A 56,105-nucleotide genomic window follows, 5' to 3' on the forward strand; every position below is an offset into this window, starting at 1 on the left:
TGCAGAACTGATTAGTTTTAATAATCATAGCGTTCCAAAGCCTCTTAACATACATTTCGAAACGAATTTTTTTCCCATGGGGACTTGTTAGTCTTTAATTGGTAGACGGCCTCATATTACGTTTGTGGCCTGATTATGTATCTTCACATAATTCATTTTGATTACTTTTTTATTTTAATTTATAATTTGTTTTTTATTATTGTTGTTGTTTCATTTCGATTTGTTTATTCATAAGTTTGTTCAAGTTTGTACCTTTTTTGTTATTGTTTTTATTTGAAATTTATTTTTTATTTTTTGATTTGTATTTAATTTTAATCTTTTGTTTTCGATTGATGCTGCACAATGATTTCATTTGTGCCAATAATGAAATATTTATCTAATATTACAAATGTTGTAATAAAAACAAACCTGCATTTTCCATTACTTCATAGAAATTTGAATTGCAAATTGGGATTTTGTTGTTGGTCCATTTGTGTACATAGCTGAGTTGATAATGAGATTCGCCCGGAAATGTGTTGGTAACATTGGTGCGAAATTGGCCATTCTTTTTTCGGTATTGTGTTTGGTTGTGGATTTGGGAATGCCAGGCAGGCGTCATTAAAATATGAGGTGTTAAAGTGGAGCAAGACTGTATAATTAACTAGTAAGTATTACACAATTCTGCAGAAGATGAGACTATAAGAAATTTGCAAAGTTAAAAATGTTAAAATTTTTTTTGTTAACATCTGTGAAGTTGCAAATGAAAGTCTGAATAGACAAGGTCATGTTGGGTCCACATGAAAATCAATTTATTTAGTTAAAAGCTTTAAGGTTCATAGAGCGATCTTAATTAAGAAACCAAGCCCATATTCATACTGCCCTATGAATACAGTAGAAGTGACGTAATTATGGTTATTTTTTTAAATAGAGGAGTACAGACCACACCATTGGTATACTAATTACTAGGGCTAAAGTAAGTTTAAAAAAAGAAAGGTAATTATCTGCTTTAGCATCAGCAAATGTCTTTAACATAAAGACATATAATAAATATTGAAAATAAATATGTATAAACCATTACTTAAATTTTAAAACTATTAGGAATTTCTAAATATTAGAGGTATTAATAAAAACTTTTATTAATGTTTTTAATTATTAATTTTAATAAAGTTTGAAAGAAACTAGGAAGTGACAAGTTATGTACAGACATTAAGAGCATTAACAAAAATATTTAATTAAAAGTATTAATATTAATAAATATTAAAAAATATTAATATAAAAGTAAAGGAAAAACAGTAGGCACCTATTTCGAAAATTGCATTACCTTCAGCTAGGAATACGGAAGCTGTAAGTTCATATAAAAGGGATTCAATATCGAAAAATTGGATCCCCTTTAACAACTGCAAGCTCTTTGTAAATCCCCAGAGCTTTTAAGACAAAGTCATTACATTATCGAATTACACAAACCAATGATTCCGGCGGATATCTCAACTATAGACCTTCCGAAAATCGTTTGCTTCACCAATTACAGCGTTTGATATTAACCCGTAGAAACTCAAATTCGGTAGTATGGTAAAAAAATGGCCCTATGCAACCATGGAGTTTAATAAAATTAAAATGAATAAGCGTGCCTAAGAAGAAAGTTCTTGAACGAGATTAAAATATTAATATATAATAACATACATATTAAAAAATGTATGTAAAAAAATATGATGATGTATTGTGTTATATCTTATATATGTTATATAGTATGTACTCGTACTTGATAAGAAATATTGGAAGTAATGTATTAAATACGTATTCCGAATATGTTACCATACAGAGCGTTGTGGCTATGTTTGTTATGACAAATATATAAAAATTTAAGTTTTACTTAAAATGTCACTAATATAAATTTATAGTTGCATAAATGATATAAGGGTAAAAATCCTTGTATGTTGCCAAACTAAGAAAATTGATATACTTATATATAGTGTATGAAGGCTATGTATATTAGCTATATAAATAATGGTACCATATATGATACTATATATATGAAGTACTTTTAATCACCAATCGACATTTCTGCAGAATAGTTTGATATTTTTAATCATCACCAAATTCAGTTCATATTGTCAGTTGAGCGCAAAAATTTTTATTTCTTTCAAGAATTATTGGAAGAATAGATTATATATATCCTTTTAAGTCTTTTACTACTGGTGGAGGAAAACTTAGGATTTTGTTTTTGTTTATTAAAAGAATTTTATATATTTAAATGAGTTCTTTTTGAACTGCCGCTATTAATATTTTAAGGCTAGTTGGACTATAAATAAGTGTACTTCTTGAATAAAACGCACTATATGAGTAGTTATAAGGTACTGGTCTATTTCAATTATTTATCCGTTTATATACATTTTCTACGACATATGTGCCTAAATAAACTATGATGACATATATTGCGGCAACATTGATTAAATTAATGTTCATATTTGAACAGCGATAAAGCTGTATCCTTTGCAACAGTGAAACGTTGATGCTAGAAAACATGAATACCATCATAAACTGAGAATATAAAATCGTCTCGCAATATTAAGTAAACTATAGACATATATATAGTCTAGTCTATAGTCTTGTTTGATTTCATATAATTTGAAAAAAATTGTGTCGATTGGTGCAAAAAATTATTCTGGAATTATATAGAAGCTGATAATATTGGTGGTTTATGATGAACAAAATACACCAAATGTGGTTTCTATTTAAAGCACACTAACAGACCATCTGTTTTTGCAGAAAAACTGGGGTAACTTTGCCATTAAAAGAGTTAACATATAATTTCTCACCACTTTTTAGTTGTCACATTTCGGCATAAACGAGTGACTGAGCACTCAAAACTTTGAATTAATGTGCATCCGTCATATAATTTATCTGATTTAGTATGCAATGAATTTTTGTTGGTTTAGGAATCCGTTCATGCTTTCAAAAACTATATTTGGCAAGTGATTTGAATGCATTAAAAAAACGTTATGACAAATCGTTAGAAGGGATACAAAATTGTATAGATCATAAATGAGAATAGTTTTAAAAAATAAAATTGTATAAATGGTAAATAGCTGTTTTTTTTATTATTATTATATGCCGGAAATGATCATAAAATAATTTTTTATTATTGTAATAATAGCACGACCTAAAGCCCGGCAAAATTTAAAACACATAAGTAAAACTCATAGGTTGGAACTAATACAAACATTCTAATAATAGCAATGTTTTGGAAGCCATACTCTTTTAGATCTAAAACATATGTAATTATATCATTAAATGCTCATTAAACCAGATCTAAAAGATTTAAAAACACATTAGTAATTCTTAACATCCATATTAATAATCAATTTAAGTATTATCTTTAAATCTGAGGTATGTTAAATCAGGTTACCTAAATGATCAAAAATTATTCATCATTAGTTGCTAAATTTAAAAAATACTTGTATTAGAGCAGAGTAAGATTGCAACAACACCCAATGATGGTTGGGTGTACTAATAGTACTAATTACGATAGTACTATTACTTCTTCAGAAAAATATATTTAAAAAAATGTAGACATTAATTTGTATTTATAAACTATTCACGAAGTTGAATTTAAGAAGTCCAACACTAAAAGTTATATGACTTATAATGCAAAAATATTGACTTACGACTTGTGTTTTATACTAGATTAATTTACATGTTCAAGGCTACTTGTGTTGTGTAGAAACATTATTTGCCTGGAAAAAGTTAAATAGACCAATTAATGTACTCATGCTATAATAAAATTTATTTAAGTAATGACTGTTTTGTTTTGATAGAATGTGTTTAATGAATAAATTAGAGATATTAGACACATACTTAGTGAAGGGATATTCTAGAATAAATAGCGAGAATCAAGTAATGCTAGAATATGTAAGTGATATAGAATCTAGAATATATAAGTGTAGCCCCGTCTAAAGCGGGGCTACAGTAGAAATTTAAAGGGGCTGCTATATGAATCAAAGGAGGCTAATTAGATGATCTCTGCTTTTGGATTAAGACTTGATTTTGATGTTTGAGGTAAGATTTATCATATAGTTCAGCTCTTTTGTTCATATATACAATTATATCGAAGGGGAATACATAAATCTATTAAATTTGAGGATGGAAAAGTGTAAATAGTGAAATTGGTAAAAATCGTCTGTTATTTTCTAATAATTTATTAATCCAAAAACTTAAAGTAATAAGCGCACAACTAAATATCCATATTAAGTACCCTGACGATTTTATCAATAAAAATGTATAAGGGTGTAATACATTTTAAAATAAATGCTTATATCGTGATTTCTTGTCACAAAAATTTAAAATATTTTTAAAATAATATATTGAGATATATACATTTATTCGTAACATGAATTGAAGCAACTTCTACTTCTAACTAAAAAAAGCTTAGTTACTACCCTAATCAATAGAATTTCTCGAATAATACATTATTATTTCCAACTCTGTATATCTCGAAGTTCAGTTGGAATCACTTATAGTGAAATAATTAAATAATCTGCGATCAAATATAGAATATAAAGCGCAATAGTGATATATGAAAAATATTACTGGAATTTAATTGGTACCGGGGAAGATAAAGAACTGTAGTAAATATTAGGAGAGAGAGCTGGACCATAGTCAGTACTAGACTGACTATAATATTTATAATTATATTAAATAATATAATTTTCAGATAGAAATGATCAAATAATACAAAAATATTACCAACTCTCTATATCTCAAAGCACACAGTTGGAATCAGTTATAGTGAATTAAATAAACAATCTGCGATTAAATATAGAATATAAAGCACAGTAGTGATATGAAAAATATTACTAGAATTCAATTAGCACCAGGGAAGATAAAGAACAGTGGTAAATATTGGAAGAGAGAGCTGGACTATAGTCAGAACTAGACTAGTCAGAACAGGGAAAATAAAGAACAGTGGTAAATATTGGAAGAGAGAGCTGAACTATAGTCAGAACTAGACTTACATCTGTTTATTTTTTGCATTTAGTTTAAATATTATTATAATATTAACTATATTTTTTTTGTTTAAATCTATCACTCGAAAAGTTAATATAATCTGACTCCACAACTGTAAAAAATAGTGCCCTAAGACAAATCGTGCACTCAATAATTCGTCTATTCGATATAATTATATTGTTTACATTTAATATTATTTATTTATTTGTGAGTTAATACTAAAATTAACTTTAAAATTAACTAAGAATAAGCAATTGGGCTACTAGATCCTTCGTCCTCTACATTTAATATTCATTGTTTATTTGAACAATAAAACGTTAATTTGTTTCACGCTTATTTATTCTTCAATTTTGTTTTGTTAATATATATGCTATTATATATTATACAATTACAAATATGATGAATGAATATTATTTGAAATAAAATTAAACAAAAGGTAACATATACTTTCGAAAGTAATCTTAAAGAAATAGGTAGGTAACAAATATTTGCACGTTCCTTATTTTAGATCCTTTTACCTTGTACCTGAATACATATATTTGTACATAATTTTTGAAATTCTATAAAACCTAAATTATTTCAAACAAATGTTTAATCCTTATTTGTCCTTCATAGTTCTGACATCTTAACAAAATTAAATTATTATGTGGAAAATTTTAATTTTTGTTCTGTTTATAAGTACCTTTTGCGTGTCGTTGCATGATTCAAAGAATCGAATTGAGGTCTCAGGAACTGAAGATATAAAACGCAAGCTAATGAGGTAACTTTTTAATTTTAAAACTAAAATTTATACCCTTGGGTTTTTGTTATACCTATAGTGTGTGTAATATACATACTTATTATTGTCAGCAAATGATTATTATCTTTATTACATAATACTTTTAATATTTATAGAAATTCTGCTTCGAAATTTTTGATGGATGTTTATAATGAACTGAGTATTGAAACTGGAAAGGATGATAGAAAACACAGGCATAAACGGTCTATAGAGAATGAAAATTTTATTACAAAATTAGATCGTTACGAAATAGAGAATTGTAATAATGTTGTAACGTTTAAAAGTGAGTGCTTTACTTTTTTCTATAATTTTACATAATTGTAAAATAATTTTATAATAATAAAACATATATTATATGTAGGATAATAAATTTTAGTCCTAACACACATTTTTCTTTGTAGCATTTGGACATAATCAGCCAACGGATACAAAGTCCCTAATTAAGTTCAATATCCGCGATGTGCCATATGATTTAGAATTGCTGCATTCAACAATTCGTTTATATCAAGATCCTCAAATTGGCAAATATTCACAACAAACACAGAACACAACAATTACTATATATCAAAGGCTATTCAGCGAGCAGAATCAGAAATATGAATTAGTTTCAAGAACTTCAATTAACTCAACAACTACTTACAAAGGTTGGCTTGAATTTAATATCACAAAATTATTAGAATATGCATTGCATTACGGAACCCTTCAAGATGTTAACAATGATCATGATATTCTAGTAGGTGTTACTATTGAATCAGAAGAAATTTTTCCGAATGATATTGGCATTGTCGGTCCAAACGTATTATCTGATTTGCAACCTTTTGTTATAGGATTTTTCAATGGTCGCGATACACTTTTTGATAAGATACAAAAGTTGCGTGTAAAACGTGCTTTACCAAAAACTCGTGCTAGAACAAATCATTTTAGTTCAACAAAAATTATTTATGAACTGCCAAAGACTTGCACGAAACTGAACTTTACTGTGGATTTTGACCAAATAAAATTGGGACATTGGGTAATCGCACCAAAGAAGTTCGATGCATATTTGTGTGGAGGAGAATGTAACTTTCCTTTGGGATCGCAAATGAATGCCACTAATCATGCCATAGTACAAACGCTAATGCACCTTAAAAAACCAAACTTACCAAAGCCCAGATGTGTCCCAACAGTGTTAGATTCAATTTCCATTTTACATTACATCAATGAAGACAGTTTTAACTTAAGTAAATATCCAAGGAGTGTAGTCCGACAATGCGGTTGTCACTAAATACAACCTATTTTAGTAAAAGAGCTTACATACTTGTAATATTTATTAATTAATTAATATAATTTAAAATAAAAATTTTGTACATAATAATAATCACATAAGTAATTATTTTGTAATTATAAGCAAGTAAGTATTTTGTAATTATAATTATATCCAATATAATCCAATATAAAATATATCCAATATAAAAAATTAAATTTGAAAATTCTTGTACTTTATTCAACTAAAAAATACTATTGATATTTGAATGGTCACAAAAAATCTTTAAGAATTTTTAATATTAATCAAAAACGTATTTTGATTCATATTATATAATATTATATAATTATATAATATAATTTATACAATTTAGCATATTAACTCATTAACGGATTTGAGAATGCCTTACTTTCTGAATAAAATCATAATCACAAAAGAATCTCACATGCCAACCAACTAATCTTGTGGATGCTTATAGATATGGAGCACAACCAAATGCTGACAAAGAACATTTTCCTTGCTTATCATGCAGATGTACATCCAAACAGCGCCTTTATCGGTTGATATATAGTAACACATTATGAATATATTGGCGAATATATCAACAGAAAACCTAGGAATAAGGACTTTTGGCCCTAAACATTGCAAATTTTTTTGTTTCATGACCTCATAATTTATATTCATTCGGCTAACAAATGATCTTTATTTACTATTTTAATATAGTGAAACAAGAACCATTCTGTGGTATAATCTTGTGTTTAATAGTTACTTCCCACTTAATATCCAGTTAATGTATGTCCAAAAATCATGTGAAAAAGTTATCCAACTATAAAATTATCGCATTGAAGTGAAAATCTTGTTGAAGTCCACCACTTGTATTTCAATTCATCATTTCCTTTCCTATACCATCTCCTATATTCATTATTCATTATACTTCACATACTCTGATAGATGAATTTCGTCACATATAGAATATCAAAAAAAAACTTTTTAAAATAATTGGATGTGGTTTAATTACACTGCTACATATGTGATTAGCGCCTATATGTGTAAAAAGATACTAGCAAATAATGCTTTAATATTCAAAAAATATCTGAACAGGATTATTAAGATGTATAATTTTTGATAAAATAAAATAAGAAAATTATATACAAAGAATTTAATTTTTTTTCTTGCTTATAGTGGCGGCGTGTCTTTATGACGAAAGAAACCTTATTATTGCAATTTATAACATACATCTATAGAATTTTTTATACAATTAAAAACCAAGGTTTTGAATATAAAAAGTTTATTATTTATATATACGTTTTCTGTTTTATTAAAAAATTGTATAAAAATTATAATTTTTTATTGTCATGTTCTAATGAAACCACACTTAATGAAATAAATAATTTATATAATAAATCCTTATTAAATTCTTATAAATTCTTTCAAGCATACCTTCAATATATAGCTATTTTTAATAGTTATTACATTTTTTTTATAATAAAGAAATATAAAAGCCCTACACCCTTTTCTCAAAATCTAACCAAACACCGCCATCTTGCATAGCTAAGAATGCTTTCGGATCCAGTTTATTTATTGGTTCCGTTTTTGGATTAACTTTAACGATAAATTTACGAATCACAGCTGATAGTGCTGCCTTAGACTGTGTCAGAGCGAAACGCATACCTGTTAAAAATAGTACAAAAATGTATCATTTTCAATTTATAACAATCATTTTTCATTACCTAAACACATTCTAGGTCCATCTCCAAATCCAAGAAAAGCGCCCATATCGCGATATTTTTTCACTCCACCATTTTCTGGCATAAATCGCTCAGGATCGAATTTTTCAGGTTCAGGATAGATTTGTGGGTCATTGTGAATTGCATACAAGGGTAACATTATTGTTTCTCCAACATTTACTTTTAACTTATCACCATTTTTATTTGTGAATTCATAAGGTTCTGTACATATTTTCGTGGAAAACAATCCTGGTGGGAACATGCGTATACTTTCTATATTACAAATAAAAAAATATATTATTATATAGTTTAAGTTTAAGCATAAATTTAATGAATATATACCGTGGAAACAAGCATCGAGATAAGGCAGTTCATTAAGTTTTTCGAAACTCAATTCACCATTCTCATCAGAATTTTGTACAATTTCTTCATGTAATTTCTCTTGCACATCTGGAGAGCGAGCTAGCTGTAAGTGATAGAATTAATGGATTATATGTTTATTGTCAGGATTGGGAATACTTACAAAAAGCAAACAATGTGATATTGCCGTTGCGGTTGTATCTAAGCCATCGATGAGGAATGTCATTGTATGTGACGCTAATTCAATATAATTCAGTTCTTTTTTCTCCGACATTGATAACAAATGATTTAAGAAGTCCTGACGATCAGTTTTATTTTCTTGTCTCATTTTAAAGGCTTGTTTCATTAAATTTATAAAAAATTCTTCACAATGTTTTGGAAAGAATTTCGCTTTATAAAAGTTGATTGCACTTGGAAACAATCCAGCGAATATTGAGTAGATTAAAAATATTGTATTATTTTCAGCGAAAACTTTTACGTTTTCGGCAACCGGAATACGATCATTTGTAAAGCTTCTGGCATTAATGCCTAGTACAGAGTCGCAAACATTTTCTGCTGTGAAACGTAGCGATAGCTATAAAAAGATAATAAAAATATATAAAAAGATATTAGAGATAGCTAAGTAATAATAATAATAATTTATAAAATAAATATTTTATTTATAATTTAATTAGTAAGAAAAATTAAGTTAATATAGTTATCTATTAAACTTTCAAAAAAAATTTCCAAGTTAAGACTATATAAAAGAAATAGCATAGACAATAGCATAGCACATATTTTTTTAAGCTTGGAGTTTGTTTACGTGAATGGTTAAATAATTATACATATAATGAATAATTATATATTTATTTATTTTATTTGTCATTTAAAATTAATTTTAAAGTTATTTAAAGAAATAATTATATAGAGGTAATGAACTACAACAACAGAAATTCATTTTATATTATTTTAATTAATTGAATTTTTGGCTGACCATATAGCTCTTTCGAGTATTGCCAAATACCCATCATCAGTGGTCTTGGAAATAATTCTTCTATTTAATTATTCGTAAATAATTTTTTGAGACTACAAGTACCAGGAATCGAACTCGAGTCCTGCCAAATTTGAAGCTCAGAGTCAGTGCACCTTAACCAACTGACCTAAAGCAGTACTTGACTTTTATATTCGCATATTTTTCTGGAGTTTTTTTACTTTGCTGTGAAAGTTTTTATTAATAAATTTACTTGCTTTGTTTATATTAGAACGGAATCCTAAACCAGCTGTAGAACAATTGAATTAATAAATTATTAATTATATTCTATTCTGTTTGTAAAGGCATTATTTGTTATTATATATATATATATGTAAATCCTACAAAACTATTATTTCAAACTAAATATAAAAATAACTGCATTGGCGACATGAAACTATATTTTGATCGGATATAAAAGAATCTACAAGAGTCTCCTTTCCACGTTTTTTTTATTTTGTAGTATGAAAACAAATGTAAACAGAAATATATCTATTAATATTATTTATTTTACGCACATATACTTGTAATTGGGGCAATTTTATAGTTCTCTAATCTTGATCCTAAGCTGCTCTTAAATAAATAACATTGATAGGGTAAATTTTTGTTAAACAATTTTACTTACTTCCTTGCCATTGATTCCATCTTTATGCATCATCTTAATTTCTTTTTCTATGTAATCGCAAAAACTGTTACAGACCTTCTGCATAACGGAATAAGCTACTTTAATACGAGTTCCGGTCATACCAGGCGATACAAGGGATCTTTGTTCTTTCCAAGCATGTCCAGTTGCAATAAATGGATTGTTTGCAATCAGGGGATCTTTTTTAGTATCAACCTATAAACAATTTTTATTATATCGAACTATAAATATTTATATTTTTAATACCAATCTTGCAACGTCATTGTCATGGAAATGCTTAAAGGCGGTAACAAAAACTTCATGTACTAAGGCAGGATCAAGAATCATCAGTTGAGGGGCACGCATTAAAAACACAGAAACATAATTTTCATCGTTCTTATATTTACTAGAAGTGAAAATAAATTGAAAATGATTAATAGTATAAACATTGTACATTAAACTAAAAAAAAATAAAATTTAAGACAAAAGAAAATACTGTAACTTCCAATATTACATAAATTAAAAAATAAAAATACTTTGTCTTTGTAGAAATTATATATCAATATTTAAAAATATAAAAACTATATCTAGTAATCTTGTAAGTGCTTCATAAATTTTTTTGTAATTTCATGATAAACTGTGTTTAAAGCAATTAAAAATTTTAATATTTAATTATAGATTTTTCTACAAGGTGTGCTTGTGTGTAATTAAATTAATACGATTTAATGACTTTTTTGAATGTACTTGTAACAATAGAATTTTTAAATTAGTATTGATTTAAATTTGATTTAATAATGTAAATATCATATACTTATATGTAACCTAATATTAAATTAGAATTTAATATTTTTATTAGTTTACGCGTTCTATTTTAAATGAGACTCTACACAGTATTCACACAAATTTAACTGGTTTGTTTTTTTTGACCTTATACTAGCTATTAAATATAAATGTTTTTTAATATAGAAAGTGCTTTTAACTTAATCACAGAAAAACTATTTTAATTTTAATGTTCTCTATAAAATTAAAAATATTATCTTTTAAATTCATTAAAATTAAAATATTTTAGGTAGAAAACAGAATAATTGCATAAAAATGTTGAGACCATACATAGAGTTACGGAAACCACATGGCAAATAATGAAGAGTATCAGTAAACCTTAAAAAATCTATTATTCTATTAATTTTGTCTCCAACTGATACCAAGAGGGACTTATGCGTGGCAACTTGATAGCAACCAGTGTAACTTACGAATTAAATAAAAATTATAAAAAAAACATTGGCACTTGGATTTGATGTTTCAATATTACCTAGAATGTCAAAAAAAATTTCAATATCTCAAAAATTTATATGAAAAATAAAAAATTACTGTAAGTTTATGGAGATAATTGTAGTACTATAAACATATTATAAGACGTTAGGATATAAAAACGAAAAAGATTATTTTCAAAAATATTTTGTGATTAATTAGGATTTTTAAGGAAATGCTCATAAATTTTTAAAACAACTTAACTATAAAAGAAAGTAATATCCTAAAAATATTTTCATTTTTTTCTCTTTTTATTTCTTAATTTTAAATTTCTTTATATCAGGAAAATATGGCAATCTATTTGGACAAATTGTGTTTTATTTATTTAAGTTGTTACAAAAGATTTTTACGAGTAAAGTTTTGTTTAACCGCATCCATCTCCAGTGCATTATTTGAATCCATGTATTTTGTATTACTTCACATATTCACATATAAATAACATATATTTTAATACGAGACATTCTGGATTTTACAATATTATTTTTTATCGTTTTCTAATCAAATTTAAAAGCTATTGTTTATTAATCAATATTTCCTTTAATTCTCATTTTCAATCAACAATTTTTTATTGTCTCAGATGAAATTTATATAAAAGTTATTATTATACAATATTTACAAAATAATCTGATTGTGCTCTTATTATAAGTGCCAACTAGTGTTCGTACTTCAATCTCATCCAGCCGGTTTTTGTATCTAATTGTCTATTCAACAATAAAAATAGCAATAACATGTACAATATGTCTATTTAAGATTATATATCACTTTTATTAACCAATGTACATAAAATTTATTTTAGTATTATATTCACGGTTAATTTACAAATACTTCACGGTTAATTTACAAATAATAAAAGTCGACAGCTGTTCTGAACACTCTAAATTTTAATGCCTAATTTAGTGGTAGTGAAGTTAAAGTTTGTTCAAATTAATTTCAAAAAAATTTTAGCTTAATTTAAATCTTAATTTAACTTAATTTAAATTTAATTTTGTCTGAAACTTATTATATGAATAATAAAAATTTATTTATTTATTTAAAAATTATTATGGTTCGAATTTTAATTAAAAACATAATGTATATGCATATGTTTTATATAATTATATATAATTACTTTTATATAATTATGTTATTATCATTACTGTTATTATATATATTATTACTATTATTTCTATATATTATGATTTATTATTCAAATGATGTTAATATTACACAATAATATATTAGTATCTCTTCCGTATTCATCTATAATTTTTTAAAGGTAAGAATGAGTCTTAGTCAAAAATCTTTTATTAGTCCAATATTATCCTTAATTTTCATGTATTATAAAAAATCATCTATAATAAAAAAAACTTCAGATAAAAAACCTGAACAGAATTAATTTAAGAAATACATGTTTCATAAAGTTCAGTAAAGGAAGATGTTTTAATGTAATGTTTAATTTAGTCTATCTTAGGAAGTTTGAGAGTTTAGGGTATGTAATATATTTTTTTAAATTTCTGTTCAATTTTTATTCCATACTTGAAATAAATGCAGTGTGCATTTTTCAAAAAGTTTTTATATTCCCTTTCTGTTTTTTACAACAATGCCTTATTGTCTTTAAAATGCTTCCTGTAAATAAATTCTGTTCGTATAACATACCATTCTACTACAATATGTTCCTAAAGAAAGTTACATTTCATGAGATTCAAGAAACATTCTTTGACAAATGACTAACGTTATTAAGTATTTTATAAATCATGTACGTTCAGTAGTAGGTATGGATATAAGCTCCTTAGACGTCTAAAGCCACTAAGTATATTTGTTTCTTAAATAATATTATTGAACTTAATGTAAATATAAAATGTATTTGAATTAATAATCAAAAAACTAATTAACTATACCACTTGGAAAAACAATAAACACCAATATTAAACTGTTCTCACCGTGTAGAGTGTAGAGATCAGAAAATTTGAAAAAGCCAAACATATCATATGGAATAATAATACTTGAATATCTAAGCATAGACTTGTTCAAAAAGTATATTCCAGACAATGTCCTAAAAGCTATTGCAGAAAACAAATTAATATGACAACAAAACACTACTTATCCTCACACTCGAGTATATAATAAGAGATAGTAAATACGCTGATCTGCCCAGCCTAATCCTAGTAGAGGTTTATAATAATAAAAATGAACTATTAACTATAAAACCCATAATATTATATAGTATATCGTATAGCAGAAGAAGTAACAGTTTGATTTTAATGGATTACATTAAGCAATTACATTACATTACAGCAATTACATATTGCATTAAGCAATTAAAATTTACAGATACACTACCTAATACCTAGTACCTAATACATAAAACAAAGAATTGTACCATAAAAGAGATCAAAAGTGAAGATAAAGAATTTAAAAACATAAATTATGTTGTATTCTCTTTAACTGACAGTGGCGAATCCATAACATCTATATAACAAAAAAAAAATACATTGAAAATCTCACAGTTGATTTTAGGTTTAAATATATATAATTTTGCTTATATACAAAAAAATACTAGTTATGTTTTTAGAATAAACCAACTAGTTTACTCGTTTCGTTAAACACAGCTTATTTATTCCTTAGTTCGTTTTTTTTACAGTATATAATATTCATATTATTGTTAATTGATAGTGTATTTTATTTTTATTTTATTTTTTAATACACTTATTAGAATCAACAGAATGATACCTAATTTATTTAAATAAAAATATTTCTAAAAAATGTTTCTAAAATAAAAATTTATTTTAATATTTAATAATATAAATAAATGACTACTATAAATTACTACATACCGATAAATATCATTTAAATCGTTAGCAAAATGTTGCTTTTGTGTAAATAAGCTTGGGAATGAACCCAACAGAGGTGTAGGCTTAGGTCCTCTTACACCCCGCTTCTTCCAATAGTCAAAGTTCCATGTCAAAAATACATAAATTAACACAGGCACTGAAGCTAACAAAGCAAGCGTCACTAATGATATCATTGTAAACAAACCAACCCGAAAGTTATTTTTATTTTTTGATTCTTAAAAAGAATTATTTTAATAATCGCACAAAAGTAGCGTCCACATTAAACTAAATTCTAATGTTGAGTGTAGAATGTTTTCATAGCGTTTTGTTGTGAATTTCAATACGTAATTTATTCTCAATTCGCCCGTATCCCATACGTAATCAACAATTTCATATGATAATGAAAAGCCATATCAGAACAATGATTACAGCTGTAGATTGATGAAATCGCGCAACAACTTACAAGTTTGGCATTATAGTTTATATATTTTTTAATATACATAAATGTAGATACAAATTCGAAAATTTGTTCTATTAAAATGAAATAAAAATTATGTTGGCATTGCCGAATACCAAACACCTTAAAAAACTTATGGTATATATTTTTTCTTTAGTTTATTTTTTAACTTAATTTATGAAGAAATATTGTTATATGAGTACTTAATAACTGTAGTTACTCAAAACTTTATACAAATATTTTTTTTTTGTTTGCATAAGGCGGAATTCGAGACTTGGACCCACTAAAATCATGTCTTAGGAATGAATTTAGAAGATTGTAGCCGCATTCAGCGGATACAACCCCATTCTAATAATCAAGCGAGAGAGAGAGAGAGAGATTAGAGCAAGAGACTTTATACCTAGCGGATTTACATAAACACTATATTATTTTTTGTTAGTGCAGTAAAAACGCACAAATATGCTTTCTAAGACTAATTTATGTATATAATTAATTTTATTTTAAAACTAATATTCCCATTACATTAGTCTTCTCGTCTTTGCTTGATGAAACGCGAGTTAGTGTTTAAAGCACTTTTACCTAATAGCGTCTGGGAACAATTGGTGATCCATTTTAACAAGAGTTTGCTCAAATTCTTTCTGATGAAATATATATTGCATTTCATTTAAGAGAGTGTAATTCTGAATTAGTATATGTATCCACAGAATTAAACAGTTTCAGCACACTTTTGCGTAGACCCGCCTCTCAAGTTTTTATATATAAATTTATTTTTGATATACCATGGAACTTTTAGCATACATCTTAAAACCATATTTTGATAAGTTTGAAGTTTTTTAATAGTTTAATATTTAATGAAATAGTTTTGGTCTCATTACTTGCTTATAAAGCAGAGTATTTTATTTCACACTTAACTTTCCTTGTGTTAATGGATTTCGAACATTCAGAGTTATATTACAAGCTAGTTTTTTGACTCTTATATTCTCTAACCAAGTACATCTTCAGCAAAAAGTTAGACTTAAGTATTTCACACTGTCTTCCTATTCTATTTCCATATTATTGACTTCTATAATCGTTAGATTTTGGTTTTTACGTCTTGCAATGACGTCAAAAAACTTTGTTTTTTAAGTATATACTCTAATTCTTTACTCATTATTCTTCTGTAACTCATTATGTTATCAATATGGAGTTTCAAATTGTTTACAATAAAGTTAGCATTTTTGTTAGCATGCATAATGCATGTGTGTCAGCATATCTGCTCTATATAAATTAAAGAAGAAAGAAGACAATTGTCTGGTATGAAAAACATGGCGACTATTTTCAACACTTCTTTTATATGATCATATCAAATGTCTTAATGATATGAAAAAAGTAGATTTCACTTTACTGATAGCATTGTTTATAGTTTTAGAAACTTTTGTTTGCTGGAGAAATCAGTTCTGAACTGAACGGACCTTTGGGAATGATATCTTAAGCCATATTTATATTATTAAATCTTGCGAGTACAATTTTTTCTGCTATTTAACATATAACAGGTAGCAAACATATACGTAATTATATAGGATATAGGTAAAATACTTATTTTTATATTCTCTTAATAATTGGTAATATATTTTATTTATTTTATTAAAATAGTATAAAACAATGTTTTTAAAAATTAACCTTAATCGTTTGAAAAACTTGTCATTAAAAACTGTATCTGACTCTATAAGAAAATTAAATTAATAAAAATTAGAATTATAAATTCTTGAATAAATTATATATAACATGTAATATATGGTTCATGTTAGTATTCAGATCAATAAAAACCTATTGTAGAGTACTTTAATAATTCAATTTTCGAAATAAGGCAATTTTAATATATTTTAAGATAATAATTTTATTTAATGACTACATGCCAACATGTTGTTATTGTGTGTGGGAAATTAGTAGATACACTGCAAAATTTTAATGTTATATATTTAAAGTGTTATAGTGTTATATATTTATTTATATATTTAAAATAATATTTTGTAAAAATATATATTATAACATTAATTTATAATTGTTATTATTACGTATATGATATATATTAATTTTAATAAACGAATTCCCTATAATAGAAAAGTCAACAGGGTTTCTCAACCATGGTTCATTGACGGTCACCGCATTAGTATGACCGGTTTTAAAATATCATATATTATTTTTAGAATGTTAAAATAAAAATTAAAGACTACAGTGTTTCATAATTTTACTATACACTTAACTATATGAAGCTATTGAAAGTATATAACATTTATGTTTTTATCTTTTAAAATATTAATTTTTAGATACATATTGGTGTCGAAATCAAATAATAAATGGTGACATCATGATGATTGAATACCAAATTGGTTTTAACTGAAATCAATGGAATGGTTTTCCAGTATATTAGTTCCTTGCCTCTTCCAAATATTCTTCGCTTCGTTAAAGTGAGTCGAAAATATTTGTATTTTATCAAAATGAGATTGATATGACAATGAACTTGCACAGTCTGAGTGTTATGTTTTTTTCTCTAAACCATTCACAAATTGTGATTTTATTGTGCTTAACTCTCACACAGTGGATTTCGACGTTTTCCACCTACTTCAAAAAAAATTATAGCGACTATATTCTAAGAAGAAAATTTTTCAAAAAACGACCATATTCATCAATATAGGTTTGGAACAATTTAGTATCCTTTTATTAGGATCCGTTACATTTGGAACAATTTAGAATTATTATAAGATCTGCAAATAGCTATCAGATGGCATTGACCGAATTTGTTTAATAAGATGTATGAAAAAGCAACTACAGGTTCTTGTTTATGCAAGTTATAATGATAAAATAACACTTTCAGGATGTTGAACTCTTTTTTTTTAAAAAAAAACACCAAAATCCAACATAATGTTCAGAGTTGAAAAAACAAAAAATCTTTAATAAAGTTTTTATTTACTAATTTCACGCCTATCCAGTAATGTAGAAGTTATAACCTCACGACCGAAGTTCGCACTTTTGGTTGACTTGAACAAGCCTTATGGATTGTTCTACACTGAACTCTTTGTTGTTTTCGAGAGAATTGGCATATTTAAATATCAATCATTGCTGTATAAGAGTGTGGGATCTAAAAATTTATTTTTTTATAATTAAACCATGCTCCAAATAATACTTGGAACTATCAAAATTCTGTTGTCCACTGTGAAAAACATGGCGACTGTTTTCAACACGCTTTTTCCATAATCATATTAAATCGCAAATGATGGTCAAATATGATGGACAAAATGGATTTGTCTTTTGATATCATCAAGGCATTATCTATCTTTATACATTTCACAGTAGGAACATTCAATCTTATTTTCTCAAATTCGGTCGCTAAAAGAATTCAGTATTTAAACCACCGATAAACAGTTACTTTTGACGAAGTAGGGACATTAAAGTCATTAATGACTTTAAAGTCATTATTGGATTATCATGACATAAAATTTCTTACAAAAATTTTATTATTTTTCTTTACTTTCATATGCCAAGAAATATGGCCACGTATCGTTGGAAGGTTGCCACTGCGATACATGCCAGAAAGAACAACAATTTTTCAGTTCACACTGTAAGAAATAATTTTGAATTGTTAGATTATTATTTATGCAAACATACATTCATCAAATATTTTGATATGAAATTTTAACGGATGAAGCAATATAATCTAAAGTCTAATATTGAATTAGCACATCAGAAGTATACTATGGGCTCTTCCGATTACCTTGAGTTAATATTCGTATTTTCAGACGATTGTGAAATACATATATAAGACAAACTAAATTGAAGATAAACTAAAAATAACATTATAAAGTTTTCGTATATTATGGAATAATATATGTTGCTATGCAGAAGTAAAATAATTTCGCCAGATCTCCTAATATTGTTTGCTATATAAATTGTTTGTTATCAATTTTGATATCAATTTATATGAACCGGCATCTTTAAAGCCAGTGCAGGCAACCTTTAAATATAATCATATTTTGTATAATATATTACGTTTGTTTAAATTGCGATTTTAGTTTTATGGTTTTGTTTACAATCAATGAACCACTTGAAAAAGAATAATAGAAATGACTATGCAAAAATACATTCATGACTTCGCCAAAAATATATAGCTACGTATTTAGTTCTTATTTTATTTATCAACTATTAATTAAATGATTCATTATTTGTGTTTAAAAAGATATTGAGTTGTATTTATTATGAGTAAAAATAAATTAATCTGTTCGGGTCGTTAGAAAGTATAACCAATAAGAACCACTTCCATAGTCAAATTATGAATATATTAATATAATTGACATTGTAGCCAGGTGATAATTTCTTCTGTTTTGCTTGATCAGACTAAAGGACTCAGTTACCAAACTTTTGAGATTGAATATCTCGGATTTCTAAGTTTCCTTAATCAATCTACACCGATCTAGTTTCGGACGATCTTTCCTTTTCAACAGTACAAACTCATGATACTCATTGCATCAGTTATTTCTAAGCAAATGCTTCTTTGTAGCCTGATAAGAGAAGACACAATGAATTTAATCAGAGTACTATGCCATTCTACACATACAACATACGCAAGCATTATTTCATATTCTTATAGGTGTGATTAGATGTAAACTCGGAATGAAGAGTTTTTTTCTGTGAATGTGATAAAAGTCTATTGATCTTTTTATAGATGTTTTATATTGCAGAAATTTTTTATAAATTGATTAAACAGCATAATCTTTCTTATTAAACTGACTAAGTAAGACCAACATTCTTTTGAAATTTAAAGACAATAATTTAGCTAAAAACAATTGATATTAAACTAAAAATTTGATAGGGAATACTTGTAAAACATTTAAGGTTCGAATAAGATATTACCACTAATATTCATATACTCCATCTATTCTACTAGCTCTAACGTAGTAAAGCACTTGTCGACTCCCCCATGCCTACCCACAATATTTAAAAGCAAAATTGTAATGCTGAATCATTTTACAAGTACAGATAGATATAAGTAATTTTTTGCTTTCAATAAGAGTAATTACTCCGATCAAAGTTATTAAATGTTGTTTTTATTGATATTTTTAACTGTTGTGAACTTGACGATAAAACTTGTGAAGTTTTACTAGTCAATAAATAAACGTTATTACTGAATAATTCGTAATAATAGTAGGTGTAGCAATAAAAAATTTTATTGAACAATTTATGAAACTGAATTTGTATAATACAATATAAAAAAAATGTATATTAAGTACTTTCTTAGTACAGTTATATTTTAAATTCTTACTTAGTACAGTAAGTATGATGCTATAGAGTTTTACTATAGCATCATTTAAACATAATTAATTACCTTTTCTCTATTTACATTAACATTTAATACACCCTTAAGTACAACTATTTACATTAATAGTTAAGATTCACACAGCATGGCGTTTTGAAAATATCTATATTTGTCAAAATATCTATCTCTGTCAGTACTGGGCATGTTCCTAAAAAGTGTTGCAAATCTTCTATTTTATTTAAATTGCATAGCGAGTTCTTTTTTTGTTGTCCAAAATATCAAAGAAATTCATTTGATTTAAATATTCTTTAAAATAGTAAATATTTTTATTAAATATTTTTATATGTAGTTATTGAGGTAGTCTTTAATTATCATATTCAAAAAAATTTATTCTGATATTGTGTAGAAGTAAGTTAATAGTAAAGAAATGGTAAAAAACATGAAAATATCTTCAAAAAAAGATGTTTACGTTTCAAAACCAGCGATAGGCCAGATTTTCACAGCGTAAGCTAGAATTGATTCTCATACTATTAGAAAGAGAAAGCATTTAGTCTTTAAGGAAATGTTTTCAAGGTAAATTCAACAAAATGTTTTCAAAATACATTAATGCTCATCTTTATTATGGAATTTCTTACGTTTACGTATTTCAAAAAGACCATTCTAGTTGTTAATAGCACTACTAAATATATATATTTATTCAAAATTTTGAAATTATTTTTGCTGTTTTCTTTCGATTTATTTTTTTACAATTACTTCAGTTTGTTAATACTAGTACAATTTTCATAATTTTTATGTACATCGGAGATCAATTAATAAAATTGAAAAACTCATTTCTTGAATCCTTCATGGTGTTAACGTCATTAAAGATATTTTAATCTTGTTTCAAGATATATAAAATAATTTTCTTTAAGGGTCTTGAATTTCATTTATATGAAGTTTTATTAAATATACAAATTAAATATTATATTAAATAAATTTATATTAATATTATATAATGTATTATAATTTGTATTTACTTAATTTTTATGTTTTTAATTCCATATCTTATGATTCTAAACTGATTTTTAATTGTTTGTATAATTTGTAAGTTTCAATGTTTGCTCTAATAAGTATTGCTAAGTATATCTGTGGTGTTTCATATTTTATTTATTTATTTCTATTAAAATTTGAATGATAGTCCCCATTTTCCTACCGTATCCTCTGTGCTTGACATTGTTTTAATCATATTGAAGAAGAGATTTTATTTCAATTTCCTAACTACTCCTAGTAAATCAGTTTACTTCTTATAAATTTTATTACATGAACTTGAAAATTCACCATGTTTAAAGCAAGTAATAGTAGCAATACTAAAATTAAAGAAAAGATTTGAAGCTAACTTCTGGCAATGATTAGACTAACGAATATTATATATGCGACTTATATACGTACTTTTTACATTGATACACAACCAATGGGTAGCAACCAATAAATGCGTCAAATACTTGTTGTTAGTGGTTTTCATGTAAATATTTCCCTCTTTAAATTCTCATGTTTTTGAAATCTAATATATGGTATAGTGTAATGTAAAAAGTTGTTCGAATAAAGCTGTTTAGCTTTCTGTTTAGCTTTATACTGTATTATCTGTCCCTTTATTAAATTAAAACAATTTAAATTGATGTATTCAGTGACGACGCGTGCCTTATCAAGAAAGGTGTGCGGCCATTCTAAAATTTTTTTTGTACATATATACTTAAATTAAAAATGATAAATTGAAATATATGAGATGTTTTATTAATAATAACTATATAACATTAGGCAACAATATATTCACAATATAACATTTAATAATTCATTAAAAAAATAATATATTAAACAAATTAAATTAACAATTTATGTATAAGTTTAATATTATATCAATATGTGGAATAAATACAACTTTTCACATAACATATATCTTATAACATCAAACCAACTTTTTTCAAACAAAAGAGTTTGTACTTAGAACTATACATGTCTATGCAGTGATCAAACACAATCGAACACACTTGCAATGTATAAATGTGCGGTTAGTTACTCCGCACACAAAGCTGTTATTATTCACTGGAGCAACAGCTAAAAGGGGAGAGACGAAATTTGAAAGAAATGTTTGGTGATGTGAGCTGCAAACTTTAGCCGCATATCTAACCGCTTCGGCAAGTCAACATGTTGAGTTGTTATACATGTAGTTGATATTCGAATAGAACAGAAAATATTCCCATACAATTCCCAATCGCTACTTCTCATATTTTAAGCTAGAGCACACGCACATTATTTTGTTCATTCTACTTTTGTGTACATTTATGACAGAAATTTATGAATGAAATTGCTTAAAGGGGAAAGACGAAATATGTATGATAGAAATGTTTTGCGATGTGAGCTGCAAACTTAGGAGCACAACTAGCGATTTTAGTAGCTAAGAGAAGCAAATTAAAGGAGTTTTCATAGACAATTATATTTGTTTTTGCTAAAACTTAAATCTTTAAAAATATATGTAAAGATATTGATGTAAAGATATTTAATAAATTTATATATATTATTTGACAATTTGCAAATTATGTTAGGGTGTGCGCCGCGTACCTCCGCACCTTATAGCAGTCGTCACTGATGTTATTATTGGTGGTTAATAAGCAATAAAATTCAAGAGAAAACTATCTCCACAAGTGCTTCTAAAAAAATTAACTGATTGTTTTAATTTTACCGAACCTCTTATCAGTAGGTTGACTAGGCATAATTGTGCTATTTATTTACACGTGTATTTTTATATGCATGTCACTTTAAAAATATGGTGACATGTAAAAATACAAAAATATTAAATATTGATAATAAATAAAAAACTTTTCCATATATTTTTAGATATTTAGAGCATATATGAGATATATATTTTTTGTTGTGAATACCAAGAGCTCTATATATACTGAAAAATATAGATGGCACATGTACAATATCTACGAAATAATAAGATTAAATAATAAATAATAAATAAATAATAATAAAAAATTTAAAGCGTTCAATATGGTCATCACAGTACTCTATATTTATAAAAAACAATTACATAAATGTTATGTTATATTTTTGTTATAATTACTAGAAGTCACAAATATTCCGCCTTTCATGGATGTTGTCTTTTGAGTTAACCTAGACATATTGCAGCCATATAAAATGTCTTTGATTTAAGACTCCAGATCTAATTTATTAATTTTTTTAATTTGATTGGTATAAGAAAGACTGGTGTTGACTGCTACTATTTCGAATATAAATTCTGCGAATTTCAAAAGAGCACAATATTCACAATATATTCACAATATTGTGCGAGTTCAGTGCATTTTTTAACATAAAGAACTCAAGTAACATTCCTACCTTGATTGATTTTGGTGACAAACTAATAAAGTTACAATACGAATTTTAATTATTATATGATATTCGATCTGAGATATTCATGTTAAAGTAAGTTGGGATAAAAATACATATTTTATTGCTGACTTAATGAAGTTTTTATTTTACATATTAATAATATTCTTCTGTATTTTGAAACATTATACATACTTTAAATATACAGGTTAAAAATACATTTTCATCACATATCCTTAATGATCGCTTCGTATATGGTATTTCATAGTAGTAGTAGTATACGGTATAATTAAGAATGACATATATTAACATTAACTTCTAGTGAAATCCGGTTCATCTCTGTTCTTTGTATATTTCTCTATTATTTATTCAACATTTTTCTCAATCTGCAGCATATAATTCGCTGTCGGGTTTGACAAAATTCAAGTTGCTGTATAATAAGCGTATTCACCTCTTTCGGTCGTTTTTAATTACTAAAATGAGATTTTAATCTTGATCCTAAATATATCGATGGTTGTTAATCGTTATAAAGAATTGATGTTGGTGTGTTATAGTTTCATATGTAAATACCTTTCTGTCTATAGATAAAAAATCAATATATCCTTTAATTAGACTCAATTTGGTAGAAACTTAATTCCATTTTTCCAAAACGAAATTTATTAGAACTGATTAAAATTATATCTGTTTTCATTGTGAATTATTTAAATTATTTCATATTAAGGTTTCTTCATATAGTGTGACTTCGAGTTATAGTTGACCAACTTTAAAATTATTATGTTTGACGAAGCTTTATGGGAATACTAAATTAACTTTTTCGCCTATTGTTATGGATGAACGGCGGATGTTCAAGTTCAATCACGTAACAGTAACATTAGTGCTAGAATAAAAAAGCAATCTAACAATGACTTGCGTAAATATCTTTTAAATATTTTTTTTTCTCTATCTAAAATATTATTATTTATTTCTCAAACATAAGAGTATTTGTTTATTTTCATTGAAAGTATTTTTATATAAACATAATAAATATGTGCTTACATGTGGTCAAATTTGTTTTATAATTTTTAAATTTTTCCATAGATAAGTTAAAAGTTTGCTTGTAGATTATAGACAGGTTATAGATAGATTCCATGTGTGAATAAAATTACATAAATATGAGAAATACTCTTTCATGTTCAGTTGAGTTTTAATTTTTTAGAGTGAATGTTCTGATCGCGGCTATTTTAGATTGGTTTCCAATGACAAAATGTTTTTGACAACAATTTTTTTAATTGTTACTGTAGTTGCTTTAATATATTTGTTCTTAATATGGAACTCCAATTATTGGAAAAAACGAAACGTAAATGGTCAGAAACCAAATCCTTTCTATGGCAATTTTCCTAGCATTTATACACAAAAACGTAATATGGTTATGGATATGGATGATGTTTATAGGTGACTATAATTAACTACTCTTTGTTTTGGTGTCGGAAGTGATAATTTTATAAATATTTGCAGGAAGTACAAAAGAGACGAAGATTTCGTGGGTATATTTAACTTTAGAAGCCCTGTGTTGTTGGTTACAAGTCCGCAACTGGCCCGCAGAGTATATGTGACTGATTTCAAACATTTTCACGATAATGAAGTATCTGCTATGGTAAGCTGGTAATTGTGCAAATAATAACCACTTTTGATTTATTATACAATTTCCTTTTTTAAAAGCTTAAGAAATTTTTTTTTTATTAATTTATTATTGTCATTTAGGTTGATAGTAAATCCGATTTTATATTTGCTAATAATCCGTTCAGTTTAAAAGGTGAGGAATGGAAACAGCGTCGTGCAGAAGTGACACCGGGTCTTACACCGAGTAGAGTAAGTTATATTTGAATATATTCTTAAAAAATATTGTGAATTTAAGTTGTTGAGCAAAATAAATTTTATTATAAAAACAGTAAATTTATAAGTCTTCCAGTGTATTGTCACAAATATGAAATATTGCTATAAACTAACGGCCTTATTCATAAAAATTTCTTAAAATGCTTTTTAAATACATTTTAGTTAAAATGTATTTTAACTTTATAATGGCCTTATAATGCACATTATTCATAAACGTATTATAAACCTTTGATAACTATAATACAAATGTTAATAACATTACTGTTAAACACAAAACATTTTACAACACTGTGAGAAATATGAATTAATGCAGCACAAAAATAAAAATTTAAAAAATTTTTTAAGATTAATAAATCGTTATTTAATTTGCAATTTCATCAAAAGTTTTTTTCAATAAATGTTTTTAATATAACATTAGGTTTCTTTCGATTTGTTGAATTATCATCACATATTTCTTCACAGTCAGATAAGGAACTAAAGTTGATAGCCGCAGAAAAATTGTCATTATAAGGTATTTTGGAGTCATTTTCATTGTAAGTAACTGCAAAATTGTGCAATACTGCAAGTGCGACTATAACTGTTTTCGCATTCTCCAATGATATATTCAACCCATCTAGAAGGCAACGAAATCTTTGCTTCCACACACCAAAGCATCTTTCAATTGTATTTCTGGTGGCAATGTGTGCAGCATTGTATCGTTCTTCTTTTGCGTTTTGTGGTTTCAGTATTGGAGTGAATAGGTATGGTTGAAGTTTGTATCCTGAATCGCCAACCAAGCGCCCTTTGAATTTTCCTGCCTCTAACTGTTCTTTAAGAATTGACTCATCGAAAATCCGGCAGTCGTGCGTACTATCTCTCCATCTTGCGACTATATTGCAACTTTTTAAATTTGCATCACATACCACCTTCAAAATATAATTTGTTTTTTAATGTAAGTAAATATTTTAAAGCTACTAAAAATACGCACTTGTTCGTTTAATGAATAAAACCCTTTCCGATTTATATAATATTAGGAAATATCTCCACCCACTTTTTTAATTTTTATGTGCGCGCAATCAATTGCACCAATCACATTTGGAAAATTTTTTATGCGTTTGAAGCTTTTCATATTTGCTTCCTCTTCTATCAATGATTCTGGCATTTTAATCACAGTTGCGGCATGTTTTGCAAGAGCCCTAGCTACTCTAACGCAAATGCAACTGACTGTAGCCTGGCTAAGGCCGTGTAAATCACCTGCATCTTCTTGTACCTTTTATATTAAAAGCTTTTAGTAAGTAATAGTATTTGAAAAAGATTAGTTACTTCTCTACGACTCCAACATCGCAAAGCTACTAGAACTTATAATCTTGCGGAAGTTCCAGCGCCTCTACTATCAAACGTGAAGTCCTGTTTCACCAAGTCAGTTATCTTTTCTACACCCTTTTTTGAAAATCGTTTGAAATTCATCATCACGCAGCATAAACGGATCTCCACGTTGTTTATATATTTTTAAATTAAATTAAATACTCTCCAATTTCTTTAATTATGCTTATGGCATCCATATTTAATTGTAATTCACCCAATAAAAATTACTACACAATCAAAAATTTTGCTTAAAATGCTGTTATAGAAGGTATAAACCTATTATAAATTTTGACATATTTTAACAGCATTTTAACAGCATTTTAACTTTAAAATACGTTTATGAATAGAGTTTTATAAATGCTTTATAACACTGTTAAATAACGTTTATGAATAACATTTTTGATAAAATGTATTACAAACCTACTATAACTTTTTATGAATAAGGCCGTAAATTTTTATTAATAAAAGATATAGATCGTATACTATAGAACAGATCTGATTTCATTGAAAGTGAATGCGAAAAATAATCACTCCGCAACTTTTAATGTTTTTAATTGAAAGAATAATTACGTAGTCTCAAAGTTATTGTAAAGAATAAAACCAATGACTCTAAAATAAAATTTATGAGAATAGTGCCCGTTTATAAAGTCAAAAGTGAAATTTTTATAAATTAAATCACTGTCTTTTTCAAAAAAGTAAATTTTACTTTTTTACTGTCAACATGACCTGGGTATGGTACCTGTTCAAAATGTGGCAAAATGCGATTAAAATTGAAGCTTTCGGTCTTCTACAAACCACTACTCAACGTCGACGGTTCAAACGTACAACAGTGTCAGACCCTATATCGTCATAGCAAGCTGCACAAATATTTACATGTTTATGTAGGCATTTATAGTATATGTTGTTTTATTGTCTCTTAAATAAAATTGCTTGTTAATATATGTATAATAGTTGTAATTATCAAACTAGCATTAATATACGTAGATATAAAAAAATTTATATATAACGCAAGTCATTTAGGTTTTAAACCATTAATTTTTAAATAAAAATTTAATTTAATAATCTACTTATAGATAAAATCAGTTTATCCAGTAACGATTAAGGTCTGTGACAGAATGGTGGAGTACATACGTAAACAAATAAGAATGGCGCCTAAGGATGGTGTGGATGGTAAAGATGTATGTAATTTATAATATTAATTTTAAGTATAATATATATATAAATATATTTTATTTTCTGTATAAAGCTTTCTTTACGATATACGTCAGAAGTAGTTACAGATTGTGTGCTTGGTATAAATGCTGAGAGTTTCTCTGAAAATCCAAAACCCATTCTAAATAACATCAAAAATCTATTTGAACAATCTTATGCACTTATTATACAAACGTTATTGAATGGATTTTTCCCAATTTTGAAACGATTTTATAAAGTCCGATTCATACCCAAACATGTAGAAACATTTTTCATTAATCTTATGGAAAGTGTTATTGACTTAAGAAAAAAAACTGAACAGCCGGATCGTGTGGACATTTTGAATTATATGCTACAATTACAACAGAAAAAAAATTTTGACACAATGCAATTTACTGCTCATACCATGACATTTCTGTTGGATGGATTCGAAACTTCTGCTAGTGTTATATCGCATCTTTTATTGCTTGTAAGTCTTTAAAATAAATTAAAAATTAAAAATAATGGGTTTTAATAATTTTCAACAAAAATAAAAATAAGCTTGGACGAAATATTGAAAAACAAGAGAAATTGCGTGCTGAAATATTGGAACACCTTCAAGGGGATAATAATATAGATTTCGATAAACTCAGCGAATTACCTTATCTAGACGCATGTGTGCATGGTTTGTTAAAGAAAATATTTAATGCATTCATAATAGAGATAAAATTATCAGTTATAAATTTATTTTTATATACATTTTAGAGGCAATACGCTTATTTCCTCCTGTGTTATTTACAAATAAGTTATGCACAGAGCCAATTGAGTTAACCAACAAGAATGGGTCAATTCTAAAGGTAAAATTAGGAGACGTCGTCACTTTACCCTTATACAGTTTAATGCATGACGAGGAGTATTATTCAAAACCTGAAGAGTTCCTACCGGAACGATTTTCAGAAGAAACTGATGGTGTGAAAAAATATCGTGAAAAGGGTGTTTACTTTGGTTTTGCAGATGGTCCACGTGTTTGCTTAGGTAAATTATAGAAATATAAACAGAAGTGTATATACTTATAATATGAATACTTATTTGTAATGTTGCAGGAATGCGTTTTGCTTTAACACAGACGAAAGCTGCTATTGTTGCCATTTTGACTAACTTTAATATTTCTGTGAATGAAAAAACCCGAAAAGATAATAAATTAGATCCCAAAAACTTTTTTGGAGGCCTAGAAGGTGGAATCTGGCTAAATTTTGAGCAAAGACATTAAATGTACATTTTTGGTGTTATGTTTTTAATTAAATTAATTAATTAAAAAAATAATCTATTCTGAACCTGCGCACTAATAAAAGAAAATGTGATAAACTGATATTTTATAAAATCGGAGATAAAAGCTATTAAATTATAATTGAAGTCTTAATTATTAATAAGTAATTTAAATTAAATTAAATTATATTTAATTTAATAAATCATAATAAATTATGTTTGCAATATGAACTTTATTTATTCGAGAGTTTAAACTATCTATATTGATAAAAAGTTTATGAACTAAGTGACTTAAATGATGTCAAAACAGCAGTTAAACAAATATGTAATAATTAAGAACTATCTCATTGGTAAAAAAATGCTTAAATATATTTAAGAGTCAATTAAATAAAATTATAGACCAAATCTTATGTACTTGTCTCACTCATTTTTGGAGTAACATCCAGAGTTCTCTATGTTAATGATAAAATAATTTTTCACATCTAAGCTCCATTATGAGTGACTTAAATTAGAAAATGATTGGGAAACAAAATTTTTTGTTACAAAGTCAGTGTAAGAAATCTCATAGTCAGAAAGAATGAAATTCAAAACTAATGAACGTTCAAATATAAACTTTGAAGAGTTTATATGTGCCTGCAGTAATCATAGAATTCGGGTAAATAACATCCGGTAAACCCTTTTTTCCCACAAGCGAAAGTGTTAGGGTTGTGGGAAAAAAGGACACGTTGTAAAAGTATGCATTCAGAGATTAATGCGAGATACCAATCAATCAAGTCAGTGACGATGAAAACGGAATCAATTAAATTTATGGTTTTAACGAAATAGTTGATATTTTCGAAAGCAGACACATAGACAGCAACATTTATTACGTAATTGCACTACCAAAAAAATTATTCGAAAACTTGAATTTTAAAATAAATATCTTGCGATCTAAGATAGCTTTCCGTTCATACACAAAAATGGTGTTAGCGCCAGAAGTAATTCAAGTTAGATATGATAATCACGCTTGTCAAGAAAACATGTACCTACATTGTGCCACATGAATATTCACCACTATTAGGAAGGTCATGGATCAGAAAGTTAAAAATAAATCTCCATAAGATTGACAGTTATAAAATTGGGCAGAAGTTTCCAGAAGTATTTTCTCAAAGAATAGCGTGTGTTTCCAATATCAAAGTTAATCTGAGGTTAAGAGAAAAAGCAAAACCTGTCCTTATTAAAGTTCGAGAGATGTCCGATGGTCTAAAAGAACTAGAAACTCTGGGATAAGAAGACATCATAAGCCAACTCAATGCAAATGATTGGGGTTCGCTACTGGCAGTGATCCCAAAGACAGACGAAAGTGTAAGGTTGTGTGTCGATTACAAGGCAACCATTAACCCATCTCTCGTTTGCTTAAACTACTCGATTCAGAAAACAGACAATATACTAAATAGTTAAATAGGTTCAAAATATTTTTGCAAATTGGATTTGTTCAAAGCGTATCTACATTTAAAGGTAAGCAAGGAGTCGAGTGAAATACAAACGATTTCGACACACAAAGGAACATTCCGGATGAATAGATTGTCGTTTGATATTGAAACAGCACCATATGAATTTAATAAAGTTATCAATAACATATTACAAGGCTTATCAAAGACAATTTCCTACTTCGACGACTTACTTGTACATGGATCTACTCCAGAAGAGTTTGAACATAACTTATTAAAGTACAGTAAGTAAGTTTAAGTACACTGCAACAATTTTATTTATACTTAAACTCAAGTGAATGCGAATTTTTCAAAACTAAGATCCGGGCTTTGGGTGACGAAATTGAACATGAAAAAATTTCAAAATCATCCGAAAAAGTAGAAACCATAAATAAAATAGAGCAGCCAAGAAATGCTGACGACGTAAAAATATTTCTTGGATTGTTGTCATACTATTCCAGATTCATTCCAAAACTATCAACGAAAACATATTTATTAAGGAAAATTCTTCAAAAGAATCAAAAGTTTTATTGGTCAGACTGTAAGGATACAAACTTTGAACAAATTTCCAATCTACATACAATAGCTTTATTATTGCTGGTGAATCACCTGCAAGAAATGAAGTGCATTAAAATTAACATCGTGATAATAAACAAATACCTACCTGGAATCACTCTCCAGTATGCTGGTCTATAGCATACTTCAATAGTTGGAGGCTCCTATACATGAATTTATTAAATATAATTATGATTTAGTAAACTTTTAAAAATAATTAATACTTTAGCATTACCACTTCACGCACGTCACTTGGAGTTATTTAAACAAAAAGTTAAATTTTGTTTCTTTAAATAATTTTATTAAATTAAAATTTAATTTTTATAAACGGATCGAAAAGACCAATCGCATTTGGATTTATAGCCAAATTGACCGGGAAGTATGACCGGGAAGGCAAAAAGTTGTTCGAATAAAGCTGTTTAGCTTTCTTTATTAAAATTTGTTGTCGATAACAAAAAGTGAGGTGAATTATTCTAATGCTTTTGCTCATTATACTGTATTATCTGTAACTTTATTAAAATTAAACTACACAAATTGATATTATTATTGACGGCTATTAAGCAATAAAATTCAATAGAAACTAACTCTATAAGTGCTTCTAATAACATTAACTGATTAATGTTAAGTGTTAATTTTACCAAACCTCTTATCAGTAGGTTGACTAGAAATGATTGTGCTATATATTTAAACGAGCATTCAAGTTGTCTCATTTTATTGATGTAGGTCATTAAGAGTTTAGTATCTTTAATAAGTTTAGCAAATATAATTGTATTTATAATTGCGTGTCACTATATATTTATATAGTGACATGCAGAAATACAAAAATATTAAATATTGATAAAAATTTTTTTTCATATGTTCTTAGGTATTTAGAGCATATAAGAAACATATATTTATATTTGTTATGAATACCAAGAGCTCTACATGTACTGAAAAATTTAGATGGGATATGCACAATTTGTTCCAAATTACAATTAACCTTTTATATTTGTAAAAAACAATTACACAAATGTTTTTAAACTATTTTTTTATTATAACTATAATGACTAAAAGTCACAAATATTGTGCCTCCCATGGATGGTGTCTTTTGAGTTAACCTAGACATATTAAAGGTAGACATATAAACTATAGAATGTTTTCGATTCAAGACTCAAGACTCATTTCTATAAGTAATTTGTTAACATAATATTTTAACATCTTAGTTACAGCACAGTTAATATCTTTACGATTACGTCACAGCTGTAGTTTTATAACTTTGATCATTTTTACTCAAGACGAAGATGGATTTCTTTTTTTCATTGATTTATTAATTATATAAAATTCTGAAAACTGAAATTGGCAATATTTTGATACTATCCTCAATTATGCAAAAACTCAAAATCAAATAGTTATATGTTTAGGTGTACATTATTGTACTGTACTGTTTACGAAGTAAACCTATAATGCTTTTAAAGAAGCATCTAGTACTATGTGACACATTAAGTAATGTGGATTTCAGAAGAAAATGGCAGGCGTATTTTTCAGTGGGTTATCTTAATTAAATGAACTATAGAAGTAATTTATTAATTATTTTAATTTGATTGGTATAAGAAAGACTGGTGTTGGCTACTACTATTTCGAATATAAATTTTGCGAATTTAAAAGAGCACAGTACTTACAATATTGCTGACATAATATTCGAGTTCAATGCATTTTTAACATAAAATACTCAACGTACATTCCCAACTTGATTGATTCCGATGACAAACTAATAATGTTACAATAAAAGTTTCAATTGTTATTTGATGTAAGAGTTGAGGTATTCATGTTAAAGTAAACTAGATTAAAAATACATTGTGGTAGTAGCATACGGTATAATCAAGAATGACATAAATTAACATCCACTTCTGGTGAGATCCGATAATAGGCTTCTCTTTGCTCTTAGTATACTTCTCCATTATATTTCCAACATTTTTCTCAATCTGCAGCACATAATTTGCTGTCGGGTTTGACAAAATTCAAGTCGCTGAATAATAAGCATATTCACCTCTTTCGGTCGTTTTTAACTACTAGAATGAGATTTCAATCATTGATCCTAAATATATCGATGGCTGTTATTCCTTTGTAATTTGTTATAAAGAGTTGGTTTTGGTGGGTTAAAGTTTTATATGTAAATATTTTCTGCCTATGAATACAAAAAGCAATATATACTTGAATTAGACTCAATTTGGTAGAAACTTAATTCCATTTTTCCTGAACTAAATTTATTATATCTGATTAAAACATCGATTTAAATATCATTTGTGTTCATTACGGATTTTTTAAATAATTTTATATGAAGTTCTTTGCATAGCGTGATTTAGAGTCATAGTTGCCCGACTTTAAAATTATTTTTTTAGCGAAGGTTTATGGGAATACTAAATTAACTTTTTCGCCTATTGTTATGGATGAACGGCGGATGGTCAAGTTCAATCACAAAACAGTAACATGAGTACTAGAATAAAAAATGCAATCAAATAATGACATTTGCATATATTTTTTAAACATTTTTCTTTATCTTTACATAAAATGTTGTTAATTATATTTCATACATAAGAGTATTTGTTTATTTACATTGACGGTATCTTTATACAAAACACAATAAATATGTGCTTACACATGCTCAAATTTGTTTTATAATTTTTAAAATTTTCAATTGATAAGTTAAAAATTTGTTTATAGATTATAGACAGATTTCATTTGTGTACAAAATTATATAAATATGAGAACTACTCTTTCAAGTTCAGTTGAATTTTAATTTTTTAGAGTGGATGTTCTGATCGCTGTTAGCCTAGATTGGTTCCCAATTACAAAATGATTTTAACAACAATTATTTTAATTGTTACTGTAGTTGCTTTAATATATTTGTTCTTAATATGGAACTCCAATTATTGGAAAAAACGAAACGTAAATGGTCCGAAACCTAATCCTTTCTATGGAACTTTCCCTAGCATTTACACACAAAAACGTAATATAGTTATGGATATGGATGATGTTTATAGGTAAATATACTTTACTATACTTTTTCTTGGTGTTGGTAGTAACACTTATATATATATTTTTCTAGAAAGTACAAAGGAGGTGAAGATTTCGTGGGTGTATTTAACTTTAGAACCCCTGCATTGTTGGTTACAAGTCCGAAACTGGCCCGCAGAGTATATGTAGCTGATTTCAAACATTTTCACGATAATGAAGCATCTTCTATGGTAAGTTGGGATTGACAAAAAATAATATAATTTTATTATACATTTTCCTTCTTAAAAAGTTTTCATTTTATTTTATTAATTTATTGTTGTCATTAGGTTGATAGTAAATCCGATTTTATATTTGCCACTAATCCGTTCAGTCTAAAAGGTGAGGAATGGAAACAGCGTCGTGCAGAAGTGACACCGGGTCTTACAGCGAATAGAGTAAGTTATATTTGAATATATTCTTAAAAAAATATTGTAAGTTTTAGTTGCTGAGTAAGGTAATTTTTATTTAACATACAGTAAGTATATAAAAGACTCAACTCTTACAACATATCGTCAAAAATATTAAATATTACTAAAAACTGAGTTTTTATTAATAAAGTTATAGATCATATACTACAGAACAGATCTGATTTCATTAAATTTGCATGCAAAAAGCAATCACTTTTAATATATTTAATTGATAGAATGTATAATGTGATCTTAAAGTTTGTGTAAACTATTGACCCAGTCACTCTAAAACAAAATTTATAAAAATAGTGTCCGTTTTTAAAGCCAAAAGTGAAATTTTTATAAATTAAATCACTGTCTTTTTCAAAAAAGTTAATTTTAATTTTGCAAATTTATTTTGTTATAAATTGTTTATTTTTATTTAAATCACACACACTTGAAAAGAGATGATAGAGACAGCAAATAAAGGTCCTTCTAATGGATTTCCTTATAGCTTTAATACTGATGTATTTTAGTAATAAAATTATGCTAAATAAATAAATTAAAGAAATGATAAATTCTAAATTAAAATTCATAGTAATACATCAAATTTATTTATTAGTTTATTTTAATATTTTAAAACCACATTAGAGAAAATTCAAATATTAATTACTTAATAAGTATATAAAAGTTATATTAAAAAAATTTCCGTTTTTTGTACTGAAAACCCAACTTTGCTCAAGTGGCGCAACATCATTTTTAATCCTATTCCTCCAAAACTTTAGAAATGTCATATTTTTGGTCAATGGCATATTCCTAGAGGGTGCTCTCATTCAAAAGTTAATTTTTAATTTTCCCCCTTTTAACGTGAGCCACCCTAATGACACGGCTATGAAGACAAACAAACTAGGCCAATTAAGGTAGCTGTAAAAGGTTTTTATCATTCTTAAAAACCTTCTATTATTCTTTAATAGCGAATCTATTTTAACTGATTTAAAAGCTCCAGACATAAAAGCTATAAATGTCACTTACAAATTATATTGGAAGACTAAACAACCACTACATATTCTTCTCCTCTAATTCGATTTCATCGAAGATATTAAAAACATATACAACTTAAAAAGAATACTAAATTCCTTTATTGAAATCGAACTATTGAAACAGTCATAATTAAGATTTGTATATTTCTGACTAAAAATATATTTTATACTCCAGTATATATAAATTCCATGAAAGTATCACATTCTAACGAAGCGAAATAACTTGGTATTACATTGGATGCAAAGCTGCATTGGAAGGCTCACGTTAAGAAAAAAAGAGAGCTCAACTTAAAATTAAACAAGACAAATTATCTTATTGCCGTAAAGCAAACTTGTTAACTTGCAATAGTGTAGTAAATGCACCATTCAATGTTCGAAATTGTGATCTTCAACGAGACCTGGGTACGTTACCTGTTCTAAACGTGGCACAACAATACGTTTAAACCCATAAAGAGCAATACACATTAAAGCTTCGGCAATTTTATAAAGGACTGTTCAAGGTCGACAGAGAGCACATATAACAGCGTCAGACCTAATGTCCTCATAGCAAGCTGCACATATATTAACATATTTATGTAGGCTTTTAAAGTATTTAAAGTATTAAAGTATATTTTGTTTTATTATTTCTTAAATAAAATTGCTTGCTAATATAGTATTTGTATGGATATACCATTTTCTGTCTAGCATTAAGATAGCATTTAAATAAAAAAAAAATATTACGAAAGTTATTATAGTTTTAAGACGTTACTTTTTAAAAAAAGTTTAATTTAATAATCTACTTACAGATAAAAACAGTTTATCCAGTAACGGTTAAAGTCTGTGAGAGAATGGTGGAGTACATACGTAAACAAATAAGAATGGCGCCTAAAGATGGTGTTGATGGTAAAGATGTATGTATACACTATTAAATATAAGCAAAATATATACTATATATAAATATATTTTATTTTCTTTATAAAGCTTTCCTTACGATATACATCAGAAGTAGTTACAGATTGTGTACTTGGTGTAAATGCTGACAGTTTTTCTGAAAATCCAAAACCCATTCTTAATAACATCAAAAATCTATTCGAACAATCTTATGCACTTATTATACAATTGTTATTGATTGGATTCTTCCCAATTTTGAAACGATTTTATAAAGTACGATTCATACCCAAACATGTAGAAACATTTTTCATCAATCTTATGGAAAGTGTTATTGAGTTAAGAAAAAAAACTGGGCAGACGGATCGTGTAGACTATTTAAATTATATGCTACAATTACAACAAAAAAAGAATCTTGATACTATGCAATTGACTGCTCATACCATGACATTTCTGTTGGATGGATTCGAAACTACTGCTGGTGTTATATCGCATCTTTTATTGCTTGTAAGCTTTTAAAATAAATTTAAAATTAAAAATAATGGGTTTTAATAATTTTCCACACATGTAAGCTTGGACGAAATATTGAAAAACAAGAGAAATTGCGTGCTGAAATATTGGAACACCTTCAGGGGGATAATAATATAGATTTCGATAAACACAATGGATTACCTTATCTAGACGCATGTGTGCATGGTTTGTTAAACAATATATTTAATGCTTTTATAGTAGAGTTTAAATAACCACAGTAATAAATTTATTTTTATATACATCTTAGAGGCAATACGCTTATTCCCTCCTATCTTGTTAACAAATAAGTTATGCACAGAGCCAATTGAATTAACCAACAAGAATGGGTCAATTCTAAAGGTAAAATTAGGAGACGTCGTCACTTTACCCTTATACAGTTTAATGCATGACGAGGAGTATTATCCAAAACCTGAAGAGTTCCTACCGGAACGATTTTCAGAAGAAACTGATGGTGTGAAAAAATATCGTGAAAAGGGTGTTTACTTTGGTTTCCAGATGGTCCACGTGTTTGCTTAGGTGAATTATATAAATATAAACAGAAGTATGTATAGTTATAATATGAATACTTATTTGTAATATTGCAGGAATGCGATTTGCTTTGGCACAGACGAAAGCTGCTATTGTTGCCATTTTAAGTAATTTTAATGTTTCTGTGAATGAAAAAACCCGAAAAGATAATAAATTAGATCCCAAATACTTTTTGGCGAGCCTAGATGGTGGAATCTGGCTAAATTTTGAGTCAAGACACGTTTAATCTAAATTTTTTTTTATGTTCTTATAGCTACATGATAATGGTTAATAAAGAAAAACCAATTATATTAAATAATTAAATAAAAGAAAACATAATAACGTGATATGTTCTAAAATCGAAGTTAAAAGTTATTGAAGTAAAATCAAAGTTTTAATTATTAATAAATTATTTAAATTAAATTATATTACAATAAAAATTCATAAATTTAATTGGAATATGAACTTAGTTATTTATTCAAGAGTTAAAAGTAGTTATATTGATAAAAGGTTTATGAACTTAATGACCCAAATGACTGCAACATAGCCTTTAAACAAATATTTAACAATCCAGAACTATCTTACTGGTAAAAAATGTGAAGATACATTTTGTAGTCAATTAAATAAAATTATAAATCGTATCTTATATACTTGTCTCACGATGATAAAAATATGATTGAAGTATGATTATATGATTGAATATGATTGAACATGAGAAGGACACTGTTCTTTTAGCTCATTTTAGCAGTGACGTCCAGAGTCATCTATGTTAATAATATAATAAATTTCAGGCTGAAGATTAATTGTTACAATCTATAGATAGAGATTTTTTCCCTAAAAGTAATAAAAGTTTACTAATATTCATCTTATTGGAGTTTTGTAATGCTGAAATTTTTTATAAAATGACTAAACAGCATAATCTTTCTTTTTAAAGCGGCTAAGTAGGACCAACATTCTTTTGAAACTTAAAAAAAATAATTTAACTAAAAACAATTTATATTTAACTATAAATTAAATAACGGATACTCGTAAATAATTTAAAATTCGAATAAGAAATTACCACTATTTTATTCTTGTTTGTAAAAAGATATAATTTAATAGTCAATAGAAGTACTTAGCTATATATAATTAATTATTCACTGCAACTACATATAATATTATATCAATTATACTTAGTTAGAAGTTGGCTTGGTATGTAACAATTGGTTTCTCATGCTCATAGTTTCTCTATATTATATCTCACATTATCTAGAAATCAGTGGCTTAACGAAAACATTCTTGATCTTGATCTTGTCTTTTTGATAGTGAATAATTTAAAAGCAGACTATTTTTGTATGTAAAAATATACACCAGCTTACACTGTTGTATTACCTTAATTCATTTTAACTGTCTTATGGATGATGTTAAGTTTAGCTTGCATAATAGATCAAGAAGACTTAGAAACTGTATTCCTTCTTATATAAATAATTAAAAACTATATAGAATGTGAGTTGTTGAGAAAATGAGTTCACATCAACTTATTACTCAAGTTACTACGCATATTCAATTTCAATTTCAAATTGCACTGGAGTTCAATATCCATATTTATGGTATATTTCGCAATATATCACACTAGATAAAACAAGTACTTTTTATTAAATATTATCATATAAATTATAAATAGGTTTCCAAAAATCATCCGTTTATGGTTATTTTTTACTCCGCTGACACTAATTTAGTAAATTATAGACTCCCTCATGCCACAATATTTTATGCAAAACTGTAATGCCGAATCATTTTACAAGTTCAGATATGAGTATTTTTTTTTTTAAATAAGAGTAATTACTCCAATAAAAGTTATTAAATGTTGTTTTTATTGATATTTTTAACTGTTGTGAACTAGACGATAAAACTTGTGAAGTTTTACTAGTCAATAAATAAACGTTATTAATGAATAATTCGTAATGATAGTAGGTGTTGCAATAAAAAATTTTATTGAACAATTTATGAAACTGACTTTGTATAATACAATATGAAAAAAAATATATGTTAAGTACTTTCTTAGTACAGTTATATTTTAAATTTTTATTTTAGTACAGTTAAAACTGTATAGTATTATTTAAAAATAATTAAATACCTTTTCTCTATTTACATTAACATTTAATACACCCATTAGTTAAGATTCACACAGCATGGCGTTTTGAAAATATCTACCATATATCTGTCAAAATATCTATCTCTGTCAGTACTGGGTACGTTCCTATAAAATATTGCAGATCTTCTACTTTATTTAAATTGCATAGCGAGCAGACAGTTTCTTTTTTGTTGTCCAAAATATCAATGAAATTCATTTGATTTAAAAATTCTTTAAAATAGTAAATATTTTTATTAAATATTTTTATATGTAGTTAATGAGGTAGTCTTTAATTATCATATTCAAAAAAATTTATTCTGATATTATAAAGATGTAGGTTAAGAGTATCTTTAATAATAAAAACTGGATGTAAATATCTTCAAAAAAAGATGTTTACGTTTCAAAACCAGCGGAAGGCCAGACTTTCACTCCGTAAGCTAGGATTGAACCACGGCCGATTAGGAAGAGAAACCATTTAATCTTCAGAGAAATGTTTTCAAGGTAAATGCAGGAAAATGTTTCCAAATCACATTAATTTTAATAAATTTAATTTCAATTTTTAAAATACTTCTAGTAAAACAGTTAAAACCTTATAAATCTTATTAAATAAACTTTAAAATCTATCATCTTTAAAGCAAGAGCAGCAATACTAAAATAAAACTACACCGTGCACTCACCAAGAACATGACAAAGATCAATGTATTAATCTTCGGGAACAAAAAGATATGATTCACTTCAAACAAAAACGCAATTTTGTAGAATAATTGAGAAAGTTATATCCTCAAAAATAATTCTTGCCACTAAAAACGTGTATTACTAAAAAATCTTTAACCGGAGAAGCTGGGAAACGGTAAGCCAGTTTCTGTTTAAAGCGATGCAATACGGTAAAATAATTATTAAAGAATAATTTTTTAGAAATAATTTAATAAATTTAATTAATATTTAAGTAACAATTTCGAATAGTTAATTAGAAATAATTTAAATAGTTTTTATTACTCAAATTATTTGTAATATTAAATATATGGCAGATATGACAATGCCCAAACACATGCCATTTTTTAAAGTACATTTTTAAAGTAATATTTTTTTTTAGAAGTAAATATATAGTATAATATATATATATAATATTTTTAAATTGGAAATATATAGATATTTTATTATATTATATAAAAGTAAATATAAATAATATAGATATAAATAAAATATATTATTTGAATGAACTGTACCAAAAACATAGAAATCGACTAAGAAAACTAATAAAATAGTTTGGAGGGAGGAGGGAAAGTATATTTTAAAAGGAGGAATCTGGAATGTTTTGGCTGGATATGTTATAGAAACGTTAAAATATAGAAGCAAATTATAAATTAAATTTTTTTAAATTTGTAATGAATTGTAAACAAACTGTTGTAAAGTACCAGTAAATATATACGATACAGTACTATATTATATATAAACTGTGACTATTTTATTACATATTATTGTTATTATGTAATAAACAATGATATTGAAGAGTTTTTAAATTTATATTAATAATTTATATTATTAGATTATATAAATATATTTTATATGTGCCAAGCTGTACATATTAGTCAAAGTAGAAATCCGTCTGGTTCAAGAGGGTGGGACATAATACATCATAGTAAATGTTTAATAATTTCCTTTGTATAGTCATTATCAGAGATACTCAAAAATTCTCTATTAAAACCTCCTAATCTAGTCATACTACATATTATCTATTTTGTATGTTATGTTTTTATATTATTAATATGTTATTTAATTACAGATGTGTTGAGATTTATACTACTTTTCACTTAATTTACTTAATTAAAATGTTTTTGTTTACTAAATAATTTTTTTAAAGTTCATTTCGATTTTCAAGATTGAGTTCGATTTTCAGAGATTTTGAATATACTGTTTTTATTGTTATTGATTCATAATCTTGTGCTTGAAGTTTTATTTATAATAAGGAATGCATGCCTGTCATCAAAATATTCAGATTGCCAAGTTTTTTCTGGAATATTAATTTTTTTGTCTGTATTTGCTTTCAATATCTACGTATTTTGCATTAGAAAATTTTCTCAGTTGATCATAACAAAAAATATTTTTTATATATTTTCTTATAAAAATTATCTATTCCAATCATATCGTATTTTGCATTAGAAAATTTCTGAGTTGATCATAACAAAAAATATTTTCTATACATTTTCTTACAAAAATTATCTATTCCAATCATGTCTAGTAAGCTCTGCATTTACGATTAATTAATACTTTTAAGCTTTCAGAATTCTCTGTCCCGAATTTTTGGAAAAATATGTTTATTGTAATATAGTATTTTATAAAACAAAATCACTGAATATGAGCTTTAATATGATATATAGAAAGAGAACTGTCAATAATATAATGGCTTCATGCTATACATACTAATTTTATGCTATACATAATTTTTTATTCTGTTCAGAAAAAATAGTTCTACAATCTATTTCGTAAGCTTTTTTAAACTCTTAGTGAATTAATTTTTATTAAAATTATTATATTAATTTATTATAATAGTAAATAACTCGTTTTTATGCGCCATTCAGCAACGTTTGTAATTTAAAAGTATTATGTTACAAGACATTGAATCTAATAAATTAGCTTTTACTCAGCAATTATAAATATTTTTTATTTACAATATAATTGAGATTTCTAACATTTGATATTTGACATATTATTTTAAAAAAGCAACAATTTCATAATATTTATGAAACAGTCCCATATTCTGATTCTTAGGATTATACCCGTCAATTTATTAACATATTGGCTTATTCGATGCCATTTATCCATTTTTCATTCGGCTTCACTTAATTTATAGTTTAAAACTATGTAACATAGGTTAGAAGAATCAATAGCACGACATTCAATATTACGATATCCAAGACACACCAATTCGACAATGATATATATCGATTTGTTCCCACTATGCTTTATATCGATATAGCTAGCTAACTTCTTACAATGGTTATTTCAACGAAACCTACATACGCCATCTAGTGTTAATTAGTATATGTAATTTTTATATTGATTACACAAATAATGGGTAACAACGAAGAAGTTGCAAAAATTTCCAACCTTTAGTTCAGATGTTATGAAATGTAATCTACGAATATATTGACATATAGAATAATACAAAAAGTTATTCGAATAAAGCTGTTAATATTTCTTTATTAAAATCTGTTGTTGATAACGAAAAGTGAGATGTGTTATTCTGAGGCTTCTGCTCATCATACTGTATTATCTGTACCTTTATTAAATTAAAACAACTTAAATTGATATTATTATTGATGGCTATTAAGCAATAAAGTTCAAGATAAAAATATCTTTATAAGTACTACTAATAAAATTAACTGATTAAGTGTTTCAATTTTACTGAACCTCCTCTTATCAGTAGATTGATTAAAATTGATTGCGCTATTTATTTATAGGAGCATTCAAGTTGTTTTATTTTATTGATGTAGGTCATTAAAAGTTCAGTGTTTATAATAGGGTAAATATGATAAATATAGCAGAAATACAAAAATGTTAAAAGTTGATAATAAATCAAGTAAAACATTTATTCATATATTTTTAGATATTTGGAGCACATACGAGTATGGCTTTTATATATATATATTTTTTGTTATGAATATTGAAAGCTGTGGAGCTTATATACACGAAAAATTTGTACATATACATGTACAATTTCTTCCAAAACAAATAATAATAAAAAATAAATTTTAAAAATTTAGCATTCAAATGATCACCACAATACCCTACATTTGTAAAAAATAATTACATAAATGTTTTTACAAATATATTTAATTTAGCTATACTTTATTTTATTCCAGTAATTATAATTACTGGAAGTCACACGCATACAAATATTATGCCATCCATGGATGATATCTTCTGAGCTTACCTAGATATATTAAAGTTATTGATAAACTATACAATAACTCCAGACCTCACTCATTTTAATAAGAAATTTGGTAGTATAGTATGGTAATATCTTAGCTACAGCAGAGTTAGTACAGAAGTTCTACAATATGATTACTTTATAGATTATCATAGCTATAGCAAAATATATCTGATCATTTTAATACAAAAAACTTATCCAACATTCCTAACTTGATTGATTTCGGTATGATAAACTAATAATGTTAAGTTGATAAAAACAACAATGAGAATTTCAATTATTATCTGATATTCTTCACAATGCTCCGAGGTGAGGTGTTCACGTTAAAGTAAGTTGGGTAAAAATACATATTTTATTATTAACTAATTAAGAAGTTAATTAGAAGTGTTTATTTTTATTTACGTAAGCATGCTACAAATAAATTTTCTCCATTTCTCCGATCACTTTGTATGGTATATGGTATTTTATAGTAGTAGTATACGGTATATTTAAAAATTACATATATTTTAACATCCACATCTGGGAAAATCTGGTAAGAGGCTTCTCTATATATGTTCTCAGTATACTTTTCAAATATATTTTCAAAATCTTTCTGAATGTGGAGCACATAATTTGCTATTGGATTTGGCAAAACTGAAGTTGCTGCATAATAAGCCTATTCATCTCTTCCGGTCGTTTTTAATTACTAGAATGAGACTTCAATCATTGGTTCTAAATATATCGATGGCTGTCATTCCTTTGTAATTCATTATAAAGAATAAAAAAATAAAATATAAAAAATAAAAAATCACTATATCCTTGAAACTCAATTTGTTAGAAAATCAATTTCATTTTTCCAAGACAAAATTTTTTATATCTGATTAAAATATCATTTGTTTTCATTGCGGTTATTTTAAATTATTTCATATTAAGTGTTCTTTACATAGCGTGATTTCAAGTCATAATTGACCGACTTTAAAATTATTTTGTTTGAAGAAACTTTATGGGAATACTAAATTAATTTTTCCGCCCATTGTTATGGATTGATGGAGGATGGTCAAGTTCAAACGCGAAACAGTAATATAAGCCCTAGAATACAAAATACAATCAAATAATATCTTTATATGTATATATTTTTTAAGCATTATTTTTATCACTATATCACAAATTGTTGGTTATTTTTCTTAAATAGAGTATTTGTTTATTTACATAGACGGTATCTTTATATAAACACAATAAATATGGGCACAATATAAACACATGCTCAAATTTGTTTTAATTTTTTTAAATTTTTCAATTGATAAATTGAAACTTTGTGTTTATAGATAGATTCCATATGTGAATAAAATTATTTAAAAATGAAAAATATTCTCTCAAGTTCAGTTGAATTTTAATTTTTTTAGAGTGAATGTTCTGATCGCTGCTAGTCTAGATTGGTTTCCAACGACAAAATGTTTTTGATAACAATTTTTTTAATTGTTACTGTAGTTGCTTTAATATATTTGTTCTTAATATGGAACTCCAATTATTGGAAAAAACGAAACGTAAATGGTCCTAAACCAAATCCTTTCTATGGAAGTTTTCCTAGCATTTACACACAAAAACGTAATATAGTTATGGATATGGATGATGTTTATAGGTGAATATAATTTTCAATACTTTTTCTTGGTGTCCGTAGTGATAATTTTATATATTTTTTTGTAGAAAGTACAAAAGAGATGAAGATTTCGTGGGTATATTTAACTGTAGAAGTCCTGCATTGTTGGTTACAAGTCCGGAACTAGCTCGCAGAGTATATGTGACTGATTTCAAACATTTTCACGATAATGAAGCATCTACTATGGTAAGCTGGTAATTGTGCAAATAATAACAACTTTAATTTATTATACAATTTCCTTCTTTATGAGTTTTAATTTTATTTTTTTAATTTATCAATGGCATTTAGGTTGATAGTAAATCCGATTTTATATTTGCTAATAATCCGTTCAGTTTAAGAGGTGAGGAATGGAAACAGCGTCGTGCAGAAGTGACACCGGGTCTTACGGCTAGTAGAGTATGTTCTTATTAAATATATTCTTAAAGATAGGTACTGAGTTTTAGTGTTTGGTGATGTAATTGCTGGAAGAGAGAACACTTCCAGCATATCGTCATAAATATTAAATGTTACCAAAAACTGAGTTTTTATTAATAAAAGATATAGATCGTATATTAAAAAAAATTTAATTTGAAAATCTACTTACAGATAAAAACAGTTTATCCAGTAACGACTAAGGTCTGCGACAGAATGGTGGAGTACATACGTAAACAAATAAAAATGGCACCTAAGGATGGTGTTGATGGTAAAGATGTATGTAGTTTGTAATATTAATTTTAAGTATAATATATATATAAATATATTTTATTTTCTGTATAAAGCTTTCCTTACGATATACATCAGAAGTAGTTACAGATTGTGTACTTGGTATAAATGCTGACAGTTTCTCTGAAAATCCCAAACCCATTCTAAATAACATCAAAAATCTATTTGAACAATCTTATGTATTTATTATATATATGGTATTGGTTGGATTCTTCCCAATTTTGAAACAATTTTATAAGGTGCGATTAATACCAAAGCCTGTAGAAACATATTTCATCAACCTTATGGAAAGTGTTATTGAGTTAAGAAAAAAGACTGAGCAGACGGATCGTGTGGACTTTTTAAATTATATGCTACAATTACAACAGAAAAAGAATCTTGATACTATGCAATTGACTGCTCATACCATGACATTTCTGTTGGATGGATTCGAAACGACTGCTGGTGTTATATCGCATCTTCTTTTGCTTGTAAGTCTTTAAAATAAATTAAAAATTAAAAATAATGGGTTTTAATAATTTTCAACAAAAATAAAAATAAGCTTGGACGAAATATTGAAAAACAAGAGAAATTGCGTGCTGAAATATTGGAACACCTTCAGGGGGATAGTAATATAGATTTCGATAAACTCAGCGAATTACCTTATCTAGACGCTTGTGTGCATGGTTTGTTAAAGAAAATATTTAATGCATTCATAATAGAGATAAGATTATCACAGTTATAAATTTATTTTTATATACATTTTAGAGGCGATACGCATATTTCCTCCAGGCTTGTTAACAAGTAAGTTATGCACAGAGCCAATTGAGTTAACCAACAAGAATGGGTCCATACTAAAGGTACAATTAGGAGATGTCGTCTCTTTACCGCTGTACAGTTTAATGCATGACGAGGAGTATTATCCAAAACCTGAAGAGTTCATACCGGAACGATTTTCAGAAGAAACTGATGGTGTGAAAAAATATCGTGAAAAGGGTGTTTACTTTGGTTTTGCAGATGGTCCACGTGTTTGCTTAGGTAAATTATAGAAATATAAACAGAAGTGTATATACTTATAATATGAATACTTATTTGTAATGTTGCAGGAATGCGTTTTGCTTTAACACAGACGAAAGCTGCTATTGTTGCCATTTTGACTAACTTTAATATTTCTGTGAATGAAAAAACCCGAAAAGATAATAAATTAGATCCCAAATACTTTTTGGCTAGACTAGATGGTGGAATCTGGCTAAATTTTGAGCAAAGACATGTAATGTAAATTTTTGTTACTATGTTTTTGTAGTTAGTTAGTAAAATAAATCAATATGTAATTAAATTTAAAGATTCTATTTTTAACTCGTGCACTAATAGATGAAAACATATTCAACTGATAAGTTGTAAATTCAAAAATAAGAGTATTTAATTATGATCAGAGTCTTTATAACTAATAAATCAGTTGAATTAAATTAAAAATTTAACAATTTGATTGCAATATGAATTTCATGAGCAGTTAAACAAATATATAATAATCCGGAACTATCTTATTGGTAAGAAATGCGTTGATATATTTCAGAGTCAATTAAATACAACTACAGACTGTATCTTATGTACTTATCTCACGATGATACAAACATAAATAAAATATTTTCTCATTAAGAGAAAGACACTGCTCTTTTTAGCACTGACGCCCAGAGTCTCTATCTAGTAATATAATAAATTTCAACATGAATAGATATTTGTATACATATAGTCTATATACTATAGTCTATATAATTCATTTATATATTATTTTAATTAATTGAATTTTTGGGTATTGCCAAATACCCATCATCAATGCTCTTGGAAACAATTCTTGTATTTAATTATTCGCACATAATTTGTTGATAGTCTAAATAGTATGTATATCGTCATCTATTTTATTGGACTTAACTGTCAATATAATTTTAAGAAATGTTACAACTGTTGTAAGTAGTTTTTCTTAACTTGTTTTTTTTAACTACAAGTCCAAATAGAAGTTTAGAAACAAGGTTGTAAGAAACTTCTCTAACATGAAAAAATTTAATTAAGTCCAGCTATTAAGTTATAGTAATAATAAACGTTATTAATTAGCTTTAATAATAGCTATTATTAAGTTCAAAATTTCTTGCCAAATTATAAAAATTTTTACTTAAAACTGAGAGAAAATTTAAAATTTTAGTCTAATATGTTAAATAATCAATTCTAATATGTTTCTTACATGACTAATTAAACCGCGGTTTCCTTAACAGTTTTCTAACTGGTTCAACTATAAATTCATTACCGTAATTTAAATACAGGGTATTAACTAGAAAATCGCAATTACAAAAATTATAACTACTCAAATGCATATTTGTTTAGGAATAAACCTGAACTTACTTGGATAATCGTTTTAAAAATCAGATTCCGATAAGGTGTTATGGTTAGGTGTGTTTTAGAAAAATCATCGTAATACTAGTTTGATTCTAATAATCAAAATATAAACTATATTCATATCAAAATTAGATCGATTTTTCCTTATCCAGTACAAATCATGTTTTTTAGTCTGACATTGATGAGAAATTTTGATGAGTTACTGATCTAATACAACATTCTATTGTAGATTAAAGAATTTGATCCGTATCTAATTTACGAAATGTAAATGTTGTTGTTGAAACATTTCCGAGTTAGTGGGCACTTTTACTCTTTGATAAATATTATTCCAATTTGAATAAGTGATCAATTCACAAGCTTAGGAAATTGTGAAAGTTCTCTGATAACAGTTTCGCATTCATTTCTGATCAGAGAGTAGTACGAAACTTTTTTTCAAGTCTCTGGTAATTATTCCTTATAAGGTCTGTGTGAGGCAAGGTACTAAAAATGTGTTACGTTTATGGTGAGGGCATTGTATATTGTATGGCTATCTTTTAATACGGTTTTTGATGTTAAGTACATATTTGCAGTTCAGAACTGCATTGTGTACTGGAAATGCTAACGAATTATGATTTCTTGCGTATTTTAATCTGGTATGAACACTATTACGACTATACTGAATAAATTTTTAGTCGAATATACACTATTGGCAAATGTTAATCATTAATATAGTTTAACAGAATATTAACAGAATAGTTTAAAAATGTAATATAAATAATATTTATTCATACTGTAGAGAATCTAGGCAACTAATCCATAATCATGTTAAAGTATTGAAGAAGTCGAATCAGTTACTGTATAATTTAAAACCCAAATTTAGTATAATTTTACCATTACAACTATTAATACAGTTTAATTAATCTTAAAAAAAATTAAGATGTATCACATATACATCTATTGTAAATGTTTTTGAAAAAATGTTTTTTATTTAATAAATGCAAGTATTAAATTACAGCCAGACATAACAAAATGTTCGTGTTCATCTAATACCTTCGAGTGTCAAAATCCTTTTGCTACCAGCGCTCAACAGCTTCCCATTATATATCACAGCGGTTCATTTATTAGCTGCCACTATAACTGATTAACAATTAATTTTTATCCAATTTCGCAGAAGTATAAAATTCATTAAATTTTGTTGTTTTGTAATTTGCATAATAAATCATAAGTAACTTCAGATAAACTTGTACCTATCTATAAATATTTTTAATACACCATACTATTTCATGAATTACATTGACGACCCCTTTCTACATACTCACCTACAAGCGATCAAGAGTCAAACAACTTATTTCAGTGTTTCAATCAAAACATCATAACACATCATTCACATAATATGTGAAAAAGCCAAAAAAAAAAAATATTATCTGAAGTTATAATCGAATCCAAAATCAAATCAAGTTTAACTGCTACAAAAGCTTACAAATTGTTTCTAAACTAATCCGTCACATATTGCCGTGGGTCAAGATTCATCAGCAACATGATCATCTTCTCTTATATCGATCATTAGCGTCAACTCCAACATCATCATCAACTGCAGTAATAACGATTAAAAACGCGAATGCCACAGATACAAGAAGAATTTCCAAATATATATTTTTTGAAATAAAAATTTACATATTTCGTGGATAAAAATCTCACAACTTTACGTTTACCCAATATTTATGAATGAATGAGCTAAGTTTTTTTTCGTGTGTGTCCCTTTTTTTGAAGATTTCCAGTTTCTAAGATGATATAACAGTTTTATTTGTAAATTGTTATTTTAACGTTTTGTTGTTGTAGCAGTTATTGTTGTTGTTGTTGTTGATTCGGAATTACATAATAATGCTTAGTTTATAATTAATTTTAACAAATCAAAATATTCAAATTATTACAAATTATATATATAGCATCTGAGATTTTCTGTACAGTGGAGCAAATATTATGTCTTGGAGTTAAAAATTTTATTGCTATGTGAAAATTAATTGCGCTTGTAAATAATAATAAAATGTTATAAACTTTATATTAACTAATAAATTAGTAATCATAAATCTATTATGTAATAATAACTAACTACAAAATTTTGGTCCAGTACCAAAATAGTTTGGGTCCAAAAATTGAAGGTGCAGCAGTTTTTATAGCTAATTTAATTGTCAAATTTTAATTTTTTATTATATGCTATAAAGAAATATATTTACATTTACTCGGGTTTAATTTACTTCTATTAATTTTCTAGTAAAAATTTCTATTAATAGGAAAAGCAAATTTTCCTTTCACTTAAAAAAATACTCTGGGGATATTACAAATATGAGAATCTTATAATTACTAACTAGAAAAGTAAGCTGAAATTATAATAACAAATATACAAACATTATATATAACAATTATAACAAATATTAATATAAAAATATTAAACCTTGCAGACCTATGCTCCTTCTAGGAATTCAAGGAATTTATACTTAAAAATGCAATCCAACACTTATCTTTTAGTGGTGAATTATCTCTGCTATAAGTTCGCTAAGTATCTTACATTGTGACCGAAAAGTTTCCGGTCATAAATAAATAAAACGCAAAATTCTTAATCTTCATCAATATTTATTTTATCTCTTTCAAAATATGCTCCATTAGAAGCGATACACAAATGCCAACGTTTCTTCCAATCATCAAAACATTTTTTATAGGCGCTTTCCGGTATGGCTTTGAGTTCCCTCTGCGAATTCTGTTTTACGTCTTCTATGGATTCAAAACGCGTTCCTCTGAGTGGTAATTTGAGGTTGGGAAACAGGAAAAAGTCACACGGTGCAAGATCAGGTGAATACGGTGGCTGTTCGATGGTATTTATTGAATGTTTGGCCTTAAAATCGTTGATAATGTTGAACAAATTGAGGTGAATCGGAACAAGCCGGGCGTTGACACGTCGCATACACAAATTGTCCACCAAAATCAAACGAGCCATCTCACGACCGATGCCTAGCTCTCGTGCTATCTCTCTAACACTCACATGAGGATTTTTGAACACGATTTCCTTTGCCTTTTCAATGTTTTCGTCGGTGGTAGAGGTCGAAGGTCGTCCAGAACGCGGCATGTCTTCGACGGTCGTACGACAGTCCTGAAAGGCTTTGTACCACTCATAAACTTGAGTTTTCGATAAAACTGATTCCCCATAAGCCTTTTGTAGCATTCGCAACGATTCTGCACACGAAATTTCGTTCGAAAAACAAAATTTGATGCAAACTCTTTGTTCAATATTTTTTTCCATTGTTTTTTTCGCAACGCACTACTGAGGTGAACTGGTTTCAACAGCTGCCGTAAACGAACTGTCCGACAGATCGCGCTCATTTTTGGCATAATAATTAAGGACAGTGCTGCCAAACTACATAAACTTAAAATATCGAAAAATATACAGCGCGCGAATTTTAAATGAGAACCTCCGAAAACCTTTCGGTCACAATGTATTATCTTTTATTAATAGTAAGACTCCAAGGATATTATAAAATAAAATATATATACCATTTCATAATATATTGTATATATATCTGGGAAAAATAAAAATTATAATTAAGAAACGTATGACTAATATTCAATAATTTTTAAAATGTTTTACTATCCATTCAATTATTATAAGGAATATTACTTAATTATTTTAAGTTCATATAAACGAATGCACTATAAAATAATATTAATATATAAGAGTAGAGCATATATGTTGAACATAAAATATCCAACATAATAACGCACCGTCGTACATATCACATATAGGTCGTGTGCGAGTTAGGCTAAGTTGATGCTAAACCAAATGGGAGATTTTTTGGGATTTTTTGCACTGCACACATTTAGCCATTTATCAACACGTATCGACACATCACCACATTATCGGCTCATCTTAGAATTTCCCTCATTTAGAACGCAACTTAGCCTAACTCGCACACGTCCATAATTTTGTATATTTGTTTTGTGCCCAAACGTCGAGCCACTCAAAACTAATTTGATTCTTACCAAATTATGGTAAAGAGAGCAGGGCGGTGACAAGCCCCTAGTTTAGTTTTGAAAGGCTGGAAGTTTGGGCATAAACTTCTCCAGTCCTCCAGTCGCCCAATTAGTATTTTATTTTAAAATTATTTAGTTTGATCATAGTAATAAATAGTGATTAGGTCCGGATGCAATAGAATATAACGTCATGGATTAACGTTTGAAATGTTTATACTTACTTATTTGGAAATAACAACCAGTTACCGGGTTTCGGATTGATGCAGCATTTCTCTCCAGGCAGCTTTGCTGCGTTCGCATCTTCTTCAATCTCTGTTCACGGTTTCGCATACGGTGTGATAAGGGAGTTGTACAAAATTTCGTATTACGTCTTTGGCAATTATTCCAAAGATAAGTCGTTCATGCCAGGCAAGGTACTTCAATGGTTCCAAATAAGCTCCAAATAAGGTTGACGTATATTGGTATGGTTTTTGGTTATAAGTAATTTAGTTTCAAAACTGCATCGAGTATAGAAAACGTTAGCATATGTTACTGTAGCGTATCCAAATCTGGTATGAACACTATTACGGCTAACACTATTGAACAAATTACTAGTCGGGTAATACTTATACAGAAAGTGTAGAATTTACAATTTTTCTGAACTATAACTGAAACCTTTATAGAGATATACTTACTTTTGATTGTTTCAGTGATCTCTATTTGACAACGCGATTAGATTGAGTAAACCGTTGTATGAAAATTTAGTGAAAACAGTGACAGATTTTTAAATAATATCGTATATCGTAATATCTTTAGTTTACAAATGCTCTCAATATTTATTAGTAGGCTCAGTGGAAGATTACTTATTCAATGTAGGTTTTCAAAAATATTAGCAGTAAATGTAAACCGTTTACATCATTAAAATAATTGATATGTAAAAAATTTTTATTTGATTATGTATTTACATATAAACAATAACATATTTCAATAATTCCCTTATTATTTTTATAGCTTAATAAAATTGCTATTATTAAAAAATATTCCCATGAATATTTTAATTTTTAGTACCTCAATTATTTTTTATGTTGATTTTTGTTTATTGCAATAAAAGAGATTTAACCAATCGTAAATCTTCCAATTGAGATGCGTAAGCGTATCTAATTCAATAATGAGCCAGATTTGTTTACAAATAGATCAATTTATGCATGATAAATGTAATGCCTCTCACTTCTTTGTTAATAACATTTACCCACTGTGCCGATAGACAATCAAAGATAACAATGTAACGTAATAAGTGTTGATAATATGTACGCCAATACACCGACTGCGTCGATCGAATGTGCAGTCGATGGGGCGCTCTGGTAATAATTGATGTTTTGTTTTGACCCAAAATGGAAACACGTTTGGCGACAGTTTAATCATCCATTTCTTGGCTTGAATAGATTTGCTCGCAACACAATAAAATTAAATAGAAAAATTTTGTGTTTGAACAGAGTTAAAACCGGCAACAAATCAACAAATTGAATGATTAAAACAAATTCGGTCATCTGGGAATTGGAGGAAAGAGCAGACGCAGCTACAGCCGCAGACGCAGCAGAAGACCGCTAATGTTGTTTAGCAGTAGTTACAAATATTTTTCAGTTTATAATTTAAAATATGCAAAAATCCGAATTATTTTACGGATTGTGTTTTTATACACTTTTGTTATAAAGTCAACTTATATATGATTTCGATGTTGGAAGCTGGAAACAACAAATTTTGAAATACGGTTTTTTAAAAGATTTGAGTGTGAGGTAACAGACGCACGAACTGGAATCCACGCGCGTACGCAAACAATGAGGGAAGGCAGTGCTTCTCTTTTGCAATTAAAGATTATGTTGGCTAAGAAATGAAAAAATATGAAGAGCCCTTGACACGAGTATATAAGTAAAAGAAATGATAGAAAGTGTTATCATTTGCGTTGGATACACTCAACCGTTAAGGTCAGACATAGTCAGTCATAACTGGGATTAAATAACAGACCTGACAAAATGAAAGTAAGTATTTCGTTCAATATATCTCGAAAACTTCGGTGATGTCAAATATATTAAAAAATGTTAATAAATTTTTTAGTTTTTCCTTTGCCTATTTGCATTGATTTGTGCATGCAATGCTACGTTGCTTTCCTTGCTGGGCGGTGGCGGAGGAGGTGGTGGTGGCTCAACAACTACATACGATGTAGTAGCTAGACCGAGTCATGGAGGAGTAGGTGGACATGGTGGTCATGGTGGTCACGGTGGACACGGTGGTGTAGGAATTAGTGGCGGTCATGGCAGTTATGGTGGTCATGGTGGTCATGGAAGCTACGGAGGTGGCCACGTTGCTGCAGCTCCACAAGTTGTTAAAGTAATACTTTCACAAGGTCAAGGTTACTCCGGTGGCGGCAGTGTTGGTGGCAGCATTGGAGGCGGTTATAGTCATGGTGGTGATAGTTATGCTGGTGGCCACGGTTATGCTGGAGGTCATAGTTATGGTGGTGCTTCGGCTGGTGGCTATACACAAGTGTATAAAGTTATCGAGGAAACTGCACCCGCAACTGGTATCGCATACTCTAGTGGTGGCTCCTATGGCGGCAGCTATGGTGGTGGTCATTCTGTTGGCGGTTCTTATGCTTCTGGACACTCTTATGGTTCCCATGGTATCTCTTCGCAATTAGATGCTATTTTACCACAAATTTTACAAATAGTGTTACAAGATAATGCCTATGGCGGTGGGGATGATGGGGCTTTCAATGCCCAATTGATTGATCATTTTGGACTAAAGGGTAAAGCCACTGTAATGCGTAGCAAAGGAGCTCAAAGCAGTTATTTCAAGGGTGGACATGTAGTGCAAAAGGGTACTTTACAAGTTACAAGAGTAGAAAACAATGGTGGTTCAGTACAAGGTGGTGGTCATGGAGCCCATGGTGGTTCCGGTGGTATTGGACAAAGTCATGGTCATGGCTCATATGGACCACCTGCACATCCGCCACATCCACCAGTCAGCAGTTGGTAGTTGCGTAGCATATATTATGCATGTGATTTTAGTTCGTAATTTAGGCTGATTTAAATTGATAGCAGATAATTTTAGTTATAAGCGTTTTCATAAAGCATTCATTTTTTTATTTACAAAAAAATGCTCACTGTTCACATACTTAAATTATTTGTTAGTTCTAGCAATAAAACAAAATTATATCTACATTTTACTGGACGTTTTTAAATACTTGAATTAATTAAAATGCAATGAATTGAATCGATTACTAAACAGGAACTGAGGTTAATCACGTTATTGGAAATTGAAGTCATATTTTTATGATTTAGGCATATTTAAATAATAATAAACTATAGCTGAAGTAATATATAGC

At 27.4% G+C, this 56,105-nt stretch overlaps 5 protein-coding genes and 1 pseudogene across 6 annotated transcripts; 5 read left to right on the forward strand and 1 right to left on the reverse strand.

The window, feature by feature from the left end:
• Positions 1 to 5,738: 5,738 nt before the first annotated feature.
• Positions 5,739 to 7,025, forward strand: LOC119666621 (protein screw). Its single transcript, XM_038075902.1, has 3 exons — positions 5,739 to 5,743; positions 5,878 to 6,050; positions 6,163 to 7,025. Exons 1-3 carry the CDS (start codon positions 5,739 to 5,741, stop codon positions 7,023 to 7,025), a joined length of 1,041 nt encoding a protein of 346 aa, XP_037931830.1.
• A 1,337-nt stretch (positions 7,026 to 8,362) lies between these two features.
• On the reverse strand, positions 8,363 to 15,133 carry LOC119669801 (probable cytochrome P450 28d1). The gene is made up of 7 exons (XM_038079824.1): positions 14,844 to 15,133; positions 10,990 to 11,128; positions 10,726 to 10,938; positions 9,255 to 9,665; positions 9,074 to 9,197; positions 8,735 to 9,004; positions 8,363 to 8,675 (listed from the first exon to the last, which is right to left on the reverse strand). Exons 1-7 carry the CDS (start codon positions 15,032 to 15,034, stop codon positions 8,509 to 8,511), a joined length of 1,515 nt encoding a protein of 504 aa, XP_037935752.1. The 5' UTR covers positions 15,035 to 15,133; the 3' UTR covers positions 8,363 to 8,508.
• A 10,006-nt stretch (positions 15,134 to 25,139) lies between these two features.
• LOC119669802 (probable cytochrome P450 28a5) lies at positions 25,140 to 29,694 on the forward strand. The gene is made up of 8 exons (XM_038079825.1): positions 25,140 to 25,384; positions 25,448 to 25,586; positions 25,694 to 25,801; positions 28,243 to 28,347; positions 28,416 to 28,829; positions 28,901 to 29,024; positions 29,105 to 29,374; positions 29,443 to 29,694. Exons 1-8 carry the CDS (start codon positions 25,197 to 25,199, stop codon positions 29,607 to 29,609), a joined length of 1,515 nt encoding a protein of 504 aa, XP_037935753.1. The 5' UTR covers positions 25,140 to 25,196; the 3' UTR covers positions 29,610 to 29,694.
• Positions 29,695 to 34,443: 4,749 nt separating this feature from the next.
• Positions 34,444 to 38,297, forward strand: LOC119669304 (annotated as a pseudogene).
• Positions 38,298 to 44,908: 6,611 nt separating this feature from the next.
• LOC119669803 (probable cytochrome P450 28a5) lies at positions 44,909 to 47,696 on the forward strand. Of its 2 annotated transcripts, none has more exons than XM_038079827.1 (9): positions 44,909 to 45,142; positions 45,420 to 45,655; positions 45,721 to 45,859; positions 45,962 to 46,069; positions 46,259 to 46,363; positions 46,432 to 46,845; positions 46,917 to 47,040; positions 47,123 to 47,392; positions 47,461 to 47,696. In XM_038079827.1, exons 2-9 carry the CDS (start codon positions 45,468 to 45,470, stop codon positions 47,631 to 47,633), a joined length of 1,521 nt encoding a protein of 506 aa, XP_037935755.1. In that variant the 5' UTR covers positions 44,909 to 45,142; positions 45,420 to 45,467; the 3' UTR covers positions 47,634 to 47,696. The 2 variants fall into 2 exon arrangements, with proteins under 2 accessions (XP_037935755.1, XP_037935754.1); XM_038079826.1 differs by having other exon boundaries at positions 44,909 to 45,093.
• A 6,749-nt stretch (positions 47,697 to 54,445) lies between these two features.
• LOC119669314 (keratin, type I cytoskeletal 9) lies at positions 54,446 to 55,825 on the forward strand. The gene is made up of 2 exons (XM_038079157.1): positions 54,446 to 54,759; positions 54,836 to 55,825. The coding sequence occupies exons 1-2, from the start codon at positions 54,754 to 54,756 to the stop codon at positions 55,754 to 55,756; spliced, it is 927 nt and encodes a 308-aa protein (XP_037935085.1). The 5' UTR covers positions 54,446 to 54,753; the 3' UTR covers positions 55,757 to 55,825.
• Positions 55,826 to 56,105: the final 280 nt, after the last annotated feature.

This window comes from Teleopsis dalmanni, chromosome 1, assembly GCF_002237135.1.
Source record: "Teleopsis dalmanni isolate 2A chromosome 1, ASM223713v2, whole genome shotgun sequence".
Taxonomy (NCBI): Eukaryota; Metazoa; Arthropoda; class Insecta; order Diptera; family Diopsidae; genus Teleopsis; species Teleopsis dalmanni.

What these genes read in the sequence shown, in the direction of transcription:
- LOC119669801 (XM_038079824.1), bottom strand. Translation starts at nt 15,034, where the DNA reads ATGATATCATTAGTGACGCTTGCTTTGTTAGCTTCAGTGCCTGTGTTA. An exon ending in GATTTAAATGATATTTATCG is followed by an intron (nt 11,129 to 14,843) that starts GTATGTAGTAAT and finishes TTTCACTTCTAG; the next exon opens with TAAATATAAGAACGATGAAA. An exon ending in TATCACATTGTTTGCTTTTT is followed by an intron (nt 9,198 to 9,254) that starts GTAAGTATTCCC and finishes TATCACTTACAG; the next exon opens with CTAGCTCGCTCTCCAGATGT.
- LOC119669802 (XM_038079825.1), top strand. Translation starts at nt 25,197, where the DNA reads ATGTTTTTGACAACAATTTTTTTAATTGTTACTGTAGTTGCTTTAATA. An exon ending in CGGGTCTTACACCGAGTAGA is followed by an intron (nt 25,802 to 28,242) that starts GTAAGTTATATT and finishes ATCTACTTATAG; the next exon opens with ATAAAATCAGTTTATCCAGT. An exon ending in TCTAGACGCATGTGTGCATG is followed by an intron (nt 29,025 to 29,104) that starts GTTTGTTAAAGA and finishes TATACATTTTAG; the next exon opens with AGGCAATACGCTTATTTCCT.
- LOC119666621 (XM_038075902.1), top strand. An exon ending in TGTAACGTTTAAAAGTGAGT is followed by an intron (nt 6,051 to 6,162) that starts GCTTTACTTTTT and finishes TTTTCTTTGTAG; the next exon opens with CATTTGGACATAATCAGCCA.
- LOC119669803 (XM_038079827.1), top strand. Translation starts at nt 45,468, where the DNA reads ATGTTTTTGATAACAATTTTTTTAATTGTTACTGTAGTTGCTTTAATA. An exon ending in ATGGTGTTGATGGTAAAGAT is followed by an intron (nt 46,364 to 46,431) that starts GTATGTAGTTTG and finishes TTCTGTATAAAG; the next exon opens with CTTTCCTTACGATATACATC. An exon ending in TCTAGACGCTTGTGTGCATG is followed by an intron (nt 47,041 to 47,122) that starts GTTTGTTAAAGA and finishes TATACATTTTAG; the next exon opens with AGGCGATACGCATATTTCCT.